Raw genomic sequence first — 71288 nt, 5'->3', positions numbered from 1 at the left:
AACCTATTCATTCTAAGATGGAAACTAAGGGGTTTTTTTTAAATCACACTGAGTCCTTGTAGCTCAGGTGGGCATAGGGAGAAAGACATAGAGGCCTTGGCTAGGGAAGAATGGGACTAGCCAATAACAGCCAGGCAGCGGGTTCGAATGCAGAGACTGAACAAAGGGTGGTCCTGCAGCAGTGTGCCAGGGCACAAAGAGGTCCCAGATCTGGCCCCGAGGTTGTTTCCCTTGTGCAGGTAGCAAGAATGGATGCCAGCTGGTAGCTCTACCACTTTGCCACTGTTGGATCCCAGAGCCAGGCCCAGTGCAGACTGAGGGGGTGCTGTGCTTAGGGACAGCAGCCCACAGCAAGGCACAGTCACAGGTTCTAAGCTATCTAGCCTATAAGGAACAATTCTGGAATCAAGCGGCTACTGGCTCCAACCATGACCCTGCACTTAGCATCAAGTCCGGTCAGGTTGGCAGGAAGAACGAGCCAAGAGCAAAAGAACCAGCGCAGTGGCACAGATGCTGGCTGGAGACACAAGCCCAGGAGAAGCAAACGACTCCAAAGCACCTGGAGGCAAAAGCTCAGCACCAGTCACCACTTTGGCCTACATCCAGGAGAATTGGAGGAGAGGCAGCGAAGCAAGAGCCTAGAAAAGGGGGCCAGAATCATTGTATGAAGGGAAGGAGAATCCCAAAGGAAACGACGGTGAAGCTGGTCGAGAAATGAGAGCGTGGAAAGAGAACGAAGATCTTAGCACAAGAGATCCAGAAACCCTGTGCGAGCAAACGGCAATTCCCTAAAGGGAGTGAATGACTCGGTGTGCCAAAAAATACTAAAACCAAGTTAAAAGAAGACTAGAAAGTAGGAGTACAAGGTATCCTGCGTCAAAATAAGTGACAAGTGATGGGACAAATAATTTTTTCAATTTTATTTCATTGATTCAGAATATTTTTCCCTGGTCACAATATTCATGTTCTTTCCCTCCCACCACCTCCCATAGCCAATGAGCAATTCCACTGGGTTTTACATGTGTCATTGATCAAGACCCATTTCCATACCGTTGATATTTACACTAGGCTGATTGTTTAGATCGTTTAGAGTCTGCGTCCCCATCATCAATTCTCATGATCAAGCAGTTGTTTTTCTTCTAGGGTTTTACTCCCACAGTTCTTCCTCTGAATGTGAATAGTTCTTTCTCATAAGTAGGACAAATCATTTAAGAATTACTGGAAGGTAGGTCAGTCGATTGAGAACCAGGCCTAGAGACGGGAGGTCCTGGGTTCAAATTTGACCTCAGACTCTTCCCAGCTGTGTGACCCTGCGCAAGTCACTTAACTAGTCCTTACAGCTCTTCTGCCTTGGAACCAATCCACAGTATTGATTCTAAGAAAGAAGGTAAAGGTTTAAAAAAGAAAACAAAACAAAAGAATTACTGGATTATTTGAGAGCCTCAACCAAGAAAAACCAAAAAGAGGCTGCATCTATATTTTAGGAAAACTTCTCAGAGTTACTAGAACCAGGGAGCAAAATGAAAATGTTGAGCATTTACTAGTCACTGCTTGAAAGGAGCCCTAAAATAAAAAATCCCAGGAACACAAGAGCCAAAATGTTACACATCCAGGTCAAAAACATTTTTTAAACCCTCACCTTCCTCTTGGAGTCAATATTGTGCATTGGTTTTAAGGCAGAAGAGCGCTAAGGGCTACACAATGGGGGTCAAGTGACTTGCCCAGGGTCACACAGCTGGGACGTCTCTGAGGCCAGATTTGAATCAAAAACATTTTTTGCAAATCATGTAACCCTGGAAACTTTTTCTAAATTAATGAATTAAATACAAATTTTCAGATAAAAAAATAAAAAAAATTGTTGCGAATGGCTAGAATGAAAAAGAATTAAAGCATTGAAGAACCCCAGTCAGAATCTCACAAGAACAGACAACCACCACTCCAAAGGAGCAAGTGGACTGGAATACAGTATTTCAGAAGGCAAATGATGTAGGCCCACAAGCAAGACTAACTTAACCAGGAAAACATTATCCTCCTAGAGTGGGAGATGGATTTGTAAGGAAATCCAGGACTTCTCAGCCTCCCTGATGAACACAAATGTAAAGCTGCATAGAAACTTTGGAAGGCAAACAAGGAAACCCCCACAAACAACAAAAGTACCAATGATGTTCCATGCGAGAAGTTCTTCCCAGTATTTGTCAGGACAATTTCTATTTTGCAGAGTCCCAAATTCAAAGAAAAATCAGTCCGGAAATCTGAGAAAGTATTAAAGAAGGTCAATAATCAGCAGAGAGATGTTCTCGATTTGAAGGAAGCCACTGACAAATGTCCAGTCAAAAGCAAGAGAAGGAGATGCTGATGTTAACGGGAAGCAGGCCCCAAGCCCTGGGAGGGAAGCAGGCAGCCCTAACTGACACGGCTTCTACCTGTTTCCGAAGCGTGTGCTCGCAGCCCTGCCTGCCACTAAGCACAACTCATTCTTGCACAAATATCAGGAAGTTTCTATACATGGAACACATAATACCAATCCTGGGAGGGAAAAGAAGAAGAAAGAACGAGTTTGGGAGGCAGTTGGCGATTTCACTGTGTGATTTTTAACCTCAGTGGGAGATTTGAATCAATGGAGGGAAGCACATGCACACACGTGCACACACATGCACATACACACATGCACAATGTTAGGCGTAGAAATCCAGTTCACTCAATAGGGAAACAGGATGGAAGAGGTAGCAGACAGAAGGGGGAATAAGAACAGAGAGAGATTAAGGAAGCAATTCATCATAAGCAAGAAACTATAAGCAGAGGGTGGATTTGTAAAAATATTTATTTCTTTATTGATTATCAATGACATGTTATAACAAATTTCCACACACCTTTTTCTCAGTCATATGATCGAACTGATCTCCCTTCCTCCCTTTCCTCCCCCTCCGGGGGCTGACATGCAATTCCATCTAGGTTATACATGCATTATCACATAAAACATACCTCCATGTTGTCCATTTTTGTGAGTATTCTTCTAAAACCCCAACCCCCAAACATTAACCCAAAGACTTGAAAAGTCGTCGGCCTTGATCTGCACTCCGACTCCAGCAGGTCTTGCTCTGGAGGTGGACAGCATTTTTTTTCTAAGGCCCTCAGAAGTGTACTGGATCATTATATTACTGCAAATAGCTCAGTCTATCACAGTTGATCGCTCCACAATATTGCAGTTACTGTGTACAGTGTTCTCCAGGTTCTGCTCATTTCACTCCTTTTCAGTTCATGGAGGTCTTCCCAGCTCTTTCTGAGGTCATCCATAGCACAATAGTATTCCATCACCATCAAAAACACACTCTTTGTTCAGCCATTCCCCAATAGGAGGGCAGCCCTCTAGTTTCTAATTCTTTACCACCACAAAAAAAATTTTGGTACAAGCAGGTCCTTTCCCATTTTTTTTAATTTCTCCAGGATACAGACCTGGTACTAGCATTACTGGACAAAAGATATGCACTGTTTTATAGCCTGCAGGACATAGTACCAAATTGCCTTCCAGAATGGTTGGATCAATTCACAACTCCACCAGCAATGCATTAGTGTCCCAACTTTTTGCCACACCCCCTCCAGCATTCATTACTTTCCATTGCTGTCATGTTAGCCCATCTGCTAGGTGTGAGGTGCTACTCCAGAGTTGTTTTGATTGGCATCTCTCTGATTATAAGAGATTTAGAACACTTCTTCATGTGCTTATTAATACTTTTGATTTCTTTATCTGAAAACTGCCTATCCATGTCCCTTGACCATTTATCAATTGGAGAATGGCTTATATTCTTACAAATTTGATTAAATTCTTTATGTAGTTGAGAAACAAGATCTTTATCAGAGAAATTTGTTATAAAATTGTTTCCCAGTTTGTTGCTTACCTTCTAATCTTGGTTAGATTTGTTTTTGTTTGTACAAACCTTTTTAATTTAAAACAATCAAAATTATTCATTTTTACATCTTGTAATATTCTCTATCGCATTTAGTCACAAATTCTGTCCTTCTCCAGAGATCTGACAGGTAAACTTTTCTATGTTCCCCTAATTTGCTTATAATATCACTCTTTATGCCTAAATCATATACCCATTTTGGCCTTGTCTTAGTAGAGAGAGTGAGATAGTGATCTATACCTGAAGATTTTTGCCATATTCTTTTCCAATTTTTCCAGCAGTTTTTGTCAAATAGTGAGTTCCTATCCTCAAAGCTGGGGTCTTGGGGTTTATCAAATACAAGATTCCTCAGGTCATTTACCCCTACTCTAATCCATTGATCCACTCTTCTATTTCTACTACTGGAAGCCACTGCCAGATCGTTTTGATGCTCACTGCTTTATGCTCACAGTTTAAGAGTTCATACCACCAGGCCACCTTCCTTCACCTGTTTTTTCATTCGTTCCCTGGACATCACTGACCTTTTGTTCTTGCAGATGAATTTTGTTATTATCTTTCTAGTTCTATAAGATACATGTTGTTGGTTTAATTGGTACGGCTCTGAATAAGTAAATTAATTTGGACAGGACTGTCATTTTCATCAGATTAGTTTGACCTAACCAAGAGCAATTAATGTTTTTTCAATTGTTTAGATCTAACTTTATTTTTGTAAAAAGTGCTTTGAAATTATGTTCATATAGTTCCTGTGTTTGTCTCGGCAGATAGATTCCTAAGTATTTTATTTTGTCTAGGGTGATTTTAAATGGAATTTCTCTTTCTAATTCTTGCTGCTGAGATGTGTTGGAAATATATAGAAATGCTGATGACTTCTGTGCATTTATTTTGTATCCTGAAACTTTGCTAAAATTATTAATGATTTAAACCAGTTTTTAGTGGTTCCTCAGGATTTTCTAAGTAGGTCATCATATCTGCGAGGATTGAGAGTTTAATCTCCTCATTACCTATCTTAATCCCTTCAATTTCTTTTTCCTCTCTAATTGCTACCTCTAGGGTTACAATATTAAATAATAGCAGTGATAATGAGCATCCCTGTTTCACTCCTGATCTTATTGGGAAGGCTTCTAGTTTATCCTCATTACAGATGATGTTTGCTGATGGTTTTAGATATATACTGTTTATTACTTTTTAGGAAAGGCCCTTCTATTCCTATGCTTTCCAGTGTTTTAGTAGGAATGGGTGTTGTATTTTATCAAAGGCTTTTTCTGCGTCTATTGAGATAATCATGTGGTTCTTGCTGGTTTGCTTGTTGATGTGGTCAATTATGTGGATGGTTTTCCTAATGTTGAACCAGCCCTGCATCCCTGGTATAAATCCTACTTGATCATGGTGGATGACCCTTCTGATCACTTGCTGGAGTCTTTTTGCTAGTATCTTATTTAAGATTTTTGCATCTATATTCATTAGGGAGATTGGTCTATAGTTTTCTTTCTCTGTTTTTGACCTGCCTGGTTTTGGAATCAGTACCATGTTTGTGTCATAAAAGGAGTTTGGTAGAACTCCCTCATTGCTTATTATGTCAAATAGTTTGTATAATATTGGGATGGATTTTTCATGAAATGTTTGCTAGAATTCATTTGTGAATCCATCAGGCCCTGGGGATTTTTTCTTAGGGATTTCTTTGATGGCTTTTTCAATTTCTTTTTCTGAAATGGGGTTATTTAATAATTCTATTTCTTCTTCTGTTAGTGTATGCAATTTATACTTTTGTAAATATTCATCCATATAACCTAGATTGTCGCATTTGTTGTCATATAATTGGGCATAATCGCATCTAATGATTGCTTTCATTTCCTCTTCATTAGAGGTGAGATCACCCTTTCATCTTTGATACTGTTAATTTGATTTTCTTCTTTTTTTCATTAGATTAACCAATATTTTATCTATTTTTTTTATAGAAACAGCTCCTGGTCTTATTTATTAGTTCAATAGTTCTTTTACTTTCATTTTTATTAATTCTCCTTTGATTTTTAGGATTTCCAATTTAGTCCTTAACTGAGGATTTTTGATTTGCTCTTTCCCTATTTTTTTAGTTGCATGCCCAATTCACTGATCTGCTTTTCTTGATTTTATTGTTATAAGCATTCAGGGATATAAGTTTCCCCCTAAGTACTGTGCTTTTGGCTATATCACACAAATTTTGATCTATTATCTTTTCATTACTATTCAGTGAGTTGTTTCTATGATTTGTTCCTTGACCCAACCATTTTGAATAATTAGATTATTTAATTTCCAATCAATTTTTAATTTGCCTTTCCATGAACCCTAATTGATTATAATTTTATTGCATTACGATCTGGAAAGTTGCATTTATTATTTCTGCTTTTCTGCATTTGGTTGTGAAATTTTTATGCCCTAGTACATGGCCAGTTTCTATGTGTGCATCATGTGCTGCTGTAAAGAAGGTGTATTCCCTTTTATCCCTATTCAGTTCTCTCCAGATATCCATTAAGTTTAACTTTTCTAAAATTTCATTCACTTCCTTTCCTTCCTTCTTTCTTGTTTACTTTTTGGTTAGATTTATCTAGTTCTGATAGGGTAAGGTTGAGGTCCCCCATTAGTATAGTTTTACTGTCTATTTCCTCCTTAAGCTCCAATAGTTTCTCTTTTACAAATCTGAAGACTATGCCATTTGGTGCATATATGTTAAGTACTGATATTACTTCCATTTCTATACTGCCTTTTATCCTTCTCCCTTTTAATTAGATCTATTTTTGTGTTGGCTTTGTCTGAGATCATGATTGTGACTCCTGCTTTTTTAAAAATCTCACTTGAAGTCCAATAGATTCTGCTGCACCCCCTTGCCTCCACTCTGTGGGTCTCCCTGCCTCAAATATGTTTCTTGTAAACAACACATCACAGGATTCTGGTTTTTGCTCCCTTCTGTTATCTGCTTCTTTTTTATGGGCAGGTTCATCTCACTTACATTCTGGATTATGATTATTATCTGTGTGTTCTCCTCCACTCCATCTTGTTTTCTCCCTCTAATCTGCACTTTTTCCTTTCCCTCTTGTCCTCCACACAAGAGGTTTGCTTTTAATCACTTCCTCTCTTATTATTCATCCTCTCCCCACCCCCCTTCTTCTTCCCCTCCTACCTCTCTATAGGGTAATGTTGGATTCTATGCCCCAAAGAATTTGGCTGTTCTTCCCTCTCTGAGCCAATTCCAATGAGAGTAAAGTCTAAATATGGCTCATCAGCACCTTCATCCTCCCCACCACTGTGATAAGGTAAGGGTTAAAAAAAGAAATGATGAAAGAGATGGTTCCCCAGCAACTTGGGGAATCTTGTATAAAATGATAGAGAAAGAAAAGAACAATTTAGACAATCAAAACATTGTAAATACGAACAACTTGGGAAGACTTAAGAGACTGAGTGATGCCATGGCAGACCATGATTCCATTTCCTAACACAGAAAGGATGGACTCAAGATACAGGATGAAACGTCCACTTCACGTGGCCAATGTGGGGCTTGGTTTTGCTCGGCTGTGCGTGTTTCTTCTGAGCACTTTGTTCTTTTGCCCAATGGTGGGAAGAGGCAGAGAGAAAATAAATGTCTGTTCATTGGAATGAACAAAAAGAAAGAATTGAAAGATGGGAACAGGTGTGCAAAATGTAAAAAGGAAAGACTTTTGATGGGCATTAAAATGGAAACAGGAAGAAGTTCACGCAGCCTTAAATCTCCACAGCTTTTGAGCAAAGTCGCTCATGTTTGGGGGGCACAAATACATGCACCAAAGCAAAAATGTCTACCAGTTTCTTATTGACCCCAGTGTAATAAAACTGATATTCAATTCAGTTCAGTTCAATCATACAAGAGGAAAGGATTACAGTTAATTAGAGACTTAATAACTTAATCCTAGCAACCTGGTGGGGCAAAGAACAAATCGTAGAAACGACAGAAAATGACAGTGACCCAACATATCCCTGGCCATGTGATGCAGCTCATTTTTTAAAGGACCAGGTACATAAACACCTCTGATACCCATACTTGCATACATACACAGGGATAGATGCATCCATTGATAATAAAGAAAGGATCCGTCAATAGGGCATGAAACAAAAAAAATCAAAAAGCAACAAATTTAAAAACTCACAAAACTGAAATCCTAAAAGTCACTGAAGATTTGAACAAAATTGAAAGAAAAAGATACCAAGTTGCTAAATAAAATATAATTTTTTAATTTAAAATAATTTAAGTAAAATATTAAAAAATAAAAAATGGGGGGGGGGCAACTGGGTAGCTCAGTGGATGGAGAGCCAGGCCTAGAGACGGGAGGTCCTAGGTTCAAATGTGGCCTCAGACCCTTCCTAGCTGTGTGACCCTGGGCAGGTCACTTCACCGCCATTGCCTAGCCCTTACCACTCTTCTGCCTTAGAACCAATACACAGTATTGATTCTAAGACAGAAGGTGAGGGGTTAAAAAAATAATAATAAAATAAAATAGGAGCTGTTTAACTCATAATATAGATAACACACTAGTGTGATAAACAAGAGGGGAAAACCAAACCAAATGAATTCACAACAATTGGAGGTAAAATAAAGGGAACTATGAGAATCTGGTTTACCTAAGTACATGCCAAAAGAAAAACTGTATTATATATTTCCAAAAAGTTACACATAAATATAGCGAAATATTTTTCCAAACAATATGCAACATTCAAATTAACAGAACAAAAGCCGAACATTTCAAGAAACCCAACAGCAGCAAAAGAAATTAAATGAGTCAAAAGTGAGCTCCCAAAGCAAACTTGCAGTCTAGATGGATCAGAAGCAAATTGTCCCTAATGCCCAAAGAGCAATGAATTCCAATATATTTTTAAACCCTTACCCTTTGTCTTGGAATCAATCCTGTGTATTGGTTCCAAGGTAGAAGAGTGGTAAGGGCTAGGCAATGGGGTCAAGTGACTTGCCCAGGGTCACCGAGCTGGGAAGTGTCTGAGGCCAGATTGGAACCCAGGACCTCCCGTCTCTGGGCCTAACTCTCAATCCACTGAGCTACCCAGCTGCCCCCAATGAATTCCAATATTGCAGGAGCCATTTGCTGGATCATGAAGTGAAGGATTTCTCTCTGGCTCTTTCTATGACATAAACATGGTCTTGATACTTAAACCGGGGAAGACTATTGACGAAGGGTTCTTAATTGCGGCCTGGGAACTTCTTGTTATTGTTTTCATGGTCCAATGACGGCATTTCTGTCTGTCTGGTTTCTTTTGTGATCTTTGTGTCTTTTATTGCATACATTTTAAAATATTGTTCTAAGGAAGGATTCCTACTTCTCACCAGACTGCCAAAGAGGTCTGGGGCTCCAAAAAAGTCAAGAATCCTCCCTGTAGAACAAGTATGTCTAATGAATAGTAATAGCAGATAGTAGGTAAAATATTAGCAAATAGGCTAAAATAACACATTAAAAAGTATATGTACTATGCCCAGGCTGAATTTATTTTTTAACCTCTTATCTTCCATGGACTCTTTAGGGTTCCAGAGCTGGGGAGGTCTCAGGTTCAAATCTGGCCTCAGATACTTTGTAACTGTGTGACTCTAGGCAAGTCACTTAACCCTCAATCCGTTATCCTCAGCAGTCTTCAGCCTTGACACCAGTACAGAGGCCTGATTCCCAGAAGGAAGGCGAGGGCTTTACACACATGCCAAAAGAGTCAGGAAAATGGAAACAACAATAATTCCTCAGCACTTCCAGGTATAAAATGCTCCACACTCTTTAGACTGTCCACAGAACTGCTTGGGATTGGCTAGAAATGGACCTCCCATTTAAAATAACCCCAGAATCCAGATAGTGCTTGGGAGTCTGTCCACAAAGACACACAACTGAATGTGGAGGCATTTGGGAGAGTCACCAAAAAGAGAATGGAATGAGGTTTTGGAAAGGCACCACGAGAGGGCATAAAGCACAAACCAAGAGGCCAGTTTTGAAAGTAATCAGTGGAATTCACTACCGAACTTCAAAGGAAAGCAAAGTATGTGCCACTGTAGCCTGTCACGGCCGCCCAACCAACTTGCTCTTTCCCTTCTAGGAAGCAGAGAAAAGAGTTTGTTTTAGTCCGTGCTTGTTAAATTCAGAAATTCTCCACTGAGTTTAATGAGGGGAAAGAAGATGGGTACAGAGCTGGTTGACTGTGAAAATCAAGACCACAGAACCAACTATTGCCACAGACTCTGAGATTTGGGAAAAATCTCTCTGTACAGCCCCTTGGAGACTTGGCCATTGGAAGATTCTGTGATGGAATGCACCCACATTTGGGGGGCATCAAAGTGACGTTGGAGACTGCAGGACGATATGACTGGCACCTGTTGGGTTTGGTGTGTCCAGACCCTTTGGTGTGGGTGGGGCATGAGATTGAAATTGGGAGCAATTCCAGCCTTTTTCAGAATACCAGCCCAATATTGCGGCCAACAGGCCAAGACTCCCTACTTGCTTGCTTTGGCTACCACGGGACAGTTGGGCTTAAAATCTCTCCCAGTGGGACTGATGTGGGACCCAAGTATAAGTCCTTTGGACATAAAGAGTACAAGAGACACCAAGTCCCTCCTGCCCAAATGCTCTTGATCTTCTCCATAAGAGGCACTCCTCTGCTCCCCCCCCACCGGGCCACTGGACTGTATTGTTATAAAGTGGGTCATTTGTTTGGTCCCTCAGGTGATGCACAGCATGGCAGGCACAACACAGCAACCACTTTTTTGCCAGAGAGGGAGACAGACCCACATTTTTGCGCCTGCTTCACTATGAATATTTGTTTGGTTTTGGGGTAATATTTCCTTTCCCCCATTACACCTAGAAGCAATTTTTCTCCCATTTGGAGTTCCAAATTCTTTCCCTCCCAGAGACTGCAGTTTGATGGAGGTGCTACTATGGACCATATCTTCCATATCTGCCATGTTGTGGAAGAAGACGCATGTTTTTAAAAAGACAAATTGGTAATCTTTTGACCTGCCTTCCGCCTCCTGGGTCCTCAGCTCAGACCTTGGGAGATGTCTCACATCATCTTGCTGCCCAGAGTCTCCAAGCCATTCAGGGTGGATCACGTGTGCCAGGTTCCAATCCTGCTCACTTCACTTTCACCACGGTGCCCTCACCCCACTTTTTTTGGTCAGTTAACAAGCACTTAGTGAGTGCTTCCCATGTGGCAGTCCTGGCTCTCCAGGAGCTCCCCCTCCACTGCAGACAAAATTTCCAAGGACGGAATGGGAAGCCAGCATGGAGGGAAGGTGCTAGTGGGGGAGACGGGGCAGAGGCTTGATGGACACAGCCTGGAACAAAGGAAAGGCCACTCTCCAAGAGATAAAGGTCATCAACAGTGTTGAAGGCAACATGCAGATGCAGAAGGGTGACTGCTGAGAAGAGATCAGGAGATCCCACAATTAAGACATAATGGGCACTGGGCAGCTAGGGGGCTGGGTGGATGGAGAGCCAGGCCCAGAGACAGAGAGCTTAGAAGAGAGAGGGAGAGGAGGAGCAGAGGAGCTGGGGCAGATGGATTGTTTTTCAGTAAATTTTCAAAGAAGGAGGTGAGAGTGAATGCATCCAGCATGGGAGGCATTTGTGAGGAGTGCAAGGCTGGGGAGAGACGGGGGGCTCCTGGGTGCCAATATGACCTCAGACGCTTCCTAGCTGGGTGACCCTGGCCAAGTCATTTGACCGCCATTGCCTAGCCCTCACCGCTCTTCGGCCCAAGATGGGAGGCTCCGCAGCAGTGAGGACCCACTGGAGATGAGGTTCACAGCAAACTGTGATTCCCAGGAAAGGTGTTGGGGGCCATGAAAAGCTGAGGGCCGAGGGAGCCAGTGCAGGCATGGCGGGAGGGGAGGGGTAGCCTGGGAAAGGGGAAGGAGCCCCGTCTCCGGGTTGAGGAGCTTGAGAAAAGAAGCCTCTGTGAGTGATGGTCAGGTCTCTATGCGCGCGCGCGCGCGCGCGCGTCTCTGTGTGTGTGTGTGTGTGTGTGTGTGTGTGTGTATCTGTGCGTCTGTGTCTGTGTCTGTGTGTGTGTGTGTGTGTGTGTGTGTGTGTGTGTGCGCGCGCGTGACTCACGTGGATTTCAGGAGGAGGGGGAGGTCATGGGAACTGATCAGAGCTGGAACGAGTGAGTTAGGGTTAGAGGTCAGCGTGCCTGCGGGGGTCCCCCGTGTACCGGGTATATATAGGGGAGTGCCAGCTTGGGGAGGACAGCCTGCCAGACGAGCTGGGAGTTCGGCTGAGAAGGAAGCAGAAGTGGGTTGTGTGGTTCGGTAAGCAGCGCTCAGGGTCTCATCGGGCCGCTGCGCCTGGATGAAGTGGGGTTCGGGTAAGGGGGGGGGAGAGGGGCTCGGATCCGCAGCGCACTACGCGGGGCTGGGCAATGGGCGAGTGAATGCGCAACCAGTGTGCCGGTGGGCGGCCGTGACAGCCGCAGGGGCTGGCCCCCGGGCGGTAGAGGTGGGGGGACTCCCCAGTGCCAGGCGGGAGCCGGGGAGGGTGGGAGGGGTTGCCAACGCTGCCGTCGCTGGCAGTCAGCCGGGCTCCTCTGGACCAGGCCAGGCTGGGCGGGCTGCCGGGGGTGGGAGTATGCTAAGCATTGCGGAGGGAGGCGGGGAGGGGACAGTGCGGCCGCTGCGCTGGGCCCTCCCTCGAGGTCCAACCTTGGGGCAGGTGGGGAGGCCGGGAGGGAGGGAGGCCAGACTCCCAGCAGCCAGCAGGAGCAGTCGGTGATAGAGCCCAAGGGAGCCAGGAGCTGCCACTGCTGCTGCCGCCGCCCCCGCCCCCGCTGTCATCTCTGCCGCCTCCTCCGCGCCGCCCCCGCCGCCAGTGGGAGGTGGGTCTGGACAGGGACGGACACGGCCGGCCAGACGGACGCGCAGTCCCATCACTGCCTCCGCTGCCGCTGCCACTGCTGTCCGTGCGCCCCGGACCGAGGCCCGGGCCTGCATCCCCGCAGACGCAGGGGATCCTGGGAAGAGGCAAGAGCCCCGACAGCCCCTGAGACCCCCGGCAGGTGGGCTCCCTCCCCACAATGGGCAGCCCCATGGGGTTGTGCCCAGCGTTCGCAACCTCCGGGCCACCCCGCCTCTCTAGGGTGCTGGCGGGTATGGCGGGGGTGGGGAGGGGCGCCGCCACGGGTCCCGGGGGTCTCGGGCTGGGGTGAGGCTGGAGGGCGGAGGTCCTGAGTTCGAGAGAGAGAAGGAGGGAGGGGCAGTGGGCCAGCGCGGCCCTCCGGTTGCAGGCCGTGGAGGCGGTGGTGAGGGGGTGTGGTCCTGCTCCTGCTACGGAGGGTGTGTTGGGGGACTATCTAGTGCCGGGGCGGCGGGGCATGGTCTGGTAGCAGGGCAAGGGGGCAGGTGCCCTCTCCCGGGCCAGGAGCGCAGCCTTGTACGCTCTTCTTGGGTGTCGGAGGATGCTAGTGTGCGCCCCTCTCCCGGGCCAAGAGGGGGGCGGGGAGCGCTGCTGAGGTGGGGGAGCCTTGCGCTCCCCTTGCGCGGTTAGGCTGTGCGCCCCTTACTTAGAAGGGGGAGGGGACGATGGAGGAAGGGGATGGCCTTATGCACCCCTTTTCCACGCCAGACGGGGGAGGTGATGAGGGGGAAACAGTCCTGTGCACCCCCCCAGACATGTCTCTCTGCAGAGCTGGCTCCTCAGGGACCCCTGCAGCCTATCCGCCTGTGGGGGCCCCGGGGGGGGGGGGGAAGGGAGTCCGGGCTGGGGCTGGGCCTGGACTGGCCGGGAGGGGGCGGGCCTATAGCCTCCCCACCCTGGAATCTGTCTGGCACGAACCAAACCAATGCAGTTAAGACCAGAAGGGAAACAGGTAAGGGGGGGGGGCACAGCTTTGCAGCCCATTTCTCTGACAAGCATCTCGGGTCCAGGATGTAAGGAGACCGACGTCAGATTCCTCAGCTCGAGAAGCACGAGAAGAAGGAAGGCCCAGCCAACCAGAGCCGCGGGAAAGGACACGATTCCGCTGTCATCGATCGATCGATCGATTGATTGATTGAATGATTGATTGATTTTTGTAGGAAAGATAAGAGGGCGGGTGGGGGGCGGGGCGGGATTGCAATAGAACCGCCAGAAAAATTGGGACCGGGAATGGGAAGGTGAGGGAGACATGGAGTAGCAACAGGGTGGCCAGAAAAGGGGGGGCCGAGACAGGGAGGAGTGGGGAGGGGGAGGGGGCAGGGAGCCAACCGAGAGCAACAGGGTGGCTAGAAAAAAAGGAGGGGGAGGGACAGACAAGAGAAAGCAGAGAGAGAAGGGAAATGGGAGAGGCAGAAAGGGAGACCAGAGACAGAAAAAGAGATTCTCAGAGATAGAATGGAGATGAGGGGGAAGGGGGAGAGCCACAGGGTGGCCAGAAAAGAGAAAAACCCACCGGAAATGGACCGAAAAGGGCAGTGAGACTGCAGAAGCTGCTGCTGAAGCCTGTTGCCCACCTGTGGGCAGAGGTTTGGGCTTGGGGTACACAATGGCACCTCCATTTTCTGTTCATCTGTCTTTCTTCCCCATAGTGGTAGCAGGAGGGAGGGAGAAAAATGCTGGGAATTGAAGAAACTTCATTTTGAACCAAGCCAAAAGGGCACAGAAGAGGCTGGAGGGGGAGTCAGGAAGGGACGGTGCCATTTCTTGGAAGGAAAAGCAAATTATTAGCACCATTAATCCAGCCACAAGTACTCCTAAATGCCCTCAGTGTGCCATGGAGCGTGCTGGGTGACCACACACAGACACACACACACACACACACACACACACACACACACACACACACACACACACAGTCCTGACTCAAGAAGCTGGGGCAGGTGGGCCACCCTAAGTCCTAATTGGCCACTTGGAAAAGGAAGCCATTAACAGTTGGAGGATGGCACTGGGGGCCTCCCCTGTTCTGTCCCACACAAAGCCGGGCCCATTTTCTTTGGCACTTGGGTTCCGAATACTTTGGAAATGCCATTTCGGAAGTTTAGGGCCAACCTGACCAGGACTGATCCACGGATTCCCGCTTGGGATGGGATCCAAAGGGAAGCCCTTGAGAGCTGCAGTGTTAACAAAAGGAGGTTTGTTCTTTGAACCATCTGTCCTGAGGATGGTTTTGATAGCTTTGAAGGCAAAGCCAGCTCAGTGTAGGGAAAACCCCTAGGAGGCAGCTTTTTCTCTGGGATTTAAATCCTTAGAGCATTGCCTGGGGTGCTGAAAGGACAAGGTCATTTTTGCGACTGTGGGTGGTAGGACTTGAACCCAGGCTGCCTGACTCCAAGGCTTGCCTATCTGTCCCCTCAGACAACTACAGGGCTGCTTATTCAATGGGACGGGCCCTCTCTCTTGGTCTTCAGGATTTCATTCTTGACAGCTATCTCTCTCCTCCTGGACTGACCTCTCCTTCTGAATTTCAGGCCACTCTGTTCTTCCTCAGGAACTTTGGAAATTGCTCTCTTCCAATTCAGGGTGCACACCTCCTTCCCTATTAAGAACCCTAGGAGTGGGAGTGGCCATGGCCATACTCCTGATAAAAGTTCCCACCTTAGAGAGCCAGGTCTGGGGCTCAGAGGTCCCAGGTTCAAATCTGGCCTTAGACACTTCCTAGCTGGGTGATCCTGAGAAGTCCCTTCCTACCTTTGCCTCACCCTTACTACTACTAAGTATGGGTTGTGAGACAGAAGGTGAGAGCTTTAAAAAAAGAATTGCCACTATTTCAGCCCCAGAAACTATCTCCTTCCTGAGGCCAGAGTCACTGCTATGGGTCCCTTCATGGATCTCAGATTTCCTTCCATGAAGAGACTTTTTAAATGTCCGGTGTTCAACTCCCACTCCCATCCTCCCTTTCCCTGGCCTTTCTTTTTCTTCTTTTTTTTTTGTCAACCCTTCCTTCCCTTCCATCTTGGAATCAATACTGTGTATTGGTTCCAAAGCAAATTAAGAGCTAGGCAGTAGGGGTGAAGTGACATGCCCAGGGTCACACAGCTGGGGAGTGTCTGAGGCCAGATTGGAACGCAGGACTTCCTGTCTGGTGTTCTTTCCCTTTGGAGAATCTGCACCCCTCCCAGTATGGGCCAGTGATGGCCAGCCTAGGGTCTGTGACAATGGCTGGAGAGGAAGCCATCTCTCCTCCCTGGTCCTCAGGAGATGCCTGCCATGAGCATGGCTTGTCCAGTCCCTTTGGGGGCTCCCCCTAGTCTCCAGTGATTAGAGTCATGAGCTGTGTATAAAGTGCAAAGGTTTTCTACCCAGCAGTGTAGACCCTTGTCTATCACAGGGGACAGTGGTAATGCCTGGCCTTGTTGCAAGGGCCCAGTGAACTGCTGCTACCTGTTGGGAAGCCGGGACAGCCGGGTCATGCTCCTTGTTATCACTTTCAGGAATCATGTCCCGCAAAGGCAAGAGCAGCATCTCTTCCATGAACGAGGAGGATGCCCTTGCATTTGCGTCTGAAGAAGGGAAAGGCGATGATCTGCAGGAAATCAAGAAGGAGCTGGTGAAGATCGAGGAGAAGGTGGATGCCCTGCTGGCCAGCCTAGAGCAGATGGAGAGTGATCCCAGTGAGCAGTGCGAGCCCTATGTGAGAAGCAGGCCGGAGGAGGAGATGGAGAGCAACGCTGGCCTGCAGGAGACCGAGGCCAACATGGAGATGGAGGAGACCGGAGGAGGTGGAGGAGGCGATGGTGCCGCTGGTGCTGCCGGGGCCAGTGGAAGTAACCGTGCTTAAGAGGGGCCCGCCTGGAGGAGGAGGACAAGGAAGATCCAGGCAGGGAGGACCGGCTGGGCTGGCTCTAGGATGACGGAGGAGCAGTGGTGGTGGTGGCAGCAGCCCTGGAGGAGCCAGAGGGCAACAGAGATCCCATGGAGGCGAGCTGTGCTCCTCAGCACCTGTGGGTCCCAGTCTGAAGGCTCGCCCCTTCTTGGCACAGCTAGGCCCTTGTCCCAGAGCCAGCCTCCCCAGGTCCTCTCCCGTGAGATCTTGGAGCATGTGCTCCATGCTGTCCTCACCCCTACTCTCCCCAGGCTCATTAGCTCCCCTCTCCTACAGGTGGCCCCTTTCAACTCTCCTTGAGAGTCACAGTAAGGCCCCTGTAGTTTTGCTCACTTAAATCTCATCACCTTTTTCTGGTTCAAGAAATAAAAAGTTCTATTGCTCTGTTGGTAGCTTGTTTTTCAAAGGGATCCTAGGCTGGGCCAGGGGAAGGGGGAACGGGACCTTGGAGTACAGGAGTTCCTGTTCTTCAGGAACTAATACGGTCAAGCAGCAGAGGCCCCCTTGTTAGTAAGATGGCGTATCGGGGAGCCTCAAGACAATGATGTGCCCTATGGAGCCCCAGAATGTCGCTGCTCCATCATAACTGACACTCCTGGAGGCCTAGGATGGGGCTCTGGGCTTGTCTTTCTCAGGTACATTCAGGAACAATGTTTGAGTTGGTTTCTGACATTTTGGGGTTCAGATTTTCCCTGATGTAGCTTTCACCCATACTTTGGTGTCCTGCACATTTCTGTATTGCTCATGGCATGCCAGACCCCACATATACACTCCAAGTCTCACGAAGAGAATAAAGTGGAAGACGTGTGCCTCAATCACCTCCCATGAGTCCCTAGGGGTTATCTTGGAAACCTGAGGACCAGGGGTTTGAACCCAGGATGGCAACCATGGTGGGGGGCAGATATTTCTCTGAGGTCTTCCACTATTCTGCAAGCCCCAGGCCTTGTGATCTTTGGCCTGCCCCTGTGCCTTCTGAAGCTAGGAAAGGTCCTGTTTTACCTGTGGTGTCAGGAGTTCTGCCACCAGCACCCTGAGATTTTACATGCTTGTTCCCCTTGGGTCCATGGCCTTCTCATGAGGTCCTCCAGCCCCTGGCCTTAGGAATGGCCAGCAGGACAGGGGACAAGCAGGGAATGGCTCTGAGTGAAGAGCTCTCTTCTTTCACTGCTACATACAGCGGGGGCAAGATGAGGTGATCAGAGCTCCCTGAACTTTGGGGGGCTGCTGAGAGGCCAGAAAAGGTACCCCCTGTGCTCAACACCCTTCTAAGGCCCTAGGAGCTTCTCCAGAAAATGGCACCAACGATAGGAGGGGGACAAGGGAATCAATAGCCAAATTCTGAAATGCCAGTGAACGCAGCGCAAGCTGGATCCAGCCAGGAGTCCTGCCTGACAGATCCTGGCCCTTTGGCCTCCAGCCCTATCTCCAGGACTTTAGGTTGGGGAAAACATTAGGGGGGGGCTGTCCCAGAATGTGGGTCCCCGGCAGACTCTGCCCTGTGAGCAGGAGGGCTCTGAGGCTTTTCCAGAACAAAATCTTTGCCCCGACGGTTGGAGTAAGGCCTGGGCCTGCAGAGAACAGTGAATGTAGGTGCTGTGACTAGCAGTGTTCAAGCTGCGGGGGGCAGCGATGCATGAGGCTGGCCCTGCCTGTGCAGTGAGCCTCTCCTGCCCAGGGAATTCTGGGAAGTTACTCCCTTCAGGAGTTGTCAGTCAGCTCCTGTCCTTCGTTGAAGCCGCACGCCTCACCTCAGGGACAACATCTCTCAACTTGACTGATAGCGATTCACCAGGCCGGGAAATGGAATCCACAGGTAAAGGGATCGGGGTGGGTGGGGGGTACAGACTGGGAACCCTGATTTAACCCCCCAGGGACCGAGTCTCACAGGAGTTTGGGGCCTAGAAGGTGTTGAGGCCTACCTCAGTCACAAGGGCCTAACTCACAGGAAGACACTAATGCTCAGGGGCAAATAGCAAGCTCTGGGGCCCTCAGGGACGACCCCCTGGTGTTCAACCGAGGGGAAGGAAAGTAGGGGGCCTTGAAGGGAGGAGGAGGAGAGCCCAAACCTGGGATTTAACAGGAAGGGGAAATATAGGCCCAGAATGCGCTAGGCCGGGGGATGGGGGAAGGGCAGATACAAAGACATTCTGCCCTCAAGGAGCTCATAGACAGCCATTAGAGGGCAGGGGAGATGGGTGGCCACTTATCAAATAGTACCCCTGAAATGGAATAATAAACGAGGTACTTTGGGGGTGGGGCAAGGCACTAGTGCCAGCAAACCCAGGGAAGTGGGGCAAATCAGGAGAGCTTCATGCAGAAAGAAAGCAGCACTTGGGCACAGCCCTAGCTAACATATTATTCTGGCAGCAAGGCATCTGACACAGCCAGGGTAAAGGCATAGCGGCTAGAGAGGGAAAGTGTTTCATGTGAGGAATTAAGCTGTAGCCAGTTTGGCTGAATTGTGAAGTGAATAAAAAGAATAATAACAGTAAGGGCAGTCTGTGCCACATGTGAGGGATTATGAGACAGGCAGTAGTGTACATTGGTGAAGTGAATAATAATACTAATATTAAAAGGAAGAAATGCAGCGCGTCATGTGAGGGATAAAGAGGGAAGTGAATAATAGTAATACTGCTAATAACAATTGTGATTATTAAATCACAATCAGGAAGTGGGGCTCCACATGTGGTGGAGTAAAAGAATGCTAGTTTGGCTGACTGGGAAGGGAATAACAACAACAACAACAATAATAATAAAAATGGAGGTAAATTGTGAGGAACTCAGAGACAGCAAGTTTGGCCAAATTCTGAAGTAAGTAAGTAAGTAATAATAATAATAATAATAATAAAGACAGTAATAATAACAAATGAAAAGTCCCATGGAAGGGATTATGAGGAGAATTGTGACATAAATAACACTAATAGGAATGATAATAATAACAACAACAAATGTGGAATTATGGGAATTCTAGTTAGGCCTATTGTGAAGAGAATAATAAGTTTTTAAAAAATCAAAGGAGGGTTACACGAAAAGGATTATATGAAATCCAGTTTGGCTGAGTTAATAATGATATTATTATATATAATATCTATTATAAATAGAGGACTGTGATCAGTAGTAAGAAAATGAGTTTTCCTAAATTGTGAAAGAAAAAATAATAAAGATCATAATGATAAGTGATGTGCCACAGGTGAGGTATTATAAGAAAGCCTCTTTGGTAGAAGTGTAAACTGAATAAAAAAAAGCGTAAGTGAAGTGCCACATATATGGGATGGCGGAAAATCCAGCGTGGCTGAATTATATAATGAATAATAAAAATATCAATAAATTAATTGCTACATGTGACAGACAAAGAAACCCAGCTGGGCTAAATTATGAAGGGAATTCTAATACTGACAAAGATTAGGAGAGCCACACGTGAGGGGTTATACGAAAGTGATTTTGGCTGAGCCGTGAACAAATAATAATATGAATATTGCTAAGTGGCAATTTCTGAAGTAAATTCAGGCAAATTCTGAAGTAAAGAATAAAAATGATGATAATCCTTTTCATGAGTGGGATGTCAGATGTGAGGGATTATAGAGAAGTCCTTCTGGGAAAAGTGTGAAAGGAGTAAGAGCCACACGTGAGGCTTTACAAGAAAGCCAATTTGGCATAATTCTGAAATGACTACAAAAATTCCAAGAATAGTGGCCAATAGGTGGGATCATGAGAAATCCAGTTTAGCTGAGTCATGAGTAACATCATAATAGCGACAATAAATGCAGAGCCCCCGGTGAGCGAATATTTCAGAGAATTTGGTTGTATTGTGAAGCGAATAATATTTCTTTTCCTAAAAATATTGGTAAATGTGAGGAATGCTGGGAAAGAGAGTTTGGGGGAATTCTGAAGGGAGAAACTATAACACAGATGATAATTCATTAGGGAAGTGTGGTGTCCCATGGGAGGGATTATTTATAGAAAGTGTGGCTTGAATAATATTATTAATAATAATAATGAAGTGCCACGTGTGAAGTAATATAAAAAGTCAATTTGAAGTGAATAATAACAATCACAAAGACCACGGATGTGGGATTATGAGAAATGCAGTTTGGCACAGTTAGGAAATGAATAATAACAATAACAATAAATTGGGTGCAACATGTAATGGATAATAAAAAGGCCAGTTTGGCAAAATTAGAAATGAATTCTAATAATAATGATAAATCGAGCACCGCACCTGAGAGAGTCTATGAAAATCATTTTAGCTGAATTGTAACGTGAATAATAATAAGCATAATAAATGAGAGTTTGGCTGAATTTTGAAAAAAATAATAAACGGAGTGCTGCATGTGAGGAATTATGAGAAAGAGTTTGGGTAAGCTCTGAACTTATGAATAATAACGATAATAATGATAATCCTCAAATAATTGGCATCTCACACCTGAGAGATTAGAGGAAAGCCACTCCAGCTAAACTGTGAAGTGGATAATAATAACAAAAATGACGATGACAACAATAATGAATGAATTGGAAGAAAGAAAGCCTGTTTGGTCAAATTTTGAATTGGAAAATGAAAATAATAAGTCGAGTGTCACATATGTGGGAGTGAGCAAGCTAGTTGGGCCGAATTCTGAAATGAGCACTAATCCTAACAACTGGAGTGTCACACATGACGAATAATTTAAAAAGCCATTTGGGCTAAATTCTGAAGTAAATGATAATAACAATGACGCTAAGCGGAGTGCCACCTATGAGCGATTGCGTGCAAGCAAGTCGGGCTGAATTGTGAAGTGAAAAATGACAAGGATTAGGAAAATAATAATAATAATGATATTTTTGAGTATTGCAAGTGGGGGATTATAAAATGCTTTTGGCTGAATTGTGAAGTGAATAATAATGATTCTTTTCACAATAATAATAATACGAATTTGGGTACCTGAAGTGATGGATTTTGAGGGACACAATTTTGCTGGATTTTCAGGTTGAAAATACTAATAATAATAGTTGGCAGGCCCCGTTTAAGAGATGGGGAGAATGATTGTTTTGATGAGTTATGAAGTGAGAAAGAATAATAACAGATGGAGTACCACATGCGATCATCTTTGTGGAATTCTTAAATGTAAAATAATAATAATGATAATATTAATGATAATAACGATGATGAATACCACATGTTAGGAATTATGAGAAAGTCATTTGGCTGAATTGTGCAATGAATAACAATAACAACAACAATAAATTGATTGCCACGTGTAAAGAATAAGGTGAAATTCAGCTTTGCTGAGTTGGGAAGTGAATCATCATCATGATCATCATCAAACTTGGGTGTCTCGTGTTTGGGAATATACGATAGTGACTTTGGCTGAATTGTGAAATGGTTATTAATATGTACAATACTAATGATGAATGGGATTCTACATGTGAGTGAAGGAGTATAAGAAAGCCGGTTTAGGGGGCAGCAGAGTGGTTCAGTGGATGGAGAGCCAGGCCTAGAGATAGGAGGTGCTGGGTTCAAATCTGACCTCAGACACTGCCTAGCTGTATGACCCTGGGCAAGTCACTTTACCCCCATGGCCTAGCCCTTACTGCTCTTCTGCCTTGGAATCAATTGATTCCAAGACAGAAGGTGAGGGTTTAAAAAAAAGAAAAGAAAGCCAGTTTGTCTGAATTGTGATGTAAATAACAATAATATTGATGATGATGATGATGATGATGATAGAGAGCCCCACATACGGGATTATGAGAAAGTCAGTTTGGTGGAATACTGAGCTGAATGATAATCAAATACTGAGAAAATGGACTGCTACGTGTAAAGTATTCATAGTTAGCCAGTTTTGCTGAAATAGGAGTTAAATAATAACAGCGATAGTTAGTAATAATAATAAATGAAGTGTCTCGTATAATGAATGCTGAGAAAGACTGTTTGCCTGAGCTATGATGAGAATAATAATCATGGGAATAATAATGATAATAATACTAGAAATAACTGGCATGTCACAAGTGATGGATTGTGAGAGAGCCGCGTAGACGGAATTATGAAGTGAATAATGATCAAATAGATCGCTAGATGTGAGCAGACTTTAGAAAGCCGGTCTCACTGAATTTTAAAGGGAATAAGAACATAAACCCTAACAAGAAATGGAGGATGATCTGTGAGGGATTATAAGAAAGTTAGTTGGTTGAATTTTGATGTGAGGAAGAAAAAGAAAAACTGGATTGCCACATGGGAGGGATCCTAGGAAATCCAGTTGGACTGAATTGGGTCGTGTATAATAATAATAATAACAATAATGATAATAATTATTATTATTTTGAGAGTTCCACGTGAGAGGAACTATGAGAAAGATTGTTTGGCTGGATTGTGAAATAAATACTCTTTGTATTACTAAGTGGAGTGCTACATGTGAGGAAGGCTAAGAAAGACAGTGTGGGTGAATGCTAAAGTGAATAACGATAGTGACGACGATGACGATCTTTTTAATAAGTGGAGTGTCACATATGAGGGATTATATGAAAGCCAGCTCTGCTAAGCTGTGAGGGCATTATAAGGACACTCCTAATAAATGGAGTGCCACATGTGAGAGTTTATAGGAAAGAGATTGCCTTGATTGTGAAGTGAATAATAAAAATAGTAAGTGGATTATGCCACATGTGGGATTAGGAGAAAGTCAGTTTGGCAGAATTATGAAATGAATAATAATAAATATCATAAAATGGAGCGCCCCATGTGAGAGATTATATGAAAGCTATTTGGGCTAAATTCTGATGCCAATAATAATAATAATAATAACAATAACAAACCATGAACGGCATGCCACGTGTGAGGGATTATATAAAGCTATCTGGGCTGAATTGTGAAGAAAGTAATAATATTCTCCACAAGTTTCCCATGTCAGGAATGATGAGGCAGTCTCCCTAAACTGTGGCAGTGAATAATAAAAAAACAATCAATGCAGTGCCACATGTGAAGGATTATGTGAAAGCCACTTTGAATTTGGAAGCGAGGAATACTAATACTAAGGGTGGTGCCAGAGAAGGGCCTACAAGAAAGCCAGTTTTTCTGAAGTCTGAAGAGCATAATAATCCTGATTAGGGCAATGAAGATAAGTGGAGTAGCACAAGTGAGGGATTCTAAAAAGGCCAGTTTTGCTCCCATCTCTATTGAAGAAGAAGATTAATAACAATAGTAAGAAATTGAGCGCCAAATGTGAGGGATCCTGGGGAAGGCTGTTTGGCCTGTTTGGCCGAATTGTGATGTATGTAATGATAACCATCAGCATCACAACTGACGGAGTGTCAAATCTGAGGAATGTTGAGGAAGATTATTGTCTGCATTATGAACAGAATAATAATAACAGTGAGCGGAATGCAGCATGGGAGAACTTACGAGAAAGAAGGCAGATTGGGTAAATTCAGACGTGAATAATCACAAAAAGGAGGATCCTTCCCAAAAGTGGGGCAGCACCTGTGAGGAATTCTAGGAAAGCCAGTTTGGCTCAATTGTGAACTGAATTCGAGGGCGACTGGTCATAATAATATTCCCAAGTGGGGTGCCACATGTGAGGCAGTTTGACTGAATCGCAAAGTTAATAATAATAGTAAAAATGATCAGAATCACTGATGTGCCACCAATGAGGAAGTGTGGGTAAGCAAGTTTCACTGAATTGTGAGGTGAATACTACTAAACGAAGTGCCGTCTGTGAGGGATTATAAGAAAACAATTTTGGCTGAATCGTGAAGTGAATAATCCTACTAGTAATAATGATGATGATGATGATGATGATGATGACGATAATAACAATAACAATGTGGAGTGCCACCTGTGACAGATTATGAGAGCCACTTTGCCTGAATTCTGAAGTGAATAAACAACGATAGCAATAAATAGAGTGCCACGTGTGAGAAAATGTGGGGAAGCTACTCTGGCTGAATTGTGAGGTATATGATAATAATGATGATGATGATGATGATGATGATGATGATGATGATGATGATGATGATGATAAAAGAATTGTCAAGTGTGAGGAGATTTGGGAAAAATGGCTGGCTGAATTGTGAGGTGAACAATAATAATAATATTAGCAATAATAATGAGAAATGGAGTGCCACCTTGGAGGGATTATAAGAAAGCCAGTTTGGCTGAAATGGACATTAATAATAATAATAATAATAGAGTGACACACGTGAGGGAATGCAATAAAGTTAGTTTGGCTGAATTGTGAAGAAACTATTAATAATAACAACCATAACCAAAACAATAATTATAAAAGGAGTGCTGAATGTTAGGATTTATGTGAAGGACCATTTGGCTGAACTGTGAAGTAAATAATAATAATAATAATAATAATAATAGCAAATAATGGAGTGTCATCTGTAAAAGATGGTAAGAAAGCCAGTTTGGTTCAATTTATGAAGATAATAATAATAACAACAATAATAGAGTGCCACATGTGAGGAAATATGTGACCAAATTGTGAATAATAACAATAACAATAATTGGAGTATAATATGTGAGGAATTATGAGACAGGTTGACTGAATTGTGCAGTTGTTATAATAATAATTGGAGGGGGCAGCTGGGTGGCTCAGTGGATTGAGAGCCAGGCCCAAAGATGGGAGGTCTTGGGTTCCAATCTGGCCTCAGACACTTCCTAGCTGTGTGACCCTGGGCAAGTCACTTCACCCCCATTGCCTAGCCTTTACCACTCTTCTGCCTTAGAATCAATGCACAGTATTGATTCTAAGACGGAAGGTGAGGATTAAAAAATAATAATAATAATCGGAGTGTCACATATGACGGGTTCTATGAAAGTCAGTTTGACTGAATTGTGAGGTGAATAATAATAATAATATTAAATGGAGTGCCACATGTGAGGAAATATGAGAAAGGCGCTTCCTCTGAATTGTGGAGATAATAATAATAATATTAATAATAAATGGAGTGTTACATGTGAGGAATTATAAGACAGCCAGTTGGGTTGAATTGTAAAGTGAATAATAAAAATGATGATGATGATGATGATAATGGAATTGCCACATGTGTGGAATTACAAGAAAGACCATGTGGCTGAATTGTGAAGTGACACTTTGAATCAGCCCCTTCCGTATCTCAGAAATAAGACCTTTATCAGACACTTACCATAACATTTTCTACCAGTTCAATATCTCTCGCCTAATTTTTACTGCATTGGGGTTTGGGGGTTTGGTGTTTCCTCATATCCATTTTCTCTTCAGTGGTTCTCTCTGTCCCTTTTGTGGCCATGAACTCTTCCCTAGCTCTGAGAGGCCGTTTCCCCCTCACTCCTTTAATGTGTTTATGACGACCGTTCTTTTTCTAAGTCGTGTATCCATTTGAGATATCTGTGGTGTGAATTCTGATTTATACCTTGTTCCTGTTAACTCTGACTTCCTTTTCTAACAGTTTTGGTCAAACAGTGAGTGGCCTTTCCTTGGTAGCTGGGCACCTACGTGACGCAGTAGGTAAAGTTCCAGGCCTGGAGTCAGGAAGATCTGATTTCAAATTCAGCCTCAGACACTTTCTAGCTGTGTGACCCAAGGCAAGCCATTTAACCCTGTTGGCCTCAGTTTCCTCATCTGTAAAATCAACAGGAGGAGACATGGCAAACCACCCCAGTGTCTTTGCCAATAAAACCCCAAATGGGTCACAGAGAGGCAGATGCGACTGAAAGAATTGAACCATAACAACAAGAACAAAAGCACAGTAGCTAAGATCATTGGGTTCTGCTCTTCCTTTATGTTTTGTACCTAATCTGTGCTACTGATAAAGCTCTCTATTTCTTCACCAGTCTCAAATCATGTGGATAATTTTTTATTTTTATGGTATAGTTTGAGATTTGGTACTGCTAGGCCTTTTCACTTCTCGTGTTTTTATTATTTCCCCATTCCAAATGAATTTCATGATTTTGCCCAGCTCTATAAGGTAAGTCTTTGGTTATTTGATTGATATGACACTCAACAAATTGATTTAGGTCATGTTATTTTTTATTATATTGGTCCAACCTATCCTTGAGCCATTCATATTTCTCTAATTATTTCATTCTGAATTTGTGCAAAGTTTTGGAGTCCTTTTTAGACAGTCCCTTGCATGTCTTAGCAGTAGACTTTCAGTCATTTTATGCATTCTGTAGTTATTTTAAGTGGAATTTCCCTTCTACCTCTTCCTCCTTTTATATGAACTTTCTTTTATATCTTGCAACTTTGATAAAGTTATTGTTCCGACTAATCTTTTTCCAGTAGATGCTCCAGGGGTAAGTAAACCATTATAATCTCTGCAAAAAGTGATCATTGGGTTTTCTGTACTGTTTGCTCTGGGTCCATAAAGCCATCCTTTGGTGTTTCCGTTTGGCAATGATGATTAAGCAAATTAAATTGGGAAGTAGTCGAATTTTTATTAGGTTGGCTCAGCCTACCCATGGGAAGTGAACGCTCCTCCAATTATTTAGGTCTGTATTTCTCTAAAGGAGTTTCCCAATTGTAGTTCATATAGTCCCTGTGTGTGTCTTGGCAGATAGATTCTCACGTATTTTGTATATTATGTAGTGATTTGAAGTTGAACTTCTCTTTCTATCTCGTCCTTCAGGGCTTTCTGAGTAATATACGGAAATCCTGATGATCTCCGTGAGTTTATTTCATATCCTGCGACTCTGCCAAAGTTGCTCCTGCTTTTGATTTTAGGTCCTCTCGGTAGACCATTAGATTTGCCATCACTAAGAAGTGATTGGGGGGTTTGTAATTCTTTGCTCACACTTATTTCTTTAAATTTCTTGTCTGTGTCTTATTGCCAGATTCCAGCTCTTTAATACTCTATAAAACAGTTGAGGTGATAATGGACATCCTTGTTTTGTCTCTGATCTTATTGGAAAAGTCTCTAGATTTTTCCCCTTACAATCATAAAACCTCCGGCTGTTACGTGGATGCTACTTACTATATTTCCTGAAAAGTCCGTTTATTCAAATGCTTTCTACTTTTTTTAAGCCCTCACCTTCCATCTTGGAGTCAATACTGTGTGTTGGCTCCAAGGCAGAAGAGCAGTAAGGGCTAGGCAATGGGGGTCAAGTGACTTGCCCAGGGTCACACAGCTGGGAAGTGTCTGAGGTCAGATTGGAACCCAGGACCTCCCCTCTCTAGGCCTGGCTCTCCATCCACTGAGCCACCCAGCTTCCCCTGCTTTCTACTTTTTTAATAGAAATGGTTGTTGCACGATGTCAAAAGCCTTTTCTGCAGTTATGTATATAAATGTAAGATTTTGGTCATTCTTATAATTAATGTAGTCTTGCATTTATAATTTTCTTAATATTGAAGCAACTCTGCATTCCTGCTATAAATACAACCTGATTGTTCTAATTATTTTGATCTATTTCTGTAGCTTCTTCTTTCTTTAACCCTTACCTTCTGTCTCAGAATCAATACTGTGTATTGGGGGGGGGCAGCATCTGGGTAGCTCAGTGGTTTGAGAGCCAGGCCTAGAGACGGGAGGTCCTGGGTTCAAATCTGGCCTCAGACACTTCCTAGCTGTGTGACCCTGGGCAAGTCACTCACCCCCATTGCCTAGCCTTTAGCACTCTTCTTGGAACCAATACACAGTATTGACTCCAAGACTGAAGGTGAGGGTTTAAAAAAATTTTTTTAATTCTGTGTATTGGGTTCCAAGGCAGAAGAACAGTAAAGGCTAGGCAGTTGAGTTAAGTGACTTGTCCAAGATCATACCTCTAGGAAGTGTCTAAGGCCAGATTTGAGCCCATGTCTCTGGGCATGGCTCTCAATCCACTGAACCATCTAGATGCTCCTTTTTGTGGCTCCTTTAATAATATTACATTTGGAATATTTATGTCACTGTTCACTAGAGATTAGTCTATAGATGGAAGGAATTCTGGTGGGCCTCCCTTTCCCAGTTTTTCAAACAGTTGACATGATAATGGAACTAATTGTGCTTTGAAAATTTGCTAGAATTTCCTTATAAATATATCTAGTCTAGTTTTTTTTTTTAAGATTTTATTTAAGACCCATGCAAGATCTTTTTTTCTGAAACTGGTTCATTTAAATGATTTCTTTTTGCAAATATTCTTTTGGTTCAGTTGTAAGTTTAACTGGCATATACTTGGGCAAAATGGTATATTCTTCGTCAATTGTGAATTCTTCTTTTTCAATTTTTATCTTTGGTAATCTGGGTTTCCTCTAATAAAACTCAAATCAGCTGCCAGTTTATCTATGATAAGCATCTAGGTGGCTCTAGCATTGGACTGAGAATCAGGAAGACCCGAGTTCAAATCCAACCTCAGAGACTTAGCTGTTGTGTGATGCTGGACAAGTTATTTAACCTCTGTTTGCCTTCTTAAGAAGTCAGACTTTCCTTCGCATAGGACTGATTTCTTCCTATGTCCTCCCTATCATCCTCCCTTCTCTCTCTCCATCTCCTCCTATTTCCCTTCTGAGTTGAATGCATTTCTATACCAAACTCTATGTGTGTTCCGCCTCCCTTTTACCAGTTCAGATAAAAGTTAGGTTCAAATATACCCCTCAACCCTTCCTCCTTGTCTTCTACTTGCACACTCCAGTTATGTGTAACCATAAGTTTTGTCACCCTTCCTCTTCCTTTCTTCCCTTAGTGTATTTATTCCTTTTACTTTTTTCAAGTTCATCAAAATGTAATAAAACCCAAGTCAGGCCTTCTGTCTGATTTAACTCCCTCTGACTCTGATGACAGTAGGGTTCGGTGGGGGCACTTATATTAACTCCTCTATTAGAACATATTCATGTCCCCTAATATTCATGTTTGAATCCCTATATAGTTTCTTCTCATTGCTTACATGTATTCACTTTTTTGGTTTCTCTTAACTTCTATGTTGGAATGCTTGGAAATCCTCTATCTTATTAGAGATCTAGTTTTCCCTCTAGGATTATACTCAGTTTTGCTGGGTAAATTATTCCTGGTTGTAAGCCTATATATTTTGTTTTTTGGAATATTATTTTACAAGCCTACTTGTTCTTTAAGGTAGCAGCTGCTGAATCTTGTGCAATCGTGACTGAGGGACTTTGTTACTTGAACTCTCTGATTACTTGGAGCATTTTCATTCTTTTATTTGAAAGCTTTGAATTTGGGCTATGATGTTCCTGGGAGCTTTCAATTTGGGGTTTCTATCTGGAGGTGACCAATGGATTCTTTTGATTTTCACTTTGTCCTCTGGTTCTAATAGCTCTAGGCCATTTTCTTTCTTGAAATATAATGTCCAAGTTCTTTTTTTTATCACGACTTTCAAGTATTCCAATGATTCTTAAATTCTGCCTCCTGCATCAGTTTTCCAGCTCAGTTGTTTTTCATGAAACACCTTACTTTTTCTTTTGATTCTGTTTTAATATTTCTTGTTGCTCACAGAGTCATTGACTTCTCCTTGTCATATGGTCCATTCTGATTTTTTAAGGAGTGTTAATTTACCGTTGCGCACTTTTGTACTAAATTATTAATTTTTCCAAATCTTTCCTCCAAAGCTCTTGTTTCATTTATAATATCTTTTCAAATTCTTGCTTCATTTCTTCTAGTGATTCTAATGACTTCTTTTGGGTTTCTGTCTTTGGCATCTGTGGCACCATAATAGCTTTTTACTAAAGAAATATGGAAACTCCGGTAGATTACTGCTGGCCTCAGCTTGAAGGCTCTACAAATCCAAAGTAAGAGAGCTGGAGGCTCCCCCTTGGTCTGAGCTCCCTGGCCTGGTTACATGCCTTTAATTGGACTGCGGGCTGAATCTGTGACCCAGTTTTAGGACCTACTGCTGCTGCTCCATTCTCTTCTTGCTCCTGGTCTCAGGTCTTGTTTGAGCTGAGGGGGAAGTCACTCTTTGACTTAGATCCAGCATAGCTACACGTTAGTCCTGTTCTAGCCACAGGCCTCCTTCCTAGTCTACCCTGGATCTACAGCCATGCTTTTTGGTCAGAGTGACAGCTGCTGGCTTATCCCTATTCCAAATCTCTGCAAGGCACAGAATGCCAGGCCCAGTTCCTTCTGGATCCATACTGTAATACACTGCCACAGGTTCCCCTGTTCTCTCCCCAAGTTAGAAGGGTCTATGCTGTGCCTTCTTGGCTGGAGCCCAAGCCCAATGCCCTCGGGCCTCAGTCTATTTCTCTATGCTCACCTGGGCTAGAAAAATATCATTAGTTTTTTTTTGGATTTTCTAGTCACTGCTCAGTCTAGTCCTCCAGTCTAGTTTTGATGGAATAATTGTGGAGAAGGTCTGGAATCTAGTGCTTCCTCCTACTCTGCCACCTTTGCTCATCTCTCCAGGGTTCTCCACACTGTCTCAAGGCAGGACCAGATTGTAGAGTACTCTAAATGGCTGTCAGAGGAGTTAAAGTCTGATACTTACACACATTTGGGGATTAGGGAAAAATTCTTGAGAAGGTGATTTAAGAGATGGGACTGGAGATGGAACTTAAAGACACGACTCATTGATGGCCTGAGCAGGAGGGATTGGCTTTGGGGGCCACTGAAAGTGGGGATTAACCTGAAAGAAGGAGAGGGAGGATTCACATTATGAGGTCGCTGTGAGAATGATAGATAGATCCTGAGAAGGGGAAGCTCAATCCATCTCAGCCATTTCATTATTTTCAGTGGACCTAGAAAAAGAGCAAAGAGAGCCCTCAAAGGGAGGTGAGAGGAAAAAATGGAGGTCCCAGTGAAGTTAAGGCAGGATGGCACCATCGAGGGAATATGGCATTTGGATCAAGAGGACCTGGGTTTGAATCTTGGCACAACTATTGTTTGCTATGTGACCTTGGGAAATGACTCCAGCTCTTTGGATCTCAGTTTCCTCATCTATAAAATGAAGTAGTGATGATCCACTCCAGCTCCGGATTTATGACTGCTATAGTTTTCTAGCTATATGTGTAAATATGTCACAGGATTTCCATAAAATGGATGATCGAGGCCAGGGCATGAGCTGACGTGGCTCTAGGACAATGGAGCAGCAGCAGCAGCCACCCTGAAGGAATCAGAGGATAGCAGGGACCCCAGCCAGGAGTAGCAGCAGTGCCCTGTCACTCTTGGAGGCTCCCTTAGAACGCTCACTCCCTACCTGTGGCATCCTAGAGCCAGCCTCATTGGTTCCCCTCCCCTGGTGTCTTGGAGCACATACTCCCAGATGTCCCCAGGCTCTGTCATTCCTCTGTCCTGATCCCTATGGCTCTCTCAAGAGGTATGGTAAAGCCTCTGGAGTTTTGCTCACTTAACTGGCACAATTTTTGTGATTTAATTAAATAATTAAAAGCTCTGTTCCTTTTGTGGCTGGGTTGGTTTCTTTTAAAAGCATCTCTGGTAGGAGGAGAGTGGAATCTTGAAATGGGTGGGAGTTTCCACCCTTGAGGACCCAGCACAGTAGAGCAGCAAAAACCCCCTGGTGCCAGGTAAGACCACATGGTCTGGGCAGTGGCCTCGGCATCTTGGAAAGACTCACCCTCCCCCCCACACCTAGTCACCCTGCCGCTAAAGCCCTAAGCAGGGCAGGGACCTGGGCTCTTGGCCTCAGGGAGCCAGCCTGCAGGGACCATGTCTTAACTGAAGCATTGCCCTCCAGCCAAGTGGTACCATTAAATGCCCTCCCATCTCACCAGCCCGCCTTTCATCTCAAGGATCTAGCCCTACATCTTCTCCCCCACTTTCCGAGCAGTAGCCACAGCTCTGAGGAGCTACTTGTGCCCTTGGATACCCTGGTTAGGAGCGTGGGACAAGCCAAGGTCAGGAGGGGACTGCTGGGCCCTCCTGCCCAAAAGCAGGCATGGGTGAATCTACCCACCACTTGTCTGTTACTATAACAGCTGGGAGGGCTGTTGGGTTAAAACAAAACACAAAGGAATCATGTTCGCATATATAGGGATGAAGGGGTGAAAATTCTGGTTCCTCAGTTTAGTGAAGTGGACAAAGCTTTGGCCTCTGGTTAGCCTTCCATTTTTGGCACTCAGTGAGATCTCTGTGTGTCTCTGTCTCCCCCGTCACATTGATCACTAACCATTTATGAAGGTGACTGTCCTTGTGCTCAAGGAGCCTATATTTGAAGGAGACAATTCATTTGGATATAGGTGTATAATAATGCTTTGAGGTTTACAAAGTACAAAAATGAGCTCATTTGCTCCTCACAACAACCCTGGGAGGCAGATGCTATTATTATCTCCATTTTGCAGATTAGGAAACTGAGGCAGAACAATTAAGTCATTTATCTAGGGTCATATAGCTTACTAAGTGTTTTAAGTCTAGATTTGAGCCAAGGGCCTCCTGGATCTAGGTCCAGCACTCTGTCCATTGTGCCCTACATAGATGTCTCATAGGTTCCAGCCTTCCCTCCAGTGATGCAATCAGAAGGGTTTTTGTTATATAAATATTTGTTAATTGAAAAAAGTAAAACAACATTGTTTTCTTAAGAGCTCTATAAAATAGCATCTTTCTGCCTGTTTTTAATCACCAAATAGCCCCAACACAATGGGATCTTATACTCCCTATATCTTTTAGTTATTTGTGAGAGGAAAAAGTTGTGGTCCATTGGCCAATGGGACAGGAAGCATATAAGCGCTAGTTGTTGATGCTCTCTTGGTTATCTTTGTTGGTAATCAGTAAAGGTCAGAGTGTTTTCCGTGCCTTTGGGACGCCACTCCTCCTTTAATATCTTACAGATTGGCCACTCCATGCCGTCACACTTGTGAGGGCCCTCACTTTCAGGACGGATCTCCTTGAACCAATTCGGCGGCTTTTCCTGTCTTTCTTGTCTTTGGTGCCATCTCTGCTTTCTCCGTAAGCACTTCAGGGACCATGATGGTAGGGTCCAAGTGAAATGGTCCCCCCCATCCGTGATGGAGAAAACAGTATGGGATCATTTTTGTGAATCTTTCCTACTTTTCTTGTTTGTCAACCTCATTCTGCTTCCTTCCTTGAATGCCCTTGGGATGACTTTATTCAGATGGCTATCTTGCCAAGGTTTCTTGGGCCTGCTTTCCCCTCTACTGGTTTTCTCTACTTTATGAGATGATATTTCTTATAATTGTCCATCATTCTTATTCATAAGATCCTACAGATGAGTTGATATGCTAACCTGGTATTGCTTTTGGCAGCCATCTCTCTTCATTTGGCAAGGGACTCAAATGTATGCTGACTCAGATGCTTTCTGAGCTCTTTTGGATGCCCATAGTATCAATTCATTTAGATTGGTTTAACTCCTGGATGAAATTCTTTATAGTTGACATCCTTACCATTCTGTTGTTCATCTCCCATTTTTTAACCCTTCACCTTCCGTCTTGGAATCAATGCTGTGTATTGGTTTAAGGCAGAAGAGTGGCAAGGGCTAGGCAATGGGGTCAAGTGACTGTTGCAGGATCACATAGCTGGGAAGTGTCTGTGGTCAGATTTGAACCCAGGACCTCCCGTCTCTGGGCCTGGCTCCCAATCCACTAAGCCACCCAGCTGCCCCCCCCCATTTTTAATCTTCAAGAGATCTTTAAAATAATTCAGGGTTAAATCTTTTGAATTATATGCCATAACTTTTTCTACTTACTATTCTTTCTTCTTGTTTATTATAAACACAGGTCTTGGCTCTGATGGACTGATAGGCTGTCTTTGTTCAGACAGTAGCCTCAGAGACTCATAATACATCTTTTCTTATCTGTTAAAATGTCAACAATTTCATTCTTTGTGACATTCTCTGGCATCCAGCATATCCAGCACCTCCCAATTAAATTGTTGAAGAAAGTGTCCACGAGGCTCTGTTTAATCTACAAGTCTTCACCCTCTCTCATTTCTTTCTCCTGAATCTTATTTCCTATATATTTTCCCCATCCTTGTCTTTTCCCACCTTTGCATCAAAATCCCCAAGTATCAGAATATATATATATATATATATATACACACAGATGTTGATTTGCATTGGGAGAGCTTTTCAAGTTCTTCACAGAATTTTTCAATCTGTCCTCAGGAACTGATGATGATGTATAAGCAGCAATTCTTTTCATAGTGGCCTTTCTGGAAATACTTATCAATGGTACTACAATGAGTGATGACCAAATAGCCTGCAACGGAATATTTCTTGTGGCGTTTGCATATAGAATAAAACCCTTTCTTTGGACCCTCCCCTCCATCATCTTCCCGGGCTCCCCAGTTAAGGGACATCCCCGATTCCTCACTTTTTCTCACTCACCATATCCATCAGCTATCCAATTTGGTTCATTCTAATTTTGGGGAATCTCTTCTCTTCTCGGACACTTCCATCACCCTGGTGCAGGCCTTTAACACTTCCTGCCTGAATTATTGCTATCGCCAGGTTATTCCCCTCCATTCAGTCACTAAAGTGATTTTCCCAGAATGCCAGTCTGGTCATGTCACATACTCCCCACTCTCACCCAATAAATGCCGGTGGCTTCCTTTTTTACCTGCAGGAGCAAATACAAAACTCTAGGTTTGGCATTCGAAGTCCTTTACATCAGCTAGAGCAGTCCTTAGGAGAAATTTTATATCTCTAAATGTTTTAAAAGACAAAAGAGGGGAAGAATAAATCAATGATTTGGGCAAGTAAATAAAAGAAACTAGAAGGGCTCAGTGGATAGAGAGCCAGGCCTAGAGATGGGAGATCCTGGGTTCAAATGTGACCTCAGAGACTTCCTAGCTGTGAGACCAGGGGCAAATCATTTAACCTCAGTTGCCTAGCCCTTACTGCTCTTCTGCCTTGGAACCAATGCATAGTTTCAATTTTAATATGAAATGTAAGGGTTAAAAAAGGAAAAAACTAGAAAGGCAACAAATAAAAAATCTCCCCAATTAACACCAAAGTAGAAACTCTGAAAATCAGAAATTAATGAAATTGAAAGCCAAAAAAATTTAATTGATAAATACATTTGGGAGTTATTTTTTAGAAATGAGTAAACCCAACAATACCACTACTGGATCTATATCCCAAAGAGATAAAAAGAGGAGGAAGAGGATGCATATGTACAAAAATCTCTATAGTAGCACAAATATTTCTGTGGTCCCAAAGAACTGGAAACTAACAGGTGGTGTATCTGGGTGAACGAATATGGTATATGAATGTGATGGAGTATCAATATATCATAAAGAAATAATTAAATGGATCATTTCAGGGAAACTGAGACAGAGTAATATGAGTAGAAACTAGAGAACAATTTGAACAACACTATAAAGAAAAACAACTTTGAAACATTTGGGAACTCTGATTGAAGTGATGAACAACCATAACTCCAAACTAAAGTATAAATGACTGCTAGCATTCGTTTTCCAGTTGTCATGGAGGGAAGCATGCTTTGAAAAGGGAAAGCCTACGCTGCTTTTTGGCTTCAAAGAAATTCTGGGCCTGGAATTATAGATGAGGGGAGGGGGGAAGGGAGGTCACTCCAAAGTTTAACTGCCTAGTTCTTTGAGTAGTGATATATGGCAGAAATGGGTCTTTGCACCAGGCTGGATGATCCGTCCCTCCAGGGGTCGATCTAAATTCTGTTCCCTTGGCCTCACCTGTGTTCTGCTGAATGCTGTTCTTAAACTGTTTTGGCCAAGGGATCCTGGGCCATCAGGGAAACACCTGAACCTCTTCTCAGGGTGATGCTTTCTAGAAAGCAATGAAATGACAAATTGCAGTTAGAGGTAAATGAAAAGCAATGAAGATGTCATTTGGCTCATCCAAGTTCTTGGATCCTGAAATCAGTCTGAAGAATCCCTGATCTTGGTTGATGGGCCCCAGCTCTGGAATCCCTGTTCTACCCAAGCTCTGAGGAATCTGAAAGAATCATGGCCATATGGAATTGGCAGGTCATAACACTCTCCAAAGTGTCTTCCTGCTTTCTCCTATCTTTGCCTCCTTCTGACTCACTAATTATGCCCAGTTAAAGGGCTGGTGGATGCAGGAGTGGGGAGAGAGCTGGATAATGGGCACCAGAGGAAGGGGCTGAGGAGGGCAGGGGGAGGGCATGGGCATGAATCAATCCACTGGAGATGGTGAACAGGAGAAAAGACTTTGAGGAAATGTTTGCTATTCAGTTGTGCGCGGCTTTTTGTGGCCTCATTTGGCAAATATAGGAGAGGGCTTTGCCATTTCCTTCATTTTACTGATGAGAAAATGAAGGCAGGCAGGATGAGGTGACTGGCCCAGGCTCACCAAGCTAGGAAGTGTCTGAAGCTGGATTTGTACCTTCCTGACTCCAGACCCAGCACTCTTACCCATGGAGCCACCTAGCTGCCCTCTACGGGAAATGTTGTGGGAAAGCTATCTTCCAGAAGCTGAATGGCCGCTCTGTGGAGGAACAGGCCCTTAGGGTACCTGGACATGGATGAGCTCGTGCTCCTTTTCAAAGCATTCTAAGGAGCACAGATGGGATGCTAAGTGGGTTTCCACAGGGAAGAGAAGGCTGGACTGTGGGGAAGAAGGTAGAAGAGGCCACTAGCAGCCGCTGGGTTCATCATCTACTCTTGCTCTTACAGACTTCCAGGATGAGGAGTCTCCTCCTAAAGAGGGGGCAGGAGAAGCAGGAGGAGAAGCAGGAGCAGCAGCAGCAGCAGCAGGAACAGCAGCAGGAGCAGGAGTAGGAGCTGCAGGATCAGGAGTAGCAGTCGGAGCAGCAGCAGGGGCAGCAGCAGTAGCAGTAGCAGCAGCAGCAGCGGCAGCAGCAGCAGCAGCAGAAGCGGCTGCGGCGGCAGCAGCGGCGGCAGCAGCAGCGGCAGCAGCAGAAGCAGCAGCTGAAGCAGAAGCAGCAGCAGCAGCAGCAGAAACAGCAGAAGGAGGAGAAGAGGAAGAAGAAGAGGAAGAAGAGGAAGAAGAAGCAGAGCTGGACCCTCAGGCACCTGGCCGTGAACCTGGGCCTTTGCCAAGCCCCAAAGTGACCTTCAAAGGTAAATGGGGGCGGGGGGGCTCAGGGAGGGGCTGAAGACCCCTGGGATCCCCTGGGCACCAAGGGAAACTGAGGCCTGCGGGAGGAGGGGTTTGGTGGGAGAGACTGAGGCACATGGAGGAAGGCGATGGAGACTCAGAAAGGAGGCAGCCCTCAATTAACCAGAGAGGAAGGGCTCTCAGGCATGGCTCAGGGCCAGAAAAAGGGGGGCCTTGGGCGTAGGAGAAGGCCTGGGCCCTCAGAGCAGATGGAATCCAAACACGCAACGCCTATTAGCAAGGAAGCCCAGCCTGAAGGAAAGAAGCCCTGACTGAGCCCATCTGTCAGGGTAGGCGTCAGGGCTCGTAGGGGCTCGCCGAGTCCATTCCCCCCATTTTGCAGAGTGAGCAATGGAGGCTCCAAAGAAAGAAAGCAAAAGGAGGCAGAAAAGAGAGTGAGAAAAGGACGAGGAGGGGCCAGCATTGCAGACGTGAGGGCGGCCAGTGAAAATGCCCAGAGTTGGCGTGTCTCGAGGCAGGAAGCGTGGGGAGGCCACTGGCACTAGAAGGAGTCAACGGCTGGAGAGGAGGAAGCGGCCATGTTATGGGGATGCTCTGGTGCTGTGGGTGGGAATCAGGGGCCAGTGGGCTTTTCCATGCCCTGGCCTTTGGGAACATCCCTCTGGCAGCTGACGGGAGCTGGGCCGGAGTGGGGAGAGGCTGGAGGCAGGGAGACCTCCCTCCCGCCCAGCAGAATCCGCCTGCAGCAAGGGGTGGCAGAGGAGAGAAGGGAGCAGAGACCAGAGATGCAGGAAGGGAAGAGAGGGTTAGGGTTAGGGTTAGGGAAGGGAAGGGAAGGGAGGGCCAGCCGAGGGAGCCGGGGAAAGAGTGGGAGCAAGTGGGGGCTGAGGGGGCGAGCCCGAGGGCCTGGGAGGACGTCTGCACAGGGCATGCTGGGAAGAGGAGAGCGCCCAGCGTGTGGTCATCGATGGCAGGTCCACTTCAAGATGTCTGAGAGGCAGATGGAGATGAGAGACTGCAAGGGAGAAGAGAGGTTTGGGGTGGCCAGATAGAGCTAAGTGGGAATCCTCTGCAGAGGGCCGGTCCTCAAAGGGGCTACGGCTTGTGGCCTCTGAGCAGCCGGTGGCCACCGTGGACTGTGTGGGTCCGGGCCTCTGCAGCAGCAGATCAGGCCATCCTGCCCTGGCTTTTTGGCCACCTGCCTGCTTGGGAGGCAGCTCCCCCTCCCCCAGGCTCCGCAGGAGCTAGAAATTAATTTCCTCAGCCTTTGTGAGAGAGTCTTTGGTAACAGGCCGCCGCTCCACCAGTGCCCAGAGAAGCCTGTCTACTGGCTATTGCCATGGAAACGGGAATCTAGCTAAGCATCTCGGCAGCCTTTGGCGAGACTGCCTGCAGGGAGGCTAAATTGGCTGGAGCAGTCAATTTAGTGCTCTAGTGAAGGGCCCCTCCCAGCCCAGACCCCCCACCACTGCCCCATCACCTTTGGGAGGCCATCGTCTCCCAGCCGGCCAACTCTCGGCCACCTACCCAGTGCCCCGCTGCCCCTCCTTACTCCTGCCTGAGCCTCCCCTCCTTCCCTGCTTCCCCAGAGCCCCTCTGGTGCCCAGTGCTCTTGGCCCCGGGAGTTCCCTTCTTGTATTTGCTGCTCATGTGGCCAGGGGGTGGGCATCCCTGTGCCTGAGCTTCCTCATGTGGACGAGGCAGGGGACTGGACTCAAAGGCCCATCTCTAAGGGGTCCCCAAGTCTAATCGCAGGCTTCTGTGCTTGCCAGAGTCGGTAGGCCCTGGTCTATACAACGAGGAGAGGGGGACCATGACCCCAGCACCCCTGCACGCCTCCTGGGGAGGGGGGAGGTCAAGTGAGACGCCCAATGGTAAAATGCCTCTTGCTAGCACTCCGGCCCTTTCTCCAAATTATTAGCAGGCTATAGCTCCCGCTGGGGGAAGAGCGGCTTCTACTTCAAGTCTGGGCAGCGGTACCCTTCCTTCAAATCCATTGAATTAAAAGATGATGATCCCCAGGCCATTAAGCAGGAGTTTGCCAAGATTCGTCAGAAAGTGGATGCCCTCCTGAACAGCCTGGAGAAAGAGCCAGACCCCCAGGTTGAGATCCAAGAGAAGCCAGAGGGGGCTTCAGGCAGCAGCACCAGCACCAACACCAGCACCAGCACCAGTGACAGCACCAGCGCCAGCACCAGCACCAGCACCAGCACCGGCACTGGCCCTGGCACTGGCACCAGCACCAGTACCAGCACCAGCAGCATCAGCAGCATCAGCAGCATCAGCAGCATCAGCAGCATTGCCAGCAGTGTCAGCACCAGCACCAGCAGCACCAGCACCAGCAGCACCGGTGCCAGCCCCATTGTCAGAGCCAGAACCAGTGCCAGTGCCAGCGCCAGTGCCAGCACCAGCAGCACCAGTACCACCAGCAGCGGCAGCACCTCTGATGATCCCCCGGCCAACAGGAAGACTGAAGGCGGCAGCAATGGTAGCAGCCCTGGAAACTAGATGAGGAGGAGAGCTCCTGGAGGAGGTCAAGGCTGGGAGGACCAGCTGGGGTGGCTCAGAGACAATGGAGAAGGGTGAGCAGCAGCAGCAGCAGCAGCAGTGCTCTCCAGCACCCTGGCGAGGGGAGAGCCTTGCGGCTCTCCCCTGGCCTCACCTTAACATCAGGGCTCTTGTCCCAGAGTCACCCTCCCTAGGTCCTCTCCCTTGGGAGCTTCAAGTTCATGTTCAAGTTATCCCCAATCTTTGCCTTTCAAGGCTCCCCAGATCCCCTCTGCCTGCAGGGGGCCCGTTTTCCACCAAATTTATTTCAGGAAGTGGATTAAAATCCCTGTGTTTTCTCGTTTAACTTAGAAAGCCTGTTCTGCTTTGAAAAAATAATAAAAACAGTTCTCTTGTTCCTTCTGCAGTATGTTTGATAAAAGGGGGCTGCCTAGGTGGGTGGAGGTGGGGGGGAATGGGGGAAAGTGGAACCCAGGAGACAGCTGCAGTCTTCATCCAATAAAGACACAAAGACTGCCTTGGCCCAGGTCAGGCAGTGCAGCAGAAGATGGTCTGGCCGTCACGCTGGCCTCTCCTCAGCAGCTTCTCTCAGAAGGGGAGCCTTGAGATGAGGACATGTAGTCAGGGACACTGAAATGTTTAGGTTCCCTCCCTCCACACCTAGCTTGTCCAAGCCCCCCTGGGTAAAACTCCAGCTGGGACAAGGCAGATGAGGGGTCTTTCCCCAGGATCCTGCCCGTAGCCATCTTCCCTGTAGCATGCCTCGATTCAGCCATCCCCATGCCTCATGGTCTTCATGGTTTACAGGAGAAGGTTGACAGGTTCCTGGCCAGAGATGGAGTGCACCTCTCCAAGGCTGCAAAGTCTGTTTGCAGAGGTGCCATGAATCTAGCCGAAAGGACTTGAAAGCCAAAGGAGGAGACTGCCGCTGTCTCTCCCTACAGCTAAGATACTACACAACAGGGGTTCTTTCCCTCTTTGGTGTCACCTGTCTGGCGAAGCCTCTGGGCATCTGTCTTCTCAGAGTTGTGGGCTGAAATGCACCAGATGCGCTCCAGATTACAAGGGGAGTCAGCTGAATTGAAAGACAGTTATCAAATCCAGCGTTAGACACTCACTAGATGTTAGAGCTGGGGCCAGGTTGCCCTCTGCTTGAGTTTCCTCAGCTTTAAGATAGGGTAATAATATGCCACCTAGTCTCCAGAAGCTGATCAAATGAGCTGAGATTTGTAAAGCACTTAGCACAGTGCCTGGCACACACAGTATGTGTTAAACAAATGCTAGCTGACTGAATTCTAGGGAGTCTGCACCCAGTCCACCTAGAGACTCACTGGGTCATGCCAGATTTCTTTTCTGGGGCTCTGCTAATCACATTAGCTAGATGATTTCTGGCCTGTGCTTTTTGGTTAATAGGTAGCATTCACATAACACTTCACAGAAACTTCATGAATTTGATTCTCAGAAACCCCCTGGGAGGCAGGTGTTATAATTATCCCCATTTTACAGATGAAGAAACTGAAGCAGATCAAGATGAAGCAACCTCCCTAGAGTCCCATATATAGTAAGTATCTAAGGTTAGATTTGAACTCAGGTCTTTATGACCCAAGTTTCAGCTGTCTATGAACCTCATTGCCTATAATTGTCACATACATTGACTGAGTTGGTGTGGTACCATGGCTTTGTGGTCAGAGGAACTGAATTCAATTCCTGATTTTGGAGCTGACACTTAATCTCTGAGCCTCAGTTCCCCTTTCTGTCAAATGAGAGGGTTGTTCTTGAGCCTATGTGGAAAGACTGCAGACTCCTCCGGGCTTATAGTATTTGAATTGCCACCAAGTCCGATTCTTAGGCCCCATCCCCCAGTTTTCCTGTCCCCTTTCCTACAAGCTGCTGTCCTTAAAGGATAGTGGAAGGGAATAAGTTGTCAGTGGCCTTTGGCCTCAGATTTCCTTCCTCCTTTCTTCCCATCCTCTGCTAGCCCCCTGGAGGGGAGGGAACACTGGGTCTGAGGTTCCTAGAGCGAGGGCTCAGGTGGCATTTCTGTCCTTCACTATGTCCATCACCTTGGCCAAGTCCTTCCCTCCTCAAGCTTTGAGCCATAAAATTATAACTCCCACCATTGTCCCACATTACAGCTGCCAAAGTACTTTCCACACAGTTGCCCTGGGAGCAGGCTAGAGGTCTTATTGCCCCCATGTTAAAGAAGGAGAGATGGGAAATAGTCCTAAACCCTGAAAGGGCATGAGTTTGTCCCAAGACCAAAACGCTGCTAAGTCATCATTCAATTCCCAGCCATAGATCCCAAACTGGAAGAGGGTCAAGTATATCATTTTACAAGTGAGGAAACTGAGAACAGGAGAATCAAATGACTTGCCCAAGGTCATCTCCAGTCAGCTGTCCACCATGCCTGGAATGCTTTTCCTCTTCACTTGCACCTCTTGACTTTCCTCCCTGGCCTCCTCCAAGTCTCAGTAGAATGCCATTGCCTATGGAAAGTCCTGCCCAGTCTCCCTTCCCTCCACTCGTTACCTCCCATTTGTCTTGTATCCATCTTGTTTGTAAATAGTGATTTGCATGTTATCCCCCCAGCCTGGGAGCTCCTTGAAATTAGGCACCGTCTTTTGCCGGTCTTTAAAGACGCTCTGTAGCCCAGAGCCCCACAGGTGGACTGTGACACAGGTAGGGAATGTTAGAACGGGGCTACGGAACCTGCCACTGAAGCTGCTGTTCTTAGGTGAGAAGCAGTGTGGGCTGGTGGTTATTGATCTGACCTCTGAGGCAGAAGGATCTGAGTTGGAGTCCCAGTTCTCCCCCATAATGCCAGCTGTGCAGCTGCTTGCCTACTCACTTTCCTCTCACTAACCCCCAAAGCATCATACTCATGAAGTCATAGGTCCTGGCCAGAAAAGCCAAAGTGGAAGGTTGAATAAAGACAAATCCAAGGCAGCCCTGCCCCCGGGGAGTTTACCATAAGCACCCATAGGAGCTTGGGTCTCGAACTGAAAAGGACCTGAGTGTTGTTCATTTGCCTCCTGCCCCCATCACCAGTTCTGACTTTCCCAGAGCCATTTTCAAATCCAACACAACCAAAACAGATCTCTGGGGTCTTTGTCTCCAAAATCGTTGGTTCTGCTAAAGGCAGCACCAGTCTCCCAGTGGCCACTCCAGCACTTTCCTGGACTCGTCCCTCTCCCTCACCCTACTGGCCAGCCCATCGCTAAATCTTGCCTTTCTTCCCCCACAACATCCCTCAAATGTGGCGCCCTTTCTCCTCCAGCATCCCTGTTCTCTTGGCCAGTACTGCCCCAGCCTCCTTCCCATTGGTCTCTTTGCCTCAGGCCTCCCCCCCCCCCTGCACTGCTGCCAGAATGATTTTCCTTAAGGATAGGACTGGCCACATGAGCCCCTTCCCCAACTCAACCAGCTCCTGCGGCTTCCTATCTTTTGAGCAGGAAGAACAGCACCAACAACTCTTTGGTTTAACCTCTAAAGGAAAAGGCATCAAGCAATGAGCATTGCACTCCATACTGGGGGGCCAAAGGAAGATGGAAAATGGGTCTTTCCCTTCGGGAGCTCATGGGGGAGACGTGTCTATAAGACGTGCATCAAAGACACTTCCAGCCAAGAACACCTGGAAAGGCTTCCTGGAGTAGGTGGCAGTCAAACTGAGCCTCGAAGGAAGGCCCGGAAGTCCAGAGGCAGCAGGATGGGAGGCACCACCACAAAGAAATAGAGTGTCCAAGCTGAGGACTAGCAAGAAGGCCAGCGTAGCTGGGTGGCACAGTGTAGGAGGGGAGCCAGGTAGAAGCAGCTTGAAAACGGAGGAAAGGCATTAGAACCCAGACAGGACTTTCTGCTTGGTCCTGGAGGGAATGGGGAGTCCCTCGATTCCCTGGGGCAAGTGAGGGAGGAAACACTTTAGGGTGATCACTGTGGGAAGAGGCTTGAGGCCCTTCTATTGTAATAGATGAGGAGTGAGGCTATGGGCGCTGGACCAGGATGATGGCAGGGCCACAGGGCAGAAGCCTGAATTCAGAGGACTTGGCAACAGATTAGTTATGGGTAATGGGGGGCAGGTAAGAGACAGTGAGAAGCTAAGGGGGACAATGTTGCCTTTGACAGGGAAATGGTTTGGGGGAGACAGAGGGAGTTCTGATTTGGACATATTGAGGTTAAGATGTCTACAGAGGGGTAGCTGGGTGGCTCAGAGGATGGAAGGCCAGGCCTGGAGATGGGACGTCCTGGATTCAAATCCAACTTCAGATACTTCCAAGCTCTGTGACCCTGGGCAAGTCACTTAACCCAGCATTGCCTCACCCTCACTGCCTTTCTGCCTTTGAACCAAGACACAGTTTTGATTCTAAGACAGAAAGTGAGGGTTAAGAAAGATACGTACGGGACGTCTAGTTTAGATAGCCAAAGAGTGTTGGAGGTGGGAGAGATAGAGGTTAGGGCTGGATAAATAGGTCTAAGAATTGGCTGTGTGGTTACGCTAATTGACTGCTCATCACTGAGTGAGACAGTATAGAAAAAGAAAAGAGGACTCAGGAAAGAGCCTTAAAGGACGCCTATTGTTATTGGGCAGGACCTGGAAGAAGATTCAGGAAAGGAGTCTGAGAGAGAGCAGGCTCACCAAAACTCCGATCCAAGAGGATGATCAACAGTGTCCGAGGTCAAGGCCGATGACCGAGCAAAGGCCATTGGATTGGACCACTAAGAGATCCTGGGCGGCAACTTTGGAGAGAGTAGCTTCAAATTGAGTGATGAGGTCAGAAGTCAGACTGTAGAGGGTTTAGAAGACTGGAAGGAGAGGCACTGATTACAGATGGCTTTCTCAAGGAGCCTAGCCAGGAAAAGGTGAAGGAAGAGACAGATGGATCATGGGAGGGTCTTTCTTAATTAATTTTTTCCATTAGAAAGCATTTTTTCTGCCACCTGCCTCCTCCTACAACTGGAAAATAAAAAGAAAAACAAATTCCCATTTGGCTCCTTTTCTTCCCAATTGCATCCTTTCCCTCTTTCTCTCCTTTTCTTTCCTCTCTTCTCTTAATATCATCAAGACACAACAAAAATCATTCCTGGGCCCTCCATCTTCTCGGACTCCCTCTATGATCCCAGTGACTACTGTGCTTAAGGGACAGATGTTTATATTATTGGCCTCTTCTGCATTAGAATGCAAACACTTCATGCTCATTCCTCCCTATTATTTTGTGTTTGTGTTTGTGTAGTCATTCACTTTTCTCTACTCCTTATAATTTTCTTTAAAAAACTAACAAACAACCCTTACCTTCTGTCTTACAGGCAGAAGAGCCTCATTAGGCAATTGAGGTTAAGTGACTTGCCCAGAGTCACACGGTTAGGAAGTGTCTGAGGCTAGATTTGAACCCAGGTCCTCTGGACTCCAGGTTTGGCTCTCTATCCACTGTGTCACCTAGTTGCCCCTAGTCCTTATCATTTTCAAGGCATCTGTTACTCAGGTAAGGTTTGGGACCTCTTGTACTAGGCTATTCATTCTTCTTCTAAGTCTCTCCTTCCAAGCTCTCATTTCTTTCCCAATTCTCTCCTCTGGTGATCTCATTTCACTTATAATAGCATTTTAAGACTTGAAAAAAGCCTCTTCTTGCCTATCTTCCAGGAATTCTAATCGACCTTGTGGGAAATCTATGGTTTGAGCTTTTGTGTTGTTTGGGGCCTTTTGAGACTTGGCTTATATTTTTTCTCTTCTGGGTCTGGTGTGAGTTTTTTATCTCTTTTACTGTTGTTTAGGCATTCTGCCAGGGATCTGCTCTGGGAGCCCAGTTCTTCTTGGCCCCTTAGGAGCTCCAGGGACTGAGTCTGTGATCCTGGCCCCTCTTTCTGGGAGATAGCTTCCTCCTGAGCTTCTCTCCTGGACAAGAGACTGAGTCCTTTGGGTAATTCCTGCTCAGCCATGTGGGCCCTGAATCCATGCTCCCAAGCTCCCTGGGAAACCCTGTACTGGCTTGGGTCCAAGGCTGGGCTGTAATCAGCTCAGAGAGTTCCTGTGCTTTGCACTTAGGAGACCCAGAGGTGCTGGAGGGGTCTTGGGTTGAACCTGTGCTCAGCTCCAGGAGTCTTTATGCTGATGGCATAGTTATAAGCTTTGGAGACTCCTGGTCCACCCTGCTCCACAGTTCTTGCCCCGGCCACTCATCTGTAGACTGAATTTGTGAGAGTGGCTTGGAAAGATGCCCTCTGAGAGTTTCTCCTGATTTCCTGATCACTACCCAATTTGGCATTCTTGGACTTTTATTGTAGTAATTGTGGATACAGCCTATCTGTTTTCCTCCTATTCTGCCCTCTTGGCTCAGGTCAAGTGAGGGTGTTGTTGGCGTTTCTCAAGAATAGGGGCAACATGAGTGTTTGTAGCCAGCAGATATAGAGAGCCTGAAGATAGCGAGAGTGGGGAATGAGAGAAGAAGCAATCTGCTAGAGAAGACAGAATGGACTGGGATGCAGGAAACGAATGGGTGGAAGAATTAGCAGCACACGGTTGCTTTGGTTTGGGTTTGGTTGTTTCCTGGAGCTAATATGTGAATTCTTTCAACTGGCACTTTGTTTTCTGTGTTTAGAAATTCTGGATGGTTTTCTCGCACTATTTCTCACCTTATGGTGCTCCTCAGGCTTTTGACTTGTTGAATTCTTTGGGAGACCAACAATCCATAGGTTACACCTATTCTGCCTTTGGGAAAATTCCTGACTTCAAACACTTTCATCAACAAAAGAAAAAAACTGGGTGTGCAACTAGAAAGTAGGAAACAAACACATTTTATTTTTTAAATTTTATTTAATTAGATGATTTAGAATAATTTTGCATGGTTACAAGACTCATGTTCCTTCCCTCCCTCTCCCCCCTCCCCCTTCCCCCCTCCCATATATGACATGCAATTCCACTGGGTTTAACATGTGCCGTGGATCAAGACCCATTTCCTTATTATTAGTATTTGCACTGGGGTGATCTTTTAGAGTCTACTTTCCAGTCATAGCCCCACCGACCCATGTGATCAAACGGTTGTTTTTCTTCTGTGTTTCTTTTCCCACAGTTTTTCCTCTTATTGTGGATAGTGTTCTTTCTCTTAAGTCCCTCAGAATAGCTTTGGATCATTGCATTGTGGCTAGTAGAAAAGTCTATTACATATAATTGTACCACAGTGTATCAGTATCTCAGTACAATGTTCTCTGTATTGGTCTCTGTGTATACTGTTCTCCTGGTTCTGTTCCTCTCACTCTGCATCAGTTCCTGGAGGTCCTTCCAGTTCACATGGAATCCCTCCACTTTATTATTCCTTTGAGTACAAGAGTATTCCATCAACAACATATACCACAGTCATTCCCCAATTGAAGGGCATCCCCTAATTTTCCAGTTTTTGGCCACCACAAAGAGTACAGCTATGAATATTCTTGTACAAGTCTTTTTCCTTATTATCTCTTTGGGGTACAAACCCAGCAGTGCTATGGCTGGATTAAAGGGCAGACAGTCTTTATCGCCCTTTGGGCAGAGTTCCAAATTGCCCTCCAGAATGGTTGGATCCATTCACCACTCCACCAGCAATGCATGAATGTCCCTACTTTGCCACACCCACTCCAGCATTCATTACTTTCCTTTGCTGTCATGTTAGCCAATCTGCTAGGTGTGAGGTGATACCTCAGAGTTGTTTTGATTTGCATATCTCTGATTATAAGAGATTTAGAACACTTTTTCATGGGCTTATTAATAGTTTTGATTTCTTTATCTGAAAATTGCCTATTCATGTCCCTTGTCCATTGAATGGCTTGGGTTTCTTTGTACAATTGATTTAGTTCCTTATAAATTTGAGTAATTAGACCTTTGTCAGAGGTTTTTGTTATAAAGATTGTTTCCCAGTTTGTTGCTTCCCTTCTAACTTTGGTTGCATTGGTTTTGTTTGTACAAAAATGTTTTAATTTGATGTAATCAAAATTATTTATTTTACATTTTGTGATTTTTTCTAACCCTTGCTTGCTTTTAAAATCTCCTTTACCAAAGATCTGACATGTACCCTATTCTGTGTTCACCTAATTTACTTATAGTTTCCTTCTTTATATTTAGGTCATTCACCCATTCTGAGTTTATCTTGGTGTAGGGTGTGAGGTGTTGATCCAAACCTAATCTCCCCCACACTGTCTTCCAATTTTCCCAGCAGTTTTTATCAAATAGTGAATTTTGGTCTCAAAAGCTGGGATCTTTGTACTTATCATAGACTGTCTTACTGAGATCACTTATGCCAAGTCTATTCCATTGATCCTCCTTTCTGTCTCTTAGCCAGTACCATATTGTTTTGTTGACCACTGCTTTATAATATAGTTTGAGATCTGATACTGCTAGGCCCCCTTCTACATTTTTTTTTCATGATTTCCCTGGATATCCTTAATCTTTTGTTCTTCCAAATGAACTTTGTTATGGTTTTTTTTCTAATTCAGTAAAAGAGTTTTTTGATAGTTCACTGGTATGGCACCAAATAAGTAAATTAATTTGGGTAGGATTGTCATTTTTATTATGTTAGCTCATCCTACCCATGAGCAATTGCTATTTTTCCAATTGCTTAGATCTAGTTTTAATTGTGTGGAGAGTGTTTTATAGTTGTGTTCATATAGTTCCTGTGTTTGTCTCGGCAGATAGATTCCCAAGTATTTTATATTGTCTAGGGTGATTTTAAATGGAATTTCTCTTTCTAACTCTTGCTACTGAGATGTGCTGGAAACATAGAAATGCTAATGACTTATGTACTTTGTATCCTGCAATTTTGCTAAAGTTGTTGAGTATTCCACTAGTTTTTTAGTTGCCTCTCTAGGATTCTTTAAGTAGACCATCATATCATCTGCAAAGAGTGATAACTTGGTCTCCTCATTGCCAATTTTCATACCTTCAATTTCTTTTTCTTCTCTAATTGCTAATGCTAGTGGTTCTAGTACAATGTTAAATAATAGAGGTGATAATGGGCATCCTTGTTTCACTCCTGATATTATTGGGAAGGCTTCTAGTTTGTCCCCATTGCAGATGATGTTTACTGATGATTTTAGATATATACAGCTTCTTATTTTTAGGAAAGGTCCTTCTATTCCTATGCTTTCTAGTGGTTTCAATAGGAATGAGTGTTGTATTTTGTCAAAGGCTTTTTCTGCATCTATTGAGATAATCATGTGATTTTTGTTGGTTTGATTGTTGATAAATTATGTGGATGAATTGGGCATGCAAATTAAAAAACTAGAAAGTGAACAAATTAAAAATCCTCAGATGAAGACTAAATTAGAGATCCTAAAAATCAAAGGAGAAATTAATAAAATTGAAAGTCAAAGAATTATTGATTTAATAAATAAGACTAGAAGCTGGTACTTTGAAAAAACAAATAAAATAGACAAAGTCAGTACTGGTCAATCTAATTTAAAAAAGGAAAGAAGAAAGCCAAATTGACAGTATCAGAGATGAAAGGGAGACCTCACCTCGAATGAAGGGGAAATTAAGGCAATCATTAAAAATTATTATGCCCAATTACATGGCAATAAATGTGGCAATCCAGATGATATGGATGAATATTTACAAAAATATAAATTGCCTAGACTAACAGAGGAAGAAATAGAATACCTAAGCAATCCCATATCAGAAAAAGAAATTGAACAAGCCATCAAAGAACTCCCTAAGAAAAAATCCCCAGGACCAGATGGTTTCACAAATGAATTCTACCAAATATTCAAAGAACAACTAATCCCAATATTATACAAACTATTTGACAGAATAAGCAAAGAAGAAGTTCTACCAAATTCCTTTTATGACACAAATATGGTACTGATTCCAAAGCCAGGCAGGTCAAAAACAGAGAAAGAAAACTATAGACCAATCTCCTTATTTTGCTCTCTTGTTGCAGAACCTCAAGGAAGTTTTCTTGGATAATTTCTTGTAGTATGATGTCAAGGTTTCTGTTTGTTTGTCTCTCTGAGATCTATTTTCAAGGTCAACCACCCTCTCAATGAGATATTTTGTGTTAACTTCTAATCTGTCATTCTTTTGACACTGCTTTACTAATTCTTGCTGTCTTGTGAGATCACTTGCTTCTACTTGCCCAATTCTAGTTTTTAATGACTGGTTTTCAGCTAAGATCTTTTGATTTTCCCTTTTGGTTTGGTCTACCCTGCTTTTCATGGCTTCTAGTAGGTCATTTCTGGTCTTCAATTTGTTTATTGTTTCTTTTTATTTCTGGGCTTCAATTTCCAAGTGGGAGAGATTGTCTTTTAAACTGTTATTTTCTTTTTGAACTATTTCCCACTTTTCTTGCCACATATCTTCCATTTTTCTGACAATCATGGATTTAAAATCTTCAAGAACTTGTGACTAATTTCCATTTTTTCCAAAGGCTTGGGTGTGTTTAATGGTTTGTGATCTTCTGCTATCTCTTCTTTAGTCTGGGTTTTTTCTGCATAAAAATTATCAAGGGTTAAAGTTTTCTTCTTGTTTTTTCATGGTGTTCTTGGATTTTAGTTCCTGGGAGTTGGTGGCCATTGCCTTATTCCTTCCTGGTCAGATGTCTAAGTGAGCAATGTGGGTAATCTTTCTTTGGACTCTGGAGAGATTTTTGTCCTGAGGGTATTTTCCCCAGTCCTCAGCAGTGTCCAGTTGCTCTTAGTGGCAGGTCCAGCCCCCAAGAACTTATAGATTGCCTGGGAAGAGGTCTGGGTGTGGAGTGTAGGGAGGTCTCTGTATTGAGCACTGGAGAGGTTTTAGCCTGAGAACTTTTTTCTGGTTCTCTGTCGTGGTTTGCTGTGAGCTGCCCCCTCTCCCCAGACTGTGTAACACCCCATTGCCACATTTCCTCAGCCTCCTAGTGTTCTGAGTCTAGTTTCTTAGAGGTAAGTCTATGTTGACCTCAGCCAGCCTCCCTCCTAGAACTTAGAAGTCTGTCCCATTTTCGCTTGGACACTGGAAAGGTAGGTGAAGTGGGGAATGGGGGATGAGCTCACCCCTTAATGGGGGAAATTTCATCCTCTTTAAGCATGGAAATGCCCTACCTTTGCTATCTTCTGTGCTGTGTCCTACCATGGAACTCCTTCGCTTGTTTGTCATTTTGAGGCACTCTGTCTCGATTCATGGAGAGGAGACGTAGAGCCCAGCTTTTACTCTGGAGCCATCTTGACCCGGACTTCCTAACAAGCACATTTTAAAAGCCCAATTAAACTCCAAAATAAAAATACTGAAAGTTGAAAAAAGGGCTTTTTGGAAACGAAAGCAGAAAAACCCTACAATGAACCGATAAATCGGAGTGAATTTTTGAGAAAATAGCAAACATTCTGGTGTTTTAAGAGGAAAGTCAAATCATCATATCAAAAAATGAAAAATAATTGACCACAGATAAAAGGAAAATCAAAGAAATGATCATAACATGTCCAATTATATGCTAACAAAACGGAGAAGAGGAAAAAGAAAGCCTTACCAAAACTTAAAATGCCATGATTGATAGAACAAGGAAGAGAGGACTTAAATAATCCAAACTCAGGAAAAGAAATTGAAGGAGCAACAAATGAACTCTGAAAATGGAAAGAAATCAGGGACCAGATGGATTTACAAGCAAATTCTATCAAACATTCAAAGAACAATTCATTCATTCCAATAGCGTATAAACTATTGGCCAAAAGATGAAAAGGGATCCTTCCGAATGCTTCCTATAATATAGACAAAGCCAAGGAAGAAAAATAAAGACTAATATCTAATCAACACTGACCCCCAAACAGCCCATAAAATATCAGCAAAGAGGCTGTAGTAACAAATGCAAAAGAATAGATGCTATCTACGACCAGGTGGGGTTTACACAAGCAATGCAGGTTTGGTTCAATTATCAAGAAAGTGACTTATCAAAATATCCCATATTAATAAACAGCAAAACAAAGATCATATGACTCTATGAATAGATGCAGAAAAAACAGCTTTGACTACGTTCAGAAACCAATTCTGTTTACAAAAAGCAACACTAGAAAACCGAGGAATAAATAAATGGACCTTTCCTTAATATGGTAATTATCATCTGTCCAATGAGTAATAATGACTAATGAGGATAAAGTAGAGGCATTTCCAACAAGAGCCGGGTAAGCAAGAATTAGTGCTAGAAATGGTAACTATAGCAAGAAAACAAGACAAAGAAATTGAGGCAAAGCATTGGCAAATTAGCATCACTTTTTGCAGATAGCATCATGATTTATCGAGAGTACCCGAGAGTCCTGGAACATAGTAAGCACTTCGTAAATGTTTGTTGATTTCATTTTACTTGATTTAATGAAAAATTAATCAAAACAACTGAATAAAAACATTCACATAGATCATCAGCATTACCGTATATGGCCAATAAAACGGAGTAGGAAGAGATAGAAAGAGAATTTTCTTTGATAATACTATGGAATGTATACAAGTCATGGGAGCCTACCTGCCAAGGTACACTGTGGGAACTACATGGAAACAAGTACAAAATATTCTTTACACAAATAAAGACAGGTGGAGGAATACTAATTGCTTGCAAGTAGGCTAAGCCAATGTTATAAAAATGACAATGCCACCTTAATTAATTTCCTTATTCAATGAGTCCAATAGAAATACCAGCGGTTTGCTTTATATAACTAGAAAAATATATTGAAATTCATCTGGCGGAACAAAAGGCCAAGGATCTCGAGAGTATTAAGAAAAGGAAAAAAGGTAGACTAAAGGGATGGCAGGAACCGATCTGAAACTACAGTACCAAATAGTCATCGAAATGATTTGAGACCGCTTCACACCTAGAGAAGTTAATCAGTGGAATAGTCTAAGTACATGATTTACGAGAATCAACTAAGCTAGTAACCTAGTGTTGGATAAATCAGAAGACCCCTTCCTGCTCCCGGGAAAAGCTACTGGCAAGTCTGGAAAGCAGCCTGGCAGAAATCAGGTTTGGCCAATCATATCACATACCAAAATTAGTCCCAACGAGATTCTTAACCTAAATAAATACGAAAAGTCACATCATATACAAATTCATGGGGAAGAAAGAAAATATTTTTGCAACCATAGACAGGGGAAGAGTTCATGTCAAGGCATAAACAAGAGCTCAGAAGGTAAAACAGACAGTGTGATTATATGAGGTCGAAAAGTTTCCACAAATAAAACCAATACAGTCAAAATTAGAAGCGAAAGTTAACCAGGGAAACAAATCTTTATAGCAGTTTTCTGTATAAAGATCTCATTTTTGTGATACGAGGGATTGATTCCATTTCAGATGGTTAAGAGCCATTCCTTGATCCGTGAGTGGTTATGAACAGACAGTTCTCAAAGGAAGACATCCAAACTATCAATAATCATATAAAAAAATGCTCCAAGTCACTATTGTGCTATAAAGTCAGGACAAAAGTAGCCACTGCAGGGAAATCTGGGAAGACTTGTATGAACGGATACAAAGTGAAACGAGCAGTGCCAGGAGAACAATTTCTATACTGTGACAATGACACTGTAACAACAAACAACTTGCAAAGATTTAAGAAGTCTGATCCATGCAGTGATCATTCACAATTTTAGAGGCCCGAGGATGAAGCAGGTGAGGATCCACTTCCTGACAAAATGTGGATAATTGCAGGATTCAGAACAAAAGCATATGTTTTGGGACATGGTCAATGTGGGAATTTCTTTTGCTTGACTGTGCATGTTTGTTCTGAAGGTTCCATTCTTTTTTTAGATGAGGTTAGTGAAATGAAAGGGGGAGAAAATTCTTTTTTCTTTTTTTTGTTCATTCTTTTAAAGAAAATAAAAGTTATATTGAAAAAAGAAAACATTGGCTCTGGAGTCAGAAAACTCAGGTTCAAATCCTGGCTTTATGGCTACTTAAGTCTGTGACCTTGGGCAAGTCTGATTCAGCCTCCCTGTGACTTAATTTCTTTAGCTGTACTATGAATGGTTTGGACTAGATGAGTTCTGAAGCCCCCCCCCCCCTCTAAACTCTAGAACTAGATGTAGAGCTTATGGCAAGAGCATTCTTAGAAAACCCCAGAGAAACAGCAAAAGAACTAACTGAGACAATGCAGGATACAAAAAGAAATCTGCCTCTAAACCAAAGCATTTCTATACAGTACTAACAAAAGCCAGGCAGAAATTCCATTGAAAATAAATGCAAAATCTGTTAAATATAACTACTAATAAGTAAACACTTATAGAGTGCTTACTGTGTGCTAAATGCTTTTGAAGACAACTGGAGAGATCTTTCCTGGTGGGCTGGATCGGGCCCCAAATTATACAATTTCTAGATTTGGTGTTATGCCAGTGAAATTGTGGAGATCATTTTTGAGCTAGATAATCAACTTCACTGGAAGAATAGAAGATCCAGAATCTTCAGGAAAATGAATGATGTGGACTCCTCAGTCCAGGGCTAGCAAGGACTTCACAGGCTATCTAATCCAAGTCTCTCATTTTATTGGAAAGGAGACTAACAGCCTTTGTGGCTAGGGAGAAGGTGTGAACAAGGAGACAATCAGGGGATGGGAGGGAGGGAGGGGCAGCTCTTTGGACGTTCTAGAAAGCAGTGGAACATGAAGTACAGATCTCCCAGTATACTCTTTGATCAAAGGAATCTATCCTAAGGTAAGAAGAATAATTTACCTAACAGACACAATAACTAAAAATAAGAAATCATGAATAGTCATGAGGCCCACACTAGGGATCTAGCAGGGTGTGTGTGTGTGTGTGTATGTGTGTGTGTGTGTGTGTGTGTGTGTGTGTGTGTGTGTGTGTAAATAACTTGGTAGACTGAAAATTCAATAACAACCAACCATATAATGGAACAGGACAAAAAGCAAATACTCCTGAGCTGCCCTAAGCGAGGAAGAACCAAGGAAGGTCCAAAGAGGACCTAGAGGGAGGTCTGGAGTGAAGTGCCCCAGGGCTCTGACTTTTTCTTATTAGCAATTGGGGTAAAGGCAGAGATGGTATGTTGGCCAAGTGTGCAGGGACCCCAAAGCTGGGAGGGAGGGATAGCTAGAGTGCCAGATAAAAGGCGAGTGGATTTAGTGGACCGTGAATCAACCATGTGGTGGACTGGGCTAGAATATTCATAAATCCTCTCCTAGGCCACGGGAAGAGATGCAGTGTCCAGGCTAACAGCCCTCTCCTCTGGTCTACCACATTTGGAGTACTTGGTTGTGTTCTGGGAGCCACTTTGTCACGCTAAAGCACAGCCAGAGGATCGTAGGGGCCTATTTGTTACTCAGGGAAATCACAGGAGCCTAGCCCTACAGATGGAAGGGAGGCTCAAAGCTCATCTAGTCCAATCGCTTTTCACTCATGAGGAACTGAGACCCAGGAGTTAAGTGGCTTTGCCACAGTTATCTGGGTAACAAAGAGCAAAGGGAGGAGTCAAACCCAGGCTTTCTGAGTCCAAAGCCATCATTCTAGGTCCCTCAGAAGGAAATAATGCTAACTGAGGATTACTGAAGGAAATGAGGACATGTACCTTAAAGAAGAAAAGCCCAGGAGGGAGAGGAGGGGGCAGAGAAGGAGTAGCATTGAAAAGCCCATGCCATGTGCTCTTCTGGGCCTCAGTAGGCAAACAGGCCAAGCAACAGCAGGGCAGATTGAGGTTGGATACCAGGACAAACTTCCCAAGCCCAAGAGCTTCCCGGAAGAGGAGGAGGCTGCCCAGGAAGAGTTCTGCCAGTCTGAGCTAGGCACAGCACATGATGGTGGCTGTATAGGGCCCTCCTGCTCCAGGATAGCAAGATGATGGCCCCGAGGTCCTCTTGAGAAGGAGGCTTCAGGATTTGGGGACGTCTAGTCGTTGTGGCCACATGCGCGTGCACACACTACCTTCTCTCTCTGATTTCCCCTGTTTGGCCACACTTCCTCCTTGTATAACGGGATGAAGGGAGGTGGAGGCTGGGCAATTCTAAGGGGCTCACCATGAATTCATGTGACGACCTCTAAGACAGCTCCAGTTGAGGCCTGGCTACCTCCAGCTTCTGGGAAGCAAACAAACGGGGGCTAAGCTGACTCCCCAACCCCCCAAGGCGTTGCAGCCAAAGCCGAGAGGAAGGGCCAATGAGCACCCACTCCAGCATAATGCAAGGTGACTGACAAAGGCGAGGAGGGGATTCTTCGCTGAGCAGTCTGGGCCAGAAGACCACAAGAGGGCGCCAGTCGCCCAGCTTCCACCGAATCAAACAAAAGCTCTTCTCAGGCCAGGCTCTGGTGCTGCTCACAGGATCTGAGATGTGAATCTGGAAGGCCTCTAGTCCCCCCCCCCCCCGCCCACCCCCCTCCTTTTACAGAGAAAGAAACTGAGGCCCAGAGAAGGGAAGCAACTTAGTGGGAAACCCCATAGGATGCAAGCAGTAGCAGCAGGATTCAAAGCCAGGAGCAGCTGGTCCCAGGCCCAACACAGCTGGCCCCGGGATGTCAGGGCCAGATGGGCCAATGGAGCTCATGGTGTTTGGGTTCCATGCATCCTGAAGGTCGGCCGGCAAGCCGGGTCCAAGAGAATGGAAGCCATTTAGATTCACAGGCTATTTATTAGGGTCAGATAGGACTTGAGACATCCTTGAACCTAAGCCCCATCTATCTACATGTGGCAACAGGCTCATCAGGACCATCGGATTTGACCTTTCCAGATCATCTGCCCTAAGCTTGTCTTCTATGGGAGGGGAAACTGAGGCCTAGACCAGAGGTGGGACTTGCCAAGTTTGCCTGGGGAGTTCAAGGCAGAGCAGGTCTGGAACCTAGCTCTCTGGGTTCCTGGTACAGTGTTCTTGCCACTAATGCCATCGTCCTCCCAGCAAGAAGTCCAAATCGGGGTCTTAGTTCCCTCCCATTGCTGTCTAGAAGAAGGGGTGCCAAGAAATAGGGCCTCCATCTTCTAGGGGCAGAGGAGACTTCTGGGATGAACACTGAGAGCACACAGGGGAGAATTTTTGCTCTCCTGGAAACATTCCACGTGTGTGGATGACCCCCTGGGTGCTTTGGGTGTGGGCCACCCCCAAATGGGGAATGGATTCTGCCTTCTCTAGGTGCTAGGACAGGAGGGCTATTGACGATGGGGGCTCCAGAGGCCCCATGAGGTATGGCTGAAAGAACCAAGACTATTTCCCGTGAGAAGAGAGAAGACATGGGAGGGAGGCAAGGGCTGTCTCACAGAAGAGAGCCAAACCTTTCTCTTCTGGGCCCCAGAGGGCAGAAGGAGGCGGGGGGGGGGGGGGGGGGGGGACTCACAGACTCAAGGCCAAAACCCCCTGGCAATGAGTCATCCAAGCGTGGAATGAGCTCCTCTGGGAGAGACTGGGCTAGAGGTGTGCTGGGGATTCTTGGGTGCTATCAGGCTACCCTACATGGCTGTTGAGCCCCCTCCACCTCGGAGATTGTGCAAACTATGTCATTCAAAAAGTGAGGGTTCAGGCTCCATCTCAGAGGGAAATCCCAAGCCTCAATCTTCCTCATATGTAAAATGGAGGCAATAATGTCCGTCCCAGAGTCATTATCATGGGGAGATAACGTAGGCAAGGAAGGCAGCTGGCAAACTCCTGGTCTATAGCAACAGCCAGCATTGCTACTTCTACTGATGCCCCCAAGAACGTGGGTGCCCGAGATTCTTTGCTGTTCCTTTGCCCCCCTGATGCTCTCACCCTTTACTTGACCAGAGAAAGCCCAGAGTGAGGCTGCTTCAGTGACTTCTTCACTATCTTTCAACATTCCACAGAGCTCAGATGCAAAGCCACATTAGGTTTTGGCAGTGGGAAAGACCCTGGAATGGCTGACTCCTGGGAGGACTCAAAGCCCTTTGGCAGCATTAAGCACAACACACAATAGGCCACCCTGTGTGGCTGTTGATTGGTTGGCTTTATCTTAAGTCTTCTCCTTCCTTCCAGGAATACCTCCAGTAGTCTGGGATTTGTAAAGCCTTTCCTGGTACAGCACTAGGGGGCCCAGTCTACCCTGAGGGAGCCCCTCGCTGGCCCTTCTCCCTCCTCTTGAGGTAAGCTCCATTGGTCATCTTCCTCCAGGGCCTACTAGGACATCCAGACCTAGCTGTGGGCATACTGAGGCCATAAGAAGGACACACTTCTTGAACAGGTTCCCAATGTACACCCAGGAGGAGTCCACAATGGAAAGGTCTGGACGAATAGCCTCATGGAGGTGGCAGCAGGACTTTTCTGGAGCCCCTGCTGGTGCCTGTGTGGCCACAGGTCTAACCATTCCACCCTCTCTGGAGAACCTGAAGGCATATCCGTGGGGGGCCTGAGGATTCTAGGGGCGAACTAGGCAGCACTAAAAAGAGCATTCTGAGAGGCTGGGTCCAGCCAAACTGTGCCAAGTCAGGATAGAAGTGAGTCCCAGACCCTACCAGGGCAGGGTAACAGGATGTTTCTCCAGAGGGTGGCACTGTGTCCACATGGTCCCTGGAGAAGACATGTGACCGCCCTGTAGTGATCCTCTGTGCAGCTGGCTACTTTGTCTATCTATGAAACAAGGGACTGCAAGGCCACGCCAGAGTGTGAAGAGAAGACAAAACAAAGAACCGGGCCACCACGCAGAAAATGGACCTACCATGTCACTGGGATCACTGGAGAGCAGGAGATAACAAGACCAGTCATTTCTCCATTGATTAGAAGGGAGGGGAGAACACAAAGAATCAACACTGGCACTTCTTTTGTGCTCTTTTTTGTTCTCAGGAAAGGAGGGGCTTTCTTTGGGCTTAGAGAACTGAGGAGGCCTCCCCCCTGCCTCTGGGTCTCTTTGTTTCTCTCTGGCTCTCCCTCCCTGCCTTTCTTTGCCTCTCATGAGTCTCCCCAGTCCTCCCCGCTCTCTCTCTCTCTCTCTCTCTCTCTCTCTCTCTCTCTCTCTCTCTCTCTCTCTCTCTCTCTCTCTCGCAAGGCTCAGAGGGGGTGGCTCTTTGGGCCTCATTTTGTCTCTCCCCTCTCCCTTTGGCTCCATGTTGTTCTTGACACTCTTGTGGAGGACTCCAAAGCTCTTTTGCCTCATCACACACTGAATGGCTCTCACTGTCTTTCCCACTTGGCATCTCAGCAAAGGGCTCCAGTAGCCACAGTGGAGAGGGCCTCTGTTAAAGATGCTTGGCCTCCTGACTTCCCAGAGGCACGTCCTTTACAAGTTGCCCCCGGCCTCCCCCTTTGCCCTGGGGATTCTGTCTTGCTCCCTCTGGTAACATTTCGAATATGCTTGAGCCTGGGCCTTGCTCACATGCCCTCTGGGAATGCTCCTGTGACAAGGGTGTTGGCAAACCTTGGTAAGGTCAACCTTTCCATGAAGAGTCGCTCCTGGAATGCCTTGTACTTGGCTTGGAGCTCCGATGCCCCCGCTGTGGTCATTAGCATTTGGTTCAGTTCTGGATGCTCAGGTGGTTAGTACTTGACTCCTCGGAGATGCCCTCTATGAGGTGAACAGTCAGGTCCAACGAGGGCCTAAGCCAGAAGCTCCCAAAGTGGATGAATCAACAGAACAGGTGGCAAAGTTGCCCATGTCTAGGAGAGGACTCTGGAGTGCTGCTGACAGTCAAATCAGACATTTCTAGAGTTATCAGAGGAGTGGTACAAAGCATTTTCTATTCACGGCTGCATTTGAACCTTGCCAGGACTCTGTGAGAAAAGCCCATTTCTCCAGGTGACAAAACTAAGGCATAGAGAGGGGAAATGATTTGGCCCCCAGCTAGGAAGAGTCCAAGTTACAATTTGACTCCAGGTTTCTCTTAAGTGCGAGCTCAATGTGCTCTCCACTCTACCCCTGGAACAGTTAGGTGGTACAGTGGATAAAGCATGGAGCCTGGAGTCAGCAAGTCTCATTTTCTCAAGTTCAAATCTGGCCTCAGACACTTCCTAGCTCTGTGACTCTGGGCAAATCACTTGACCCTGTTTGCCTCAGTTTCCTCATCCATAAAATGAGTGGAGAAGGCAACGGCAAACCACTCCAGGATTTCTGCCAAGCAAACCCCAAATGGGGTCACTAAGAGTTGGATACAACTTAAAAGACTGAGCAGTGACAACCACCATATTCCCATTCTGGTAGAGTGGAGTGCCCAAAGGGATGAGTAACTGCTTAGTCATGCTGGCCTGGATCCTCCTCAGTAGGGGGGCTGTGGGGGATACCTGGTCATGTTCCCCACCATACATCTTGGGGAAGAGCAAATGTGTCCAGATCACTGGAGAAGCAAGTAAAGAGTCTTGTCGGAGTGGCCCTCCTGTGGTCTTTTCACCATCTGTGTCACAGCACACCCCACCTCCTATTCGTACCCTGCCCACTCTGGACCTGGCCTCATGCTCTCCTTGCTCCTCTCTCTCAAAACCCTGCCAACTGGTACCTCTCTCCCACCCCATCTCCACTGTGGGGAGTCTCTCTGACCTCCCCAGCTCCCATCCCTCTATAGCCTTTGATTAGGGATGAGGAATGGGTGCTAATTGTTCTGGGCTGCTGCCGAGGGCCGTGAGGGCAGGGTTTTCCTCTGGCTTCTCCCTCCACAAGTGCCTAGCATGAACCACAGGAGGAAGACCTGGGGGGACACAACAGAACAAAAGGTGGCTAACAAGCCTTTGGAATCCGAGATAGGGAGAGAGATGACATCTGAGCTGAGCCTTAAAAGAAACTGGGGATTTGAAGAGTTGGCAGGGCACAGGAAGGGCATTCTAGGCATGGGGCACAGACATTACCAAGGGATGGAAATAAAAGATGGGATGGCATATATGGGGAAAAGTAAATAGGCCAGTGATCGAGTGCATGATGGGAAGTAACATGCTTGAAGTCTGGACAGATCAGCTGAAGCTCACTTTTGATCTTGAAGCTTCTCCCTTGGACTCTTGGGGGGACGGGGGAGGAGATGTTCTTTTCCTTCCACACCATGGACCAAGGTAGGCAATATGGAGATGAGAACATGTGATTACCTAGGTGTGTCTGCATCAGTGGCTACCTTCTTTTGGCCTTTAGTTTCTTTCCCAAATGCAAGACCGTGATCAGCAACCAGTAAATCCGAGAGAGATCCATTTCTGGGATGAAGGGGAGCGTTGATAGGCCACAGGGCCAGGGAAAGGTGCTTCCTTCGACTACCCTGCTTCTTGGAGAAGGCTGCCAATGTATGTTGTGCTGAACCTGACAGCACTGCAGGGACACGTTTGGCTGGCCATTGACACATCTAGGGTGCTGCTCAGACAGTACAGACTTGAGGTGAAAGGGGAATCGTGCTTAAGAATTCCCCAAAATCCTTTTACCTTTCAAGTAGATGACAACAATGGTGATGGGTTAATAAGCATTTGTTAAGGTATATTTATGTCTTTTGTGTGCATTTCCTTTATGGGGAAAGAAGGAAGGAAGGAAGGAAGGAAGAGAGAAAGGAAGGGAGGAAGGAATGAAGGAAGCAAGAGAGGAAGGAAGGAAGGAAGGAAGAGAGGAAGGAAGGAAGGAAGAGAGGAAGGAAGGAAGGAAGGAAGGAAGGAAGGAAGGAAGGAAGGAAGGAAGGAAAGAAGGAAGGAAGGAAGGAAGGAAGGAAGGAAGGAAGGAAGGAAGAGAGGAAGGAAGGAAGGAAGGAAGGAAGGAAGGAAGGAAGGAAGGAAGGAAGGAAGGAAGGAAGGAAGGAAGGAAGGAAGGAAGGGAGGAAGGAAGGAAGGAAGAGAGGAAGGAAGGAAGGAAGGAAGGAAGGAAGGAAGGAAGGAAGGAAGGAAGGAAGGAAGGAAGGAAGGAAGGAAGGAAGGAAGGAAGGAAGGAAGGAAGGAAGGAAGGGAGGGAGGGAGGGAGGGAGGGAGGGAGGGAGGGAGGGAGGAAGGGAGGTCAACTAGAACCAGATTGTGAAAGACTTCAAATGCCAAAGGGAGGAGTTAGTATTTGATCTCAGGGTGGAAGTCAGTTCCAGTCCAGCCAGGTCCAATTAAGAGGCAGTGGTAATTATCCAGGCTAGTGGGGTGGCCTGGTGAGTGGAAAGGGGCAGGATGCGAGAGGCTATAAGGGGAGAGAAAACAAGGATGGCGACAGATTGGATGGCCTCTATGGTCCCTGGCAGCTCTGAACGTATGATGCTCTGACCTAGGTTCTAGGCCCAGCTCTGGCCCTTGCTTCATGTGTGATCTTGGAAAGCTCACCTGACCTCTTTGGGATGCAGGTCTGTCACTTGTAAAATGAGGAGTTTGGGCCAAATGGCCTCCAGGGGCCCTTCCAGCTCTAAGTCCTGTGACGCATTGCCTGCTGAGCCAGGACACGTTTAGCCCAGCTGAGAAAACCTAGTCACCCCAGGGGCCAAGCCATCCAAACCATGGAGAGGCTTGGACTTTGGGGAAACTGCCCATATAAGCAAAGACAGGGAGGAAGGGGCTGCCACTCCCATCCTCAGGGCCCCTTCCTGTACTCTCTGGGCAAATTTTGGCCATCCTGTTACTGAAATGGAGCTCTTTTCACAGGGAGTGCCCTGTCTCATACACACAGCTTTGCTTTCCCAGCATCTGGCAGCTCTCTAGATCCTGTCTGGTGGGGCTAGTCCACATTCATCCCTGGGGGTGCTGGCTCAGGTCCCTGGAAGCAAAGCAATCCTTGCCAGGGCTGGGCCTCAGTGGTCCAGATTGCTGTTCTTGGCTTGTCTTTGCCTTCAAGGGGGAGGCAAAACTGTTAGCTTCTCATTCTGGTCTACAACAGGAGAGAGAGGGGTGAGAGAGGGGGAGGGGATATGTGTGTGTATTGGGGGGGCCACTGACAGAATGTCCTAGCCAGGAGCAACTTTGAAGCCATCCGGTCCAATCCCCTTTTTCTACAGACTCGGGAGACCAAGGCCCAGAGAGGGGAAAGGGACTTGCTCAGGGTCCCATGGGGCAAAGGCCAAATTCAAGGTCAGGCCTCCTGCCTCTCTAGAAAGCATTCCTGGTGCCACGTAGTGTTGGGGAGTTGGGGCAGCTGTCTGTATCCTACCTGTCAGAGCCCAGTAAGACACCAAAACCCAATCCCAGAATTAGAAGACATTATAGAAGGGAGCTCATTCCTCCTTGGAAGGACCCGAGCAATTGATTATTCAACAAGCAGCAGCAGCCCTAAACTCTCAGGGACCCCCTTGCCAAAACTTCTTCTCTTTCTCTTCTCTTCTCTCCTCTGCTTTTCTCTTTCCTGTTTCCTTTATCTGTTTTCACAGCATCAAGTGTCACCTCTAAAGGATGAATGATGGAGAAACCATTCATTAAGTCCTTACAATACACCAAACCCTGGGCTAATCCCTGGAGAGAAAAGCAGGGGCCAAGGGAAACCATTCCTGCTCTCAAGGAGGTCCCCTTCTCATAAAGGGAGAGCACTTGTAGGGGCTGGTGGCCAGGGAAGGGAGATCCGGTCTGGGAAGTGACAGAACTGGAGAGTGGAGCCAGAAGGGAACTGATGGACGCACTCTTTCCAGTAGACCCCCACCGGGAACCTCATAGTACAGTTCAAATTTAGGTTGAAAAGGTTCCCAGCTAGCATGCAAGCACCCGGGGCAATAAGAGCTATTGGATCATGGGATAGCCTTCATTTTATGGGAAAATTTGATTACATTAAATTAAAAAGGGTTGCACAAACAAAAGCAATGCAGACAAGATTAGAAGGGACAGAAAAGTTGAGGTGGGGACTAGAGAAATGCAAATAAAACAACTCTGAGGTACCACTTCACAGCTATTAGATTGGCTAATATAACAGAAAAGGAAAGTGACAAATGTTAGATATGTGGGGAGAATGGAGTTATGCCCAAAGAGCTATAAAACTGCGCCTGCCCTTTAATCCAGCAATATCTCTACTAGGTCTGTACCCCAAAGAGATCTCTTTCTTTTGGGGGGGGAATATCTGCATTTTAATTTTATCATTTTTTAAAATTTTAACTTTAATTTTAAAAAGTTTCCATGGTTACATGATCCATGTTGTCTCCCTCCACTCTTCCCTCCCCGTTGAGGAGTTGATAAGCAATTCCACTGGGTTATACATGTATTGTCATGTAATGCCTATTTCTATATCATTCATTTTTGTAATAAAATAATCTTTTAAAACCAGAACCCCAGATCCTTTACCTGTATAAACAAGCGATAAATCATGTTTTCTTCTGCATTTCTACTCCCAAAGAAAGATTTTCCTCTGAACGTGGATAGTGCTCTTTCTTATAAGTCCCTCTGAATTGTCCTGGATCATTGAATTGCTGTTCGTAGCAAAGTCTATCCCATTTGATCGGCCCACAGTGTATCAGTCTCTGTGTATAAGGATCTTCTGGTTCTGCTCTTCTCACTCTGCATCACTTCCTGGAGGTCGTTCCAGTTCACATGGAATCCCTCCAGTTCATCATTCCTTTGACCACAATAGTAGTCCATCACCAACAGATACCACAATGTGTTCAGCCATTCCCCAATAGAAGGGCATCCCCTCGTTTTCCAGTTTTTTGCCACCACAAAGAGCGCAGCTATGAATATTTTGTACAAATAGATCCTTTCCCATTTTTATCTCCAAAGAGATTTCTTAAAAAGGAAAAGGACCTATAATGGGGGGGAGCTGCCCATCGATTGAGGAATGGCTGAACAAGTTGTGGTCTATGATGGGGATGGAATATTATTGTGCTTTGAGGAATGATGAACAGGCTGATTTCAGGAAAACCTGGAAAGACCTACATGAACTGATACAAAGTGAAGTGAGCAGAGCCAGGAGATCATCATCCACAGCAACAATATTACACAGTGACTGACTGTGAATGACTTAGTTACTCTCAGCATCAGGATGATCTAGGACAATTCCAAAGGACTTGCTTGTCTTCTCAATGAGAGGGGAAGAGAGGGAAAGAGAAAGAATTCACAAATCAAAATTGTAAAAAACAAATGTTTTTACATGTAATTACAAAAGTAAAATATTAAAATAATTGTTTTTAAAAGACCAGAGGAGGGGGCAGCTGGGTGGCTCAATGGATTGAGAGCCAGGTCCAGAGACGGGAGGTCCTAGGTTCAAATCTGGTGTCAGACCCTTCCCAGCTGGATGATCCTGGGCAAGTCACTTCACCCCCATTCCCTTACCAGTCTTCTGCCTTGGAACCAATACAGTCTTACTTGGCCTTCCCAGCATTTCTGGCTCCATTGACTACATTGTTGCACCAGTGTGATCCCCCTCTGATACAACTTCACTCACCCATGTTGCCCTTTCAAGAGTATTTTTCCTTCAATCATCAGATTTCTGGTCAGCAAGGTATATGTCTCCGTTTCTGGTTTCCTCTGAATAGGAGCCCTGGTTCCTGTCTCAGGCTTAATCAATAGTTGAGCTGGCTCTTGCTTCCAGGGCAACCACTTCAGCGGCATCTGTTTCATGACGCACCCAGACCACCTTCCTTTAAAGCAATTTGGGCTCCCTCCCCAAACCTATTTTTGGTAATATTTTGAGCCCTGTATCCGTCACATTGGCCTCCTTTGTCATGCCGTGTATGTCCCCCTCCTTTGCCTCCGAGGGGTTCTGCAGGCTGCTTCCCTAGCATGCCCACTGGGACTAGGACACCAAAAAAAGTGCCGTCCCTGTCCAGGTAGGAATGATCTAAGAAATGTTCAAGGATCATTTTAACCCTGCGAGAGTTTCACTTTATGTATCACCATTCCAACCTAAGCCTCCCCTTTACACACATACACACACCCTCTTGTAAGATGCAACACTACTATAATCTCCTCCACCGGTTCATTTAGTTCCTGAGACCTAGTGCATCTGGACCTCAGTAAGCGCTCCATATTGTCTTGTGTTGGATATGGGTCTACTTTCTTTGAAAAGAACGAGTCGGACAACCCCACCATTGGCCGGGTGCTTCTCCAGGTCCTCGAGTGGTGCCTCCTTTCATTCCTGTGAGAGCTCCTTGAGGGTAGGAACCATCTTGCTTGCCTTCTTTGTGCCCCTGGTGCTTAGCAAAGTGTCTGCTCCACAAGCTGGCCAGCTGGTATTGCCACCTCATCCCCGTCACACAATGCTCGACTTCTGGCTATAGGTTAAAAATGTTCTTGGTGGCCTTTGTTTTCTTACAGGCCCGAGTCCTAATGAACTTTAATGACCCTATTCTTCCAAGCCTGGCACACACTTGGGGCCTCGTCTTCTTGCCCTCGTTTTTATCTTCTCTACAAACTTGGATACCCTGATGAATCTGTGGCCTCCTACACAGGGCCACTCTTTCCACTTGTGCCCATGGCAACCCATTCATATTTCCTACTCTTGTCCTTGTCTTCCTATAACAGACCATTTTACATACCCACGCATGACCATGTCCTCCACAGGACACTCACTCAGTATGCATAGGGTCTTCCTTCCAAATCGTGTGGACACTGATTGGGCACACAGACTGTCATAGGATTGGAGTATATTTAAAGCTGGAAAGGACCTTAGAGGCTACCCAGGACAACTCCCTTATTCTACAAGTAAGGAAACTGGCTCAGAGAGGTGAATGGTCACTATAAGCATCAGATGGAGGACTTGAACCTGGGTCTTATGGACTCTAAGTACAGCATCGCTTGATCTTCCAGACATATCTTTCCAAAATTTCAAGTCGGTCAGCGAGTTCCCTGGACATCCCTGTACGCTAGGCTCTTGGGATAACTCCCCGTCTTCCTACTTACTCATCAGAATGCCATTCTTGAGTGCTTCCCATCTCTCCTGGGCTGACTTCTATAGACTCTGCATCCAGACCATGCTATCTATAGCCTTTATTCTGAACCCTTTGAAGTCCCCTGACTTGGAATCTAGGGCAGACATACGTCAGATTGTCCTGGCCTTTTCTCTGCTCACTACAAATTCTCCGATGGAGTAGCCACTTCTCCCTAAGATTCCTGTAGTTCCCACTCCGGGAGTTGGGCTTTTCCCTTTGGGTGAGAATCAGGCTGAGAATAAAAGCTCGGATTCAGCCCTCCACTTGGAGGAGAACGAAATGGCTGTTAAGGCAAAGAGACAGTTAATTAGCAGCACTGCTTTGCCAAAGAGCTCTCTGGGCAACACGGAAATAGAAGTTTCCCGTAGAGCTATACCTGCCTTGTGAATGGTTTTCCGAAGCCCTCATCTGCGATCTCTTTCTGTGCAGGTGGTTTAGAGCATCCTTCAATGACAATACAAGTCTTGTTTTTGCTTCTTGTGATCTATGCCCAAACACTCTCCACCATGTCTCTCCACTCAACTCCACTCCACTCCACTCAAGGGCTTTAGGCTTGAAGCACCAGAGTTCAGGGCAAACCCATATTCCATTTCTGTGTCTTTGCACTGGCTGTGCCTCGTCCATTGCTCACTTCTTCCTCTTCAAATCCCTTTTCTCTTTTAAAATTTCACTCAAGCAACACCTTCCATATGTGAATATTTTCCTGATCTCCTTAGCTGCTGGTAGCCACCCCAATCCACTCTACCCCGATTTCCTCTCGTTATGTAACTTCTTACCATAATAGTCCCCTCTCCCTTTCCCTGGCCCGTTCATTTTGAATGAAGGAGAGTCAACCAGACCCAATTCCAGCCAAAGGCCCTACCCATCAAGTCTTAGTGATACCTCAGAGGTAAGATTTATCTCCACTCATCAGGAAAAGGAACTTAACCTGTGATTTCTGTGGTGTGAGAACACTTTGTCTACCATTCCAGGTGAGTACCTTTTCGGATAGTCTTAGAAAGTTGCCTAAAGCACTGAGAAATTAAGTGACTTACCCAAGGTATATAGCCAGTATGAATCAGAGGTGGGACTTGAACTCGGGTCTTCCTGACTGAGGATGGCTCTCTCTACCCACTAGACTGACTACCCTCCAATAACAACTGCAAACACACACACACACACACACACATCAGGCATTTGTGTGTAGACATCTGAGGACATGAGCTTTATTTATCCTTTCTTGGATTTTGTCTTCTGTGAATTTCTTGTCACTCTATTATTTCCATCCTACGATTAGCTATAATAACTGGTGTGGTGGGACAAAGGCAGCTCTCTTCCTTCCCCATCTCAACTTCAAGCTCTTTTGATTTGATTTGTAAGGCTCTAGGCATCTCCATTTGGCCGAGCCCTTGTTAGATGGATCTCATTTCTATCCAAGAGACCATCATTCCTATAATTTGAGCTATGATCCAAAAATACTTCTGGGCCCTTCTCAGATGCCATATTCCTAACCAGCTGTTCACATTCCAAATCTGCCTTTTCCTTCTCAAGCCCTTTCCTTCAATCAATAGTCATGATGCAATCTGCCAAATGTGCCTGAGGCCTTCGCTTTCTACTGGAAGACTTTCTAAGCCCGGGCCATTCTTTCTAGCATCCTCAAGTCTCTTTGCACCTCAACGGTAGTGGTGGTGGTGGTGATGGTGAAGAGGACTTCAATGACAACCATTTGGGGGCCATCTAGGAGCATTCATTTAAATGTTTCTGCTCAAAATGTGAAGCTCTTGTTGTTCTTAGGTGAGCAAAAAGCTGTCACTCCTGTAACCCTTCTAGGTAGACAATGAATATCCTCTGATTGATTGGTTTTTCATCATTGACTGGTGGTACTGTGGAGGGTTTGTCAGTATAAATCAGTGTTGGTGAAGATATGGCACACATGCAGAGCTGGCACAGGGGACCTGCTCCATTCCCCCTCTGCCCAGTGCTGGAAAACATTTTTTCATGCCCCACCCCTCTGTCCAGCAGCCCAAAGTTCGTACTTTCTCCCTCAACTCAGTCATTGGGGGTGGGGATTCACAGACAGTTTGAATTTGTCCTCTGGGCACTCAAACTCAGAACAGGTTGGCCCAGGATGATGAAAATGGACAATGTTTAGCATATTAATAAGTGTTTTACCAGGGCTAGTTGGAGGTATTCAGTTGGAGTTTATTAAGTATTTGCTCATTTAGCCTTCAAAGAAATGTGTGAATTTGGTTTTGTTTTCATAAAGTTTGTACCTGGAAAGATTCCTCACATTTCTGAGAATATTTACTGTGGTTTTGTTCATTCCTCTCATTTTTCCTAATGATCAAACAGAAAGGGAAATGCTCCCTTTTCCCTGGCAGTTCTTCCTCTGATAAGTAGCTTTTCCAGAAGTGTGTTATAATTTTCTGCAGATGTTTTCAATTAAACAAATAAAATGATACATTTCCCCCCAAAATATACCCAAGTTCTGAAGGGATCACAGAAATTCAAGGAGAATCTCAGAGTTCTCGGGAGAATTAAGAGTGGCTTGATTTTCTGCTCTATAGCTTGGAGGACCCGCTTTATAAAACCACAAGAAGAAAAACCATCCTTTGGTTTAAGAAGAAGTGGTAAAAAATGTGTGTGTGTGTGTGTGTGTGTGAGAGAGAGAGAGAGAGAGAGAGAGAGAGAGAGAGAGAGAGAGAGAGAGAGAAAGAGACAGAGATAGAGACAGAGACAGAGAGAGAGACAGAGTCAGAGAAAGAGACAGAGAGAGAGAGAAGGAGAGGAATAGGGAGAGGAGAGGGAGGGGGAGAGAGAGACAGACAGACACAGAGACACAAAGACAGAGACAGAGACAGACAAAGTGAGAGAGACAGAGACAGACAGACACACAGAGACAGAGAAAGAGACAGAGAGAGGGAGAGAGAGAGACAGAGACACAGACAGAGAGAGACAGAGACAGACACACAGAGACAGAGAAAGAGAAAGAGACAGAGAGAGGGAGAGAAGAAGAGGAAGAGGGAGAGGAGAGAGAGGGAAAGAGAGACAGAGAGAGACAGAGAGAAACATACACAGAGACACAGAAAGAGACAGAGAGAGGGAGAGAGACACAGACACAGACAGAGAGAGACAGAGACAGACACACAGAGACAGAGAAAGAGACAGAGAGAGGGAGAGAAGAAGAGGAAGAGGGAGAGGAGAGGGAGGGAAAGAGAGACAGAGAGAGGCAGAGAGAGACAGAGAGAAACATACACAAAGACAGAGAGAGGGAGAGAGAGACAGAGACAAAGACAGAGAGAGACAGAGAGAGACAGAGAGGGAGGGACGGAGAGAGAGAGAGAGTGATCAAGCAAACTTATACTTGTGGCCTCATGGGCCTTGGACTTGAAGCACCTCAAAGTTCAGGGCAAACCCATATCCCATTGTTGTATCTTTGCACTGGCTATGTCTCATGCCTCACTTCTTCCTCCTCGAATCCGAATCCCTTGTTTCTTTTAAAATGTCACACAAACAACACCTCCCAAATATGAGCACTTTCCTGCCCTCCTTAGCTGCTAGTGCCTCCTCGATTTTCCCTTTGCGCTGATTTTGTCTGTATTTTGTGTATTCTTATATATGTAGACGTTGTCTCCCCGATAGAATGTAAGTTCCTGGAGGGCAGAAACTGTTTCCCTTTCATTTCTGCGTCTGCAGTATCTACCTAGCACAGTGCCCAGCACGTGATAGATGGTTGACAAATGCTTGTCCATGGATCGACTAGTCTGATGTTTCTCCGGCCTGTTGCTAGAACTGACTGAACGATGGCACTCACTCCCAAAATAGAAGCAATCCATCAGCCAGTGGATGTTTATTATATATCTGCTGCGTGCTAAATGCTGTACTAAGTTCTAAAATGCAAAGAACGTGAGATAAGAAGCCTGAACTCAAGGCACTGCCATTCTACTAGCCCGGCACCCCCAAGACAAAAGGCCGGATTTCTCGCAGGATTTCCTCTGCGTGGAGGGTCAAGAAGTTGGCAGAGTTGAATATCATGTATTCAGAGGTAACGTGAAGCAACATATTTGGTTATCTGGCTTTTCTGACTTCATAGTGAGTACAACAAAACAACCTCCAGGAAGCTCTTTAGAATCTAGTCAATGGCATTCTATCTTGGAGGATGGAGAGAGCAATGTTAGGAAGAAGCCAACACAACCCCCAATAGGGGCAAGGCAACATTGGCACTGCTCCTTGGTGGCTCGAGCAGTCACAGGAGAGAATGGCAAAATCCCTGTAGAAAACATAGTTCAGGGACAAGAACAAAATGGACCAAAGGCTTGTAGACAACTCCAAATCTTCCCACTTGCAGAGCGTGGCGATTTCTATCAGAATCGAGTCAGAATTCACTTGCTATGGTAAGCGTGACTGGAACATCCTATTTCCGCCCACAACAAAAAAGGGAAATTGACTTGATCTTTAACAGACTGGCATCATCTGGTTACCAAAAGGAGATTCGGCCATCTCCATACAGTTGGAGTAAGGAGAAAAGCATCCCCCGACCAGAAGAATTAAGATGAGAAGATGGCACTGCAAGAAATTATGAGTTGCAAAGTGACTTATTCAAACAAATTACTGATATTAAAAAAGACA

The 71288-nt window shown here is 45.3% G+C and overlaps 2 protein-coding genes across 2 annotated transcripts; both read left to right on the top strand.

Annotated features, from left to right (window-relative positions):
- Nucleotides 1–13651: 13651 nt before the first annotated feature.
- On the top strand, nucleotides 13652–17072 carry LOC103105011 (heterogeneous nuclear ribonucleoproteins C1/C2-like). Its single transcript, XM_056809757.1, has 2 exons — nucleotides 13652–13757; nucleotides 16297–17072. The coding sequence occupies exon 2, from the start codon at nucleotides 16302–16304 to the stop codon at nucleotides 16641–16643; it is 342 nt and encodes a 113-aa protein (XP_056665735.1). The 5' UTR covers nucleotides 13652–13757; nucleotides 16297–16301; the 3' UTR covers nucleotides 16644–17072.
- A 1245-nt stretch (nucleotides 17073–18317) lies between these two features.
- LOC130456135 (uncharacterized protein DDB_G0271670-like) lies at nucleotides 18318–40463 on the top strand. Its single transcript, XM_056809328.1, has 3 exons — nucleotides 18318–18501; nucleotides 37152–37559; nucleotides 39482–40463. The coding sequence occupies exons 1-3, from the start codon at nucleotides 18318–18320 to the stop codon at nucleotides 40063–40065; spliced, it is 1176 nt and encodes a 391-aa protein (XP_056665306.1). The 3' UTR covers nucleotides 40066–40463.
- The last annotated feature ends 30825 nt before the right edge of the window (nucleotides 40464–71288 follow it).

This window comes from Monodelphis domestica, chromosome X (assembly GCF_027887165.1).
Source record: "Monodelphis domestica isolate mMonDom1 chromosome X, mMonDom1.pri, whole genome shotgun sequence".
In the NCBI taxonomy this organism is placed as follows: Eukaryota; Metazoa; Chordata; class Mammalia; order Didelphimorphia; family Didelphidae; genus Monodelphis; species Monodelphis domestica.
Note: the sequence above shows the minus strand (reverse complement) of the source record. Positions and strands in the feature narration are given on the sequence as shown.

Bases quoted from the DNA above. Each gene is read 5' to 3' on its own strand.
- LOC130456135 (XM_056809328.1), top strand. From the start codon at position 18,318: ATGCATGAGGCTGGCCCTGCCTGTGCAGTGAGCCTCTCCTGCCCAGGG. The intron at 18,502-37,151 runs GTAAAGGGATCG...TTGCTCTTACAG, and splicing joins CCGGGAAATGGAATCCACAG to ACTTCCAGGATGAGGAGTCT. The intron at 37,560-39,481 runs GTAAATGGGGGC...AATTATTAGCAG, and splicing joins CCCCAAAGTGACCTTCAAAG to GCTATAGCTCCCGCTGGGGG.
- LOC103105011 (XM_056809757.1), top strand. From the start codon at position 16,302: ATGTCCCGCAAAGGCAAGAGCAGCATCTCTTCCATGAACGAGGAGGAT.